A 72,089-nucleotide genomic window follows, 5' to 3' on the forward strand; every position below is an offset into this window, starting at 1 on the left:
TCTACTCTCACCTGCAGATCACCTGTAGCAACCAGCAAGACTCCTTCTGCTACTGTTTTTTGTTTGAAGTGGGAACCTTCTTTATTATTTGCAAGGCTTTTATTTTTTTTTTTTAAATGAATAGCATCTGTACTTAAATAGGTGGGTGTAAGCCTTAAGTCTCTCCTTTGACAGCTCTCTTAAAAAGAGCATTTGCTCATTGATGGGTTCCCTTCAGCATCTGGTTGCAAGGGAAGCTTCTTGTTTGCACCTTCTCACCCTAGTGGAGTCTACAACAAAGTTTTTGCACTGTCTTCCTAAAGAGATTGTGTGGAGGAGTCAGAGAAGCAAATGCACATTGAGATTATTGTTATTCCTAGGTTTATCTGAGTTTGAGACTTCTCTGAGCTTCTTTTAGACTTCTGGCTTCTTTCAGACTTCTGGCTTCTCTGAGACTGAATTTGCCACATCCCTAGCACTCTTCAGGTATGAGGCAACATTGGGGCAGACACTCCAGGTGGTCTGGGTTCTGGTTTACTTAACAACGTTTGTTTAAAGCTCTAGCAGCTAAAGTTGTTGGCTGCTACGTAGGACACTTATGAGGGAAAACTGTGATGGTGTATCTTTCAAGGAGGTGCTGGAGTCACTATCCCTGCAGATATTTAAAGGAAACATAGATGAGGTACTGAGGGACATGATTTAGTGATGGGCTTGGTAGTGTGAGGTTAATGGTTGGACTCCATGATCTCGAAAGTCTTTTTCAAACAAAATAATTCTGTGATCCTATGGAAAGCAGTCCTTTGAATTTACTGTCAGAGGAAATGATCCTTTTTTGTGTGATCTTTTTGTGTTTTGTTTTTTTTTAGCCAGATGAATGGATATAGACATTAAATAAATAGACATATTACAGGAGCTACCTATTTCAAATGGTATATACTTTGACAAATTTGACAAGCAAATAAAAAGGTTATTTCTTTTTTCCTGTAATGAAAACATGCTTGTGGGATAGTTCAAGAACTGTAGAGCAATGAAGGAACTACCTAAAGGAGAGAGAGATGATATTGCTCCTGCAGAGTGGGGAGGCAGAGCCTTGGCACAGCCAATAGGACTTCACAAGAAAGAGGTGAAGTTAGCACCTGCAGAAACTGGAGTGCCACACTGGAAGAAGTGGATTCTCTGAGGAGTAATAGAAGTGTAATGACAAAGCCAATATAAGTTAGGAGCTTCATGGCTGAACCTGACATCATGACTGAGGCATCTGCACACATTGATCCGTGTTTACAAACAGGATTTTTTTCTGGAGCGAAGACACATATTAAGACTGCTTAACAGCCAGACTTCAATTGAAGTTGTTACTTATTTGAGGGAAAGTATTTTATAAAAAAGATGCTGAATTGCTATTCCTAGAAACTAGCGTCCACAGAGTAGCTAAAGCACGGCTGGAAGCTGCACTCTACAGCATCTCCCTGTCCTCTGTCCTGTACCTCCCACGCTCCTTGCCTGATGAGTGCTCTGGATACTGTCTCTGCTCCAGTACAAATGGGTTGTGGGTTTGTTTGGTTGTGGGGTTTTTTTTGTTGTTGTTTTTGTTTTGTTTGGGGTTTTTTTTCATTTTTACATTTGCTGTTAAGATAATAGACTAGAAAAGCCATATGTACCAAAATGGTGGGTTTTTTCAGATGTTAGAATAAACAATCTGATTTTGACATGATCTGGAAATCTCTACAAGAAATAAACCTACTACCTCATTTCTTCATCTCTTTTTTCACAATATAGTTTTAGCTTTGTCCAAGGAGCTGTTATGTGAAAACAAATCTCTAATATCTGTGTCTGGAAGCAGCCTCTTTCCAGTTTCATTCTTGTATACATATTTATATCCTGAATTTAAAATAAAGGATCAAACCCAAAAGTTTCAGAAAATAATCTCAGGGATGTACAGAATGTACTTGTTGCTTTGATAGGGGGAAAGTAACATAATAAACTTAGCTTATTTAGTCTGCTCTAGTGTTGAGGCTATGTCAAAATCTCATGGCAAAACAATGACAGAAGTCCTGAAAACTAGTTTATGAGGTTCAGCGAAAAGGAAAGACATTAAAATGGGAAAAAATACAGTATGAAGCATCTGAAGAAGGAAGAAGTATTGGAACCTAAACTGCCAAGAGATGTAACCAGAAAAGTATGTTACAACTTTAAAGTGCAAACAAAATATAGTTACTATTATACTTTTACCAGATGAAAGAACATCAGCCAAAAGAGAGTTCAACGTTTCACGAGCAGCTCAGGCTCAAGTATCTCCATTTCAGGAGTCTGGGTACTCTCCGTAATGCTGCAGCTGAGCCAGAGAACTCATACACCCAGTAAAACACCTATACGTCCAGAATACAATTAATGCTATGTGTAAATGACTGTTTGCACTATCAGGCATACTGAGGCAGACTTCTTACAAGTCAGATGATGGAAAGGTCTGGGTAAAATACTACTTTCTGTTTCTGAGCCATGGCACAGAGTTACTGTGCAGCTCTTCTAAATGGTGCAGTGGGAGTAGAATTTGGCCTGATGTTTTCAACGGTTAGTTAAACAAAATATGACCTTTTTCAGGCTAGGGGAACAAAAGAGGTCAGCTCATTCTCCTGAGCTACAAAAGGTCTTTCAAGGGTACCAAAGAAATAAAAATAAAAACCATGATCACGCTTCCTAGATGCATACATAGAAATTACACTTGTATGTTAAGGTACCATCCAATGGGAAAACTCCAATCCTAGTAATTCCCTCACTATGGGGAAGGTGTACAGATTCAAACAATCTCTTCTGTCCAAGGTTTCAGACCTGGGATTTGACCCAAAGTTTCCTATCTTTCAGCATCTTACAGTAAATATCAGTTCATAAGGAATTTTGCAGAATAACAGAGTCTGCTGAACCTGGTTGCACTTTAATACCTGTTTGGGCTAAGGAAGTCTAATGCAGCTTCCCCATTCCTCTGCAGGTAGGAGTTTATGCAGGTTATTCTCCTGCTTGAAAGGACATTCTACTACAAGTTATCCATTGTGTACAAACAGACCTGTTATCCAAACTGCACTGATTTCATTCTCGGCAGCAGGTTGGAGTTGTTACTCTAGTTTCTTCAAGGACAGAAAACTCACCTACAATGTCTTAACTAAGCTACAAAAAGATTTACAAATCTACCTACAAAATGTCTTTGCATCATGTGTGCAGTTCTTCCCTTTGCTGCTTCTCCACATAGGCATCAGGATACTGTAGCATCATGGTGATGGGATAACGTACAGATTTTCACTCTACTACATCAGGCCCAATGCTTAGGGTGAGACTGCTAGTAGCCAAAAATGAACTCAGGAAAGGAAATGGACCCTGAAGAGTGGTAATTCTTTTCCAAGATCTCTCTTGCTTTGAAAGTAGATTTCTTTTCAGGCTGCATATTATTCCCATCTCATGCACTACCACAGAGGTTGGAATCGTTACCTGTTCTTTACCTTCCTTGAGGACCTCATGATCTAAGAATGTAACATACTCCACTATAAGTGCTTTTGACATAGTTTAAATAACTTCTCAGAACAAGAGAATCTATTTTTTTCATGCCTTATAGATCATGCCTCATTCTATCAGAGAGAAAAATATCTACTTGGAAGCAGAAAACAGGTTATTTTAAAAATGTTCAAAAGGAAATAAAACTGTAATATCTGAATGAGGTGGGTGCTAGAAGTTTCTCTTTGCTTATACACAAGAGGATAAGATGTTAGCATGCCCAAATATTAATTAATGTTAAAGTGTTCAGAGGAAATCTCAATTGCTCATATTTTGATGATTTGAAATGCAAGCCAACCTTTCCTGTTCTCTTCAGATCAACATTTGTCACAGTAATTAATGAGGAAGTAATTATAATGCAATTTGTCAGAATAATCTGACAGGCTAAGAATTATGTTCTCAGTCCTAAAGGAATACATAGTTCTAGTTTTCCAATAGATTGGGTACGTGTGGGTGGCATAGCAGAGGGTATTTTTCTTTAAGCAGGATAAAAACTTTGGCATTTTCTGTTCTGAAGCTACTCTATAGTGACTTTGAGATCTGAGGTTCAGTTGCAGTAAAGTAGTCACTCCCCGTTCAAGAAAGATGGTGAGCAAACAACTTAGTCATTCAGTCATATTTACCAAGAGGAAAATAAGTATCTTGAAAATAAATACAAACTGTGAGATGAGGTATCAAAGGATGGAAGAACAAAGAAGAATAAAGACAGTAAATTAAAATCTCTGCTGATGTTCAGAAGGGTATGGTTGTTCCCTCCAACACCAGCAGCTAGGAGAGACCCACACCTCACTGGCTTTTTTGCTTGTTTTTTTGGATAGAAGTTGAACATAGCTTTAACCAACTAATAGCATCTGTATCTCCAACAGATACAGCAGAGGATTCAGCCCACAGTATTCCTTGATACTTGTATTCAGCACTTCCAACAGATATTTTTCAAGGTGATCTTCTGAAGAAAGGTTTGATATTGTACATTTGCCATTTAAAAATATCTTAAAAACTTAGAATAAGCTGTTCCATTTGTATGTTTATGCTTGGTTTTAGTGGACTCCATGCTTTTGGACTTGCATCCTTGAAAACCCTCAACAATTGCAATGCTACATCCTTCTCACATAAAATGAAAACAGGCTTTCTGTGTGTTTCTATTTAAATGATGTGATTATAGGGGAAAAAAAAGCAGCAAGGATTCTGCTATGTTAGATTCTTGGGAATCGATGGGAAGGGTAGAAACAAGTGACCACACATCCTTCCACTGTGAATCAGTTCTACAGGAAAAACCCCAATGTCATGTCTAAAATCAGTCAAGGGTTTATTTCGCCTGTAGATTTTGTGGAACACAAGTAGGTCTTTAAGCTGAGCAGATCCTAGATTCTTTTTGGATTAGGAGATTCTGCCTTCAGTAATGTGTTGTCAAGGAGTCCTTGAAAGACTGGGAGTATTCAACTGCACCCGTCCACAATTTTAACAGACTTGAAACCGAGAGGACTCTATTCTTCATTTTGTTATGGGATAAGGAAATTCTGAAAAAGAAGCATCTGCTTTTCTCTTTACATGAGATCCATCCCTTCTGTACCTTATTTATGACTTATAAGGAGTCTCTTCAAGAAATACTATTTTCTGTATAGAGGTATCTTTTGAATTCACTTCATTAACTTCATATAAACGTAATTTAGGAAGCTGGATCAAAAGGAAAACAGGAAAAAATGCTTGACGGGAGGAAAAAAGGCTAATAAAAATAAAGTGAATGGAGCTATTGAACATATCTTTTTACTCCTAAGAGGTCACTCAAGTCTGCATCATAAAGTCAGCAACACAATTCTGACTTACTGTAATGATTTGGAGTCGAGACTTTCCTCCGCTTTTTGCACAGAAATGCTTGGCTAGTTTACCTGTGGTTTTACAGAGATTGTGCAAAATAAGTAGTAAGAAACAATGAAATGTCAGAGAAAATAATGCAGTCCCCTTGCTCTAATGGTAAGTTCTACTGAGCTATTTATAGCTACTCACCCATTCCTGACTTTGCCTTCCCACATTTCTGCAATACCATAGCTAAAATCTCATTTTTAGGTTTTGCTTTGTTTTGTTTTATTGAAACTCAGTGGATGGTGGTGATTGATGCCATTAGCAGGACTGTTGACATTATCAGCAGCACTTTAGCCAGGCTTGTGGAGAGCCATGGGACCTTCAAGCAGGACAGAAGATCCAAACCAGAGACGAGAGGCTCTGTGTCAGGTGAGGTGACAGATGTGAGAGGAGGGCTCAGGGCAGAAAAAGCAAAGCACTGCCTGATGTGAGTATCTTTGGAGGTTTGCTACACTCCTGTAGCTTTGGTAAACTCCCTCTGCAGATACATTATAGTCTATTATTTCTATTTTCTTCTGCCTGGCTTCTGTACCCTCCTATCCTCCCTTGCTTGCTCTCTTCCCCTGCTATCACCACTCATTCTTGTTTCCCACCTTACTACTTCTTTTAATTACTCAGGGAAAGAAAAAGATAAACTATTCCTGACAGCTTTATTTTCCTGTTGAGTCCACACCTGCTGCTTCTTCTCTGATGCCCTTGTGGGTAAAACAGTTTCCTTCAGAAATCCAACAACCTACTAATTAACAAAGGAGAAGACAGGGAGAAACAAGTCAAAGACTGGGAGGAATGAGATGAATGACAATGGAGAACATGTTAGAGGGATGCAGAGGGAAGAATAAATGACAAAGAAGGAAGTGGAAAAGAAATGCACATAAAAAGGAGAGGGACAAATTATAAAGGAGAGGAAAATGAATAAAACAGGTGGCAAAAGAGAAAGTGAACTGAAGAGCTACGGAAAAAGAAATATGACAATGAATGAAAGTCCCCTTTAGATTACAGTACACAGTCCTTACCAAATAACTCTGAAGACAGCAAGTACCTAGTCCAGGAGGGGTGTGTGCAGCACAACTTTTCCCCTCTGATCTGACAGACGTGGTAAGCAAATCCACAGGGGAGGGCAGTTCTGCCTGGAACAGTAGCACAGCTCTTCCAGCTGGACTTCAGGCCAACTGTCTTTGATTTAGGTGTAGACTAAGGAGCTTAAAAATACAACCACAGTGATCCTGGCATCACTGTTAGCAGAGGAAGGACAATACACTGTAATCAGTTGAGGTGTCTTACCATTTTGGGTCAGAGCACACCACAAAAGTCACAAGCAAATGCTGTGATGTGAAGGCACAGACTCATGAGTGGGTGGCTGGTGGGGAGTCTGACACATGGCAGTGAGGTGATAGCAGTGGAGGAGTGACTACTCACAGGATATTCCTTGAAATAGAGGAGAGGCCCACGGTAAGACCTTCTTCAGTATGTGGTAGGATGTCAGGTGCTGAAAATGTGGTTTACTGACTGCCTGTACAGATGGTCCAGTACTGCTGAGGAGAGTAGTGAGGGTGTTGGCATCAATGAGACAGAGACACACGGCAGTCTCAAGATTGGGGCAGTTAATTTCTGCATGGAAACCAAGATTCTAACAGTGCTCGTGTGGGATGCTGAAAATGTTCTTAAACTGGGTTTTTCATAGGTGGCTGCTGGCTGTGTGTATTTTGGTTTTAATATCTGTCCCACAAGCCTGATAAGCTGCAGTATCTTGCCCTCACTGCTGCAGCCAGTTGCAGGGCTTTGAGCACACCAGGTGCTTCAGAACACATGATGAAATGTCATGGGTGTCTTAACCTAGAAATTTAGTACTTCCACTTAATACCTGCCACAGCTCTACATCTATTAAAGGCTACCACATATGGAACAGATGGAAAAAGCAGATCATGGAACAGACATTGGTTAGGCAAGTAATGTACACTTGATGCAGAGAACTAACTGAGGGTCCTGGAGCTTTCTTTCTCCTCATCTTATCTCAAATCCACCAAGTGAGCTAACCAAGCTTGTAACACCATGCAGCGCAGAGATCTCAGACCTCAAACAGGATAGCTGGCCCTTGCAGCACTGCTACAGGGAAGGCCTTGGGTGTGATGTAGGTAAGTTCATCCCTTCAACATCATGTCTAAGATTTCCAACTTGGTGCTGCACAACATTAACTCTGTTTGGCTGCTACTTGTGAAAGTCACCCAAAAACAAACAGGTCATCAAATTCATCTGTAGAGTGAGTTAGCACAAGGAGGCATAGCTTCACTGAAACCAGCGGGTTTCCTCTTGCTTTTGGCAGTATTAAATTTGGTCCACGTTCTCAATTTTGGGACAGTTAGATGTGAGAAATGAATCATCAGTCCTGTGAAATCCAATTGCTATGTGTAAGATACATGCAAGAATGGTAACTAGGTAAAAGAACCCCACATGTAAGCATACTAGTATGAAAGCGAACTGTTGCTCAGGAGAATTCTATGTTATTCTGTAGAATTTTGTTATTTGGGAAATGAAATATTGTAAGATCATGACAGAAATGCTGCAACATTTTTTCCAGAGGGGGAGCAAAAGATGTTGCTTTTTTCCTTTACAGCAAAGAGAGTGTCATGGGCCACCTCACAACCACACTGCTTCTATCCTGGTTTTACGCAGAGCAGTAAGAACCAGTACATCTTTGAATATTCTTTGTTTCTGAGAAATACACCACAAGGACCTTTGAGAGTAAAAGGAGATTAAGCAGCAATGCAGTCTTTCAGAAAATAAACTCATCAGTATAGATACTGTAACAAGACAGGAAAAAAGGACTGTAGGTTTCAGAGGAAGAATTATTAATGTGAGAAAGGGGCTATTATAATTAAGACATATGGAGTAAAATACTAGGAAAGAAAAGGGAATTGTAGAATTCACATCACACTCATGAAAAGGAGATTCAGACCTAGTTTCTTGATGATGTGGGGCTGAACCCTGTAGCTGATATTATCTGTACATTAAATACCATTGCAAGTATGTGAACCACTAGTTCACTCTGTCTTTTTAAAACATCACCCTGCTACTATTAAATCCCACATCAGCTGGTGCCTTCCCCTGGTGTCACAACAGCCAATGGTCTACCTGTTACTAAGGCTGTTATGCTCACATTGCCATTTTCTATCTTTGCCATGTTTGATTATGACATATCAAAACTGCAGAAAGAGAACAAAAAGCCAGTTTTATTTATAGGGTTTTCTGGTTAGCTTTTGTATATATAGTTCTGCTCTGCCCTGGTGAGGCATCATCTGCAGTACTGTGTCCAGTTCTGGGCTCCTCAGCTTGACAAGGAACTTCTGGAGAGAGTCGAGATGAAGCACAATCAGAGGATTGGAACATCTCTCTAATGAAGAAAGGCGTGAGACCCAGAGAAAATTAAGGGGGATCTCATAAACACCTGTAAGTACCCAATGGATGCATGTCAGGAGGATGAGGTGACACCTTTTTCTGTAGTGTAGGGACCAAATTTAATACTGCCAAAAGCAAGAGGAAACCCGCTGGTTTCAGTGAAGCTATGCCTCCTTGTGCTAACTCACTCTACAGGTGAATTTGATGACCTGTTTGTTGTTGGGACTAGGGATAATGGACATAAGCTGGAACACAAAAAGTCCCACTTCAACACAAGGAGAAATGTCTTTCCGGTGACAGTGAGGGAGCCCTGGCACAGGCTGCCCAGAGAGGTTGTGGAGTCTCCTTCTCTGGAGGTTTCAGAACACACCTGGACACTTTCCTGTGTGAACCGATCCAGGCGGACCTGCTTTAGCAAGCAAGTTGGACTAGAAGATCCCTAGAGGTCCCTTCCACCCCTTATGATTTCATGATTCTATGAAAAAGGGACATTCCTCTGCAACTTCATTGTTGAAACTTTACTCTGTTCTGCTCTACACGGATTGTGAATAACAGTCTTGATGTGGTACTTTCCATGGAGAGCCAGCTGCAAGGCTACCGTACGGGTGGCAGATCCATGCACTGATAGCACCAAGGGACAAGTGAACACTTGGCACCAGCCTTCATGTGAACAGCCTTGGTTAGGGGCCACTTCTCCCACATTCCCCCGAACTAAACCAAGAGGGCTCACTGAGCAACCTCTCAGCTAACAGCAGGCCCCCAAACCCCTTGTGGATTTCATAGATGCTCAAAAGGGAGCTGGAACGAGGGGAAGCAGCCCGCCCGTCCCCAACGGAACGGCAGGGGAAGCCCCGCCGAACGTGCCGAGCCACGCGGCGGCCACGCGCGCCCCTCCGCCGCCGCGGGCTGCGGGCGGGCCCCGCCCCGGCCGGCCACGCGTGGCGGGTGGGCGGTGCGGGGCGGGACCCGCGGCCGGATGTTGTTGTTGTTGTTCCTGCCCCGCCCCTCGCCCCCTCCCCCCGCGGAGGGTGACGGGCGCTTCCTCGCCCGCAGCTGCCGCCGCTTCAGCCGCTGTTGCTGCCGCCACCGCCTCGCCGCGGCTCCGCTGCCGCCTGCCTCGGCACCGCGGCGGCCCTGGTAGCCCTCTCCCCCCGGCTTCCGCGGCCGGCCTCCTCGCGTCGCCCCGGCTCCTCTCTCTCAGCGGACGCCCGAGCCCGGCCATGGCGGACTTTGACGAGATCTACGAGGAGGAGGAGGACGAGGAGCGAGCGTTGGAGGAGCAGCTCCTCAAGTACTCTCCTGACCCGGTGGTGGTGCGCGGCTCCGGCCATGTCACCGTGTAAGGGCCGCGCCGAGGCCTGCGCGGCCGGGGCGGGCGGTGGAGGCCCGGGCGACGGGACGGGGGCGGCTGCGTGCCGGGCCTGGGGGCGGCGGTGGCCCGGAGCGCCAAGCCGGCGCTTACAACTTGGGACGAGTCGGGGAAGTAGTGGGCGGGGGGAGCTCCGTGCCGGCACTGCCTCCCTTCCCCCTGCTTCCCGCCGCGTCCGCGGGGCTGCGAGAGGGCTCCTCTCGGCCCTGCCGGGCAGCCGGCTGACGCCCGGGACTCGCGAGCGGGTACGCACCTCAGCGAGGCGCTGAGGAAAGAAGGCTGACTTGGGCTGTGACTGGCAGAGGAATGTGAAGTATTTGTCCAAAGTGATGAGCTGTCAGGAAGTAAGGTGCCTGTGTTCCTCCGTATAACAGGTATGTGCTAGCACATGACCGACTGGACCATTGTTTAAGGTTGTTTATGTTCCTGTTGCCCACTCATATAACATGTAGCTGCTAATATAGCTCAGAGAACTTTTAAGAAAGAAAAGATACCCATGAATCAGATAAGTGCATGTAAAATCATGTTGTGACTGATATGTGTTGTTTCACTGTGTTTAACATGGGAGTGATTGAGTTTTGTTTTGTGAGTGCTTGATATCTCTGACTAGCAGCAAGTGACAGAGTTAGCGTAGTACTTCTCAATAATGTAACAGATGAGGGTGTTCCTTCAGTCAGTTCTGTTAGTCTTGCTCTGCTGAAGTATAGTCGTCATGATGTAGTTTCAGATGCTGAAATATTGACCTGGATTTAAAACATCAATGCAAACTTAGTATTCACTGTTCAGCAAGACTAGACTTGCAGTAGAAGCATAAAAGTCGAAGGTGTTGTGGTCTATGGCTCTTGACACCTGTGAACTCATTTTCAGCTACTGACCTCTCTAGAAATGCTGAGTTAAATTTAGAGTAGTTTTGTGGCACTTTGATACCTTACTGCTGACAGCTGGGTAACTTTTTTTGCTGTCTGATTAACAACAGGAAGTAAGACATGATAAACTAAGAGAGGTGTGGAGAGTTGAAGGATATAGATGGGCAGGAGAACAAGGAGGCCCCATGAAGGAACAGAAGCTTATGTCCAGTGTGTTCAGTGTATGACTGTTTATGGTGAACAAAAATGGTTCCTATCCAATGACTTATTTGAAAATAAGCTAGCAGCCTCAGCCTATTTCTGATATACAGAGAAACAAACAATGGAGATTTTTTTGTAGTAGCAGTTGCAAAAGTGTGAAGAACTGAGATGGAAGATCAGGGCCCATTAGTGGAATGGTGAGGAAAGTTGTGTAGTATGCCTGTGACTAGTAAGGGTGTTGTGGTTGAAGAAGGGTTATTGGCTCATTAATTGTTTGTTAATGGTTGTTAGTCCATTATTACTTTTAAGATCTTCCTTAAAATATTTGTTTAGGTTTTGGATGAGTGATGAAATATGAATGTATAACTTCCAAAATCAGGCAGTTGATGTTCATCTACTTTCTTTATTGTGCCAGGTGTGAACAGTTGACTTGCATCAGCCATTTTTACCTTTGTACAGCCTGTAACTTTTTCTTATCCTTGATAGAGAAGGTTATTATTAAAGTGAGATCACTGTCAGAATATTCACTTGGCAGATTTAAGGAATAGGTCGAGTCCTATGTATATAATGACTTAGTCTTGCCTGGTTTGAAAGCATGTATGGTTTTTGAAGATCTGACAAAAATAAGCAGCGATTAAGCAAATACTGGATTGATCTGTCCTTAGCTCTGCAGTTTAAAGAGTTGCTGACTGCTTGTGCTGTGTGTGTATTTAAACAGAAGCTCTCTTTTGATAGTCTATTGTCATACCCTCTCTGATCTTACATAGGAGTCATAATGTTGAGTTTGAAATATGTCATTTCCATGACTACAGATTAATGTCAGAATTACTGTTACTTCATTTCACCCAACAGACAATGGAAGTGTGTGAGAGTCCTTTTTAAGCTGTGTAGTTAAAAGCAATTAAAGGAAAGCAGGTAAATATTATCCACATAAAACGTATGAAAGGTCTGCCTTTACAGTGTGTGGGGCTTTTAGATAGCACTAAAGGTTCTAAAACTCAACCTTTTTTTAAGTATACAGTTATAGTATTTTCACACTAGCAGAGTTTAGATAGCTTGGTAAACAGGAGTACTATTTCGTCTGGTTTCTTATAACTTGAAGTGATCTAATGACAAGAAACTTCAAAGCTGAGAAAGCATAGAACTTTACTTGGAACTGAATTGAAAGTCCAAGATATTTCATACTTGTTTCTAAAATTGTATTAGAGTGGAAAGGGAGGTACATGATGAGTTAGAAACTGCAAAGAGAATATTTGTGATAGGCATCTGATTGTATTTTTCAGTGACACTCTGCTTGAGAAGTATGTGCTTTATGTATACCAGACTGTATAGCTAGTAGCTAGTAATATTAAATTTATTAGTTTTCTCCAGGAAAACCATTGTGATGTGTTAGTGAATGCCATGTTGTTTATCATGTTAGTGCATTACGTCTTGATGCAAGGTAACAGTTTTGAGGGGAAAAAAATAATCACAAAATATATTTTTATCCAAGTCAATTTCTTTAATATTAAACTGGAGTTGCGTATATATTTTTGAGCCTTACTCTGTATCAAGGACGTATGAGTGAAAACAGGGTTATGTGAGAATTATGGATGGAGAATGTTAAGATTTGTGGAATATATATTTATTTTGTGAGGCTTGTGAACATGTGGAATTAAAGAATATGATTCAAAGCAATGAAAAAATGGTTTAGTGTTCCCATAAAAGAGGAAGAGGGATAGTGTATGTCAGTTTTATATGCTGGAAAGATCTGAGCTGCAAGCTGAAATCAGGTTGCAGTTTGTCCTATACTGTGAACTTATGTTCTTTGAAGTTTCCACCTGTCACCACTTCTTTCTCTACTGTATACAAGGACAGGAACTTGGCTGAACCTGTCAAGCAGATTAATGTTCAAGAAACACCTTTTCAGGTTCTAGGAAGGTTAAAGAAAGTATTCATGTGTGAGGTGAGCATGGATTTGTTGAAGATGTGATGTAGAGTGGGAAAGACAGAGCAAGCAAAGACATGTGTGTATCACTGAAGATGGAGTATAGTACAAAAGAAAACTAGTGCTATGTAAGGACAGCTGTATGAGGAAATGTATCTCCAAAACACTGATTTCTAGTGTTTGATTTTAAGACGCTTTTTGCAGCTTTTGTCAGAGCTGTTATGTCTTTACAGTGAACATGTAATAGTGTTCTGTGTAATATTTTAATTTCCAAATTGCAGCTTGCAGTCAAGAGCAATAATACTGAGATCACATAACTGCTTACTAAAGCTTTTAGTGTATAGAATCGCCCTTTTTACTACTTGTATGTGGTGACAAAACTGGAATATTGAGACTCAGAATGGTGTTGGTAGCTGGTTAACTTTGATATTTCAGTTTTGCTGTCCCACCATGTATTAAACATTGTCACAAGCCTCAAGTACAGAGTCTCGGTCTCATTTGCTTATAACTTCAGTCAAATGCAACTGTATTGGTCAGAAGTTTCTGTACCTTGCTTTGCCTCAGTGTGTTTGTAAATTCAGATGCCTCTAGAGCTTTTCCAGTAGGATTGTCTTTGTCAGGCTCAGCTTTTGTGGTCTCCATGAATATTTGCTTGTGTTTGATGAAACTGTCAACATTTGAGTGTTTTGGGTTTTTTTTAGGTCTTGTGTTCACGAAAAAAAAACCCCAAACAACTTGTTTCTGTCCTGCTGATGTCCCAGCCAATCTTCAGCATGAGACTGAATAGGGCATTCCCTGCAATTACACCCTTTTGTGATTCAACTGAGGGCAAAGAGGCTTCCTTGTGCCTTTGACTTACCTGTCATGCCTCAGAGTAAAAGGCTTTCTTAGTATTCTGGATAGAAGGACAGCTGAAGTTCTGTCTCATCTGTTGGTCAGGGGCTCAGCTTCTTTTTTGTTCTTTAAACAAGAGCTACTTTGGATTGAATTATTGTTGTAGTTGGCCATTCACTTATTGCTCAAATTTATATTGAATTCCATTATTCATATTAAATTTCTTCTGGATACTGAAGCAGCAATATGTGAATATCATTCTTTGAAGAGACATCTCGTTAGATATCTGTCTGATTTGATGTATTAATTGCACAGTAGAGTGGTGTAAGCTTTTATTTTTGAGACTTCTGATGGCAACTGCATGTCCTGAGCTTGGAGTCCTTCTCCAGACTTGGTTATGGGTCCAAGTGATTTTTTTCAAGCTTTCATTTCCACTTCAACCTACTAGCTATTTTAAGTAGCGTAATTGATAGGTGTGACACTTTTCCTGACATTTACATAACTTTTGCCTCAACACTTGGTTTCACTCAAGAATTTTGGGAAACAGTGGATGGTCTTCCTGTCATGGAACATTCAACAGGATTTTCAATGATAGGGGTGTGTTTCTAGTAAGTATGGGATTTCTTTGCTCTGCGTTGAAGTGGTAAACTTGCCATTTATTATTCTGGTTAACAGTTTTCATTTGTTACTTCATCAGTTTTGAGGGATTTGTAGGATTTACAGATGTACTATTCTAGCTACAAATACTGAGATATGCTAGGTAACTTCTGTGTAAAGTTGGCCTCTGGGGAGACCTTATTGTGGCCCTTCAATATATAAAGGGTGCTTATAAGAAAGATGGAGAGGAAGACCTTTTACTGTGGCCTGTAGTGACAAGACAAGGGACAATGGTTGGAAAACAAAGAGAATAGATTTAGGTTGGATGTAAGGAAGACTCTTTTCCCCCCACCCCCCCCTCCTTTCTGGATGAGAGTGGTGAGATACTGGAACAGGTTGCGCAGAGAAGTAGTGGATGCCCCATCATTGCAGGTATTCAAGATCCAGTTGGACAGGGCTTTGAGCAACCTGATCTAGTGACAGCAGTATTGGACTAGATGATCTTTGACAATCCCTTGTAACCTAAAATATTCTAGGTCGCTATGGCTCTACTGTTTGCAGTCAATGATAGGGAGATGACTTTTTTACTCAAGACCGTATGTAAAAATCACCTGTCATATCAAATGTATAAACTACCTAGCTCAGCATGCTGTTCCAAACTGTGGCAACAGGCATTGCTACTAATAGGTTACATACAAGTCTAGCTGTTCTTGGTGTCCATTCTCACTGTATTCTCACATCTGAAGTTGTGTGAGGTGATGTATACACTTACACATTGTTTGTCCTGTAGCATCTGTTTGTCAGGAACTTGTGTAATCTCTCTTCAAGTATGTTGACACAGTCTTTGTCACTAATCCTAAGAGGAAACAAACACAGAAGTTTGCTACTTGCGCCTTAAAGTAGCACTTTCTTATGCCTGTTTTAAATCTATTGCTGACTAGTTTCAGTGGGTGCTCTCTGTTGTGGGATCTGGTGATTAATCATTCACCCTATCAACTGTCTTCTTGAATCGTTGCACTTTGATCATATGGTCTTCTTAGCCTTTTCCAAGTTTGTGTCAGCCTTGTTAGTCTCCTAAGGCAGCTGCTTTATTCCCTTAGTTATATTGGTCTTCCTTCTCCCTGATTTTTCTCCCACAAGTCCTCCATAAAATGTGAATGCCAGAGCTTCACCCAGTGCTGAGTACGTGGGTAGGTGAGAGTTTCATGGAGAGTCAAATGATGCACTCTGTTCTTAATCATCTTCCTAGCGGTGCCCAGAATTTTATTGTTATTTCTGGTGATCGGTGCTTGAATTGAGATGATGTTTAAGAGATTGATGAGTGGCTATAAAAGATCTGTCTTATGAGCTGTAGCTTCCAAACTTGAGCATCACATAAGCATAGTTTTATCTTTCTTGAGATTTACCACCTTTTATTTATCTACACAGAAGCTCATCTGTCACCTTTTGTCCCCTGGGTTTTCTGAGGCCCTTCCACAGTAGCTCACCATTGGTACAGCATTTAACTAACCATTTGATTACTTGGACAAAGGTCTCCACTGGCATTCCCTTCGGTAAGAAGAAAAACACATTTGAAACTAAAAAGTACTGGTCTGCTCAATATACTGTCAAGGCAAATGTTATCTTTAAAGTCTTCAACTTTCCAGGCTTGGGTAAGCTTCTTTGCATACAACTGAGCAATATGTGGTAGGTCTTGCTGCCCATATTCAAGCCTTGAGCACTTTACGTTTGGATTTGTGTTGCCTGCAGTATCTAATACTAAAACTGCTTTGATTTATATTCAAAAGGTTATTAATTACAACTTAAATTTTACACTCACTGCTGTTTACCAGATTAGTAGCCAGTCATACAGTTTTAATAATGACTTTGTTAGACTATATATTCTCCATTAAAAGTTATTGCCCAGACTAGATGCCAGAAATATTCAAAGTTTCTTTAAAGTTCATCTATTCATGAACCTGTAAGTTTTGGTTTTTTTTCTGGACAAGGTGAAACTTTTCTAATCTTTAAATCTTTGGAAATCCAGATAATCAGTAACTTCAGCTCATCTCAAACTGCTTCATAGCTTTACATTCATAATTGGTATGTTTCTTTCAAATTAGTTATAGAAGTCAGTTTTGTTTAGATAGTATTTTGTATTCTGAAATTTATTAGTTTTTGTTTTTGGTTTTTTTTTTTGTCCCTGAATAAACAAGCTGATATTGATTCCATTTCTTTGGTTAGAGTGGTTATTGTCCCTAAATAAATAAGCTGGTATTGATTCCATTTCTTTGATTAGAATGGTTATTTAGCATGGCCGGAGTGGAAAAGCACTGGATGAGCTTTTCTTCAAGAGATACTGATAGAGGAGGGGCCATAATTCAAACTGTGGCCTTAACTTACTTCCTCTCTCTTATCAAGTACTTCACTTTTCACAGTTGCCACTATTGCTTATAAAGATTTTGCTGAGACTCGCCGAACAGTGTTAACACAACTTTAAGAAGAGACTGTAGGCAAGATGGACTTCAAACTGTGTAGAACGGTGTACTTTTGTCTGTCAGGATAACTTTAGGAATTACTTTTAATAACAACTTTTTTTTCCCCCCTGAAATTAGTGCTGTTGTGGTAGAAAACCATGACAATTTTGAGATGTTTGTAACTTGTGGCATGGATTTGGGTCATTTCTAATTTTGGTACTATCTTAATTTTGTTTTTGCAGGTTTGGGCTGAGCAACAAATTTGAAGCAGAATTTCCTTCATCTTTAACTGGAAAGGTGAGTATCAGTGAATAGGAATTTGGGATTAAGAGTTTGGGATTGAGAGTTAAGGTTTTATTAGAAAAACAGGAGTTCCAGGTGTAGACCATTGTAGGAGAAATAGATCACACTGCTGTGGTACTAGTTTGTTGTTGTGTGCTTTTTTTTCCCTTGCAGGTTGCACCTGAAGAATTTAAAGCTAGCATCAGTAGAGTTAACAGCTGTCTTAAGAAGAACCTTCCAGTTAATGTACGATGGCTACTATGTGGATGCCTTTGCTGCTGCTGCACTTTAGGTTGTAGTATGTGGCCAGTTATCTGCCTCAGTAAAAGAGTAAGTTGAACTATTAATACAATTTTTGATAGAGTTGTACTGGGTTGGTTCTCATTCTTTTTTCCTCCCCCATCTTTAAAAACTGTGTACTAGATCTTGAATCAGTTTGATTTTGTACATTTTGATATCAGTCATCTGTCATACTAGTTAAAGTTGCAACAGACACACAGTCAGGACTTTGAGTTTATGACTCAGTGAGTGGAAGTATGGCTGAGTGTCTACTAGAAACATGTCCTGTATAGCACTTATTATTGAAGTAGCTTTCAACATACTTTTTTAATAGCTGCATCTTCTCTGTGATACACTGTTTGGGATTATCAGAATTAGGCAATGATTGAGTGGCAGCTTGTTTTGAGAAGCTTCTAATTGCACTATGATCCAAATAGCCATACATTTTTGTTTAAAAAGGCAATTTAAAAAAAGATTATTTATTTATTTATTTTTTCCCTTTTGGATTTTCCTTCCAAGCTGAGATGAGTAAGCTTAGACTTTTTTTACATTAAGAAATAGAAAGCAGAATTTTGTCTGTATACACTGGGCACTTAATGGTTGTTCATAAGAGAAGCTTATTGCATGTGCTTGTTTTTCCTTTCTCTCAATGCAATTATTAGGCTACCCACTAGTTTTCATGTGTGTAAAAATTGATTTTGACTAGTGATATTTCCCTGCCTTGCAAGATATGTCTGTGCCTTCACATTCTCTCTCTCTATTCATGATTCTCTATTCTATTCTGTTCATCTTTCCATTTCATGGCAAAGCTTGTGTATATTCTCTCTTGTGTAATACCTCTTAATTCTACAGGTTGTGCACAGTTCAGTACAATTCACAAATCAGTGAACATCGTGATTTTCTTTATCCAAGTCCTCATTTTACAAGGTCTTTAAATCAATGCATTTAAAAAAAAGTATGGAATGAACACTGGTTGTAACAAAACCTCTGTGTGTTTTTGTGTCATCTAACTTTTTGTGTTAAGATCTTAATGCTTAGTGTCTTTGAGAGATTACCTAAGACTAATTGTGATAGTATACAACATAAGGTAGAAAAGACTCCTGGTAACAATGGAGGAAAACAAAAAATGTTGGCCTGTAAATTATATCAAACCTTGTATTTTCTGTCTTTAAGCTGTCACAAACTAGTAAGTCTCCTGTGGCATGATTGTGTATATCCTTACCCTGAAAATCTATTACAGCAAGTTAGAATTTATAGATTGCTTTAACAGAGAAGTTGATGACTGGACTAGCTTGCAGAGAAGACTGCCATTCTAGGCCTAGCTCTGTTTCTTACAGGAACAAAGGAAGCTTGCATTGCTACTGTCCATGTGTAACTTCTAAAGGAGAAAGCTTCTGGTGCTCTTTAGTTTGACCTACTTTTCTCATGTTGTTTTAGCAGGAAATGACAGCAGGATGTAACATGGTAGGGGCTAATGGCACACACTCTCATCTTCTAGACTGAGGCCTCGTAATCTGTTACCAGAAGTCACAAATAATTAATTTTATATGCAATGTTAAAGCCAGAAAAAAGGCAAGGGCATGTAGCATCTAGAAATCAGCATTTGAAGCTGGGGAAGATGGTCTCGTGTGGAAACGTGAGGTGAAGCAGAACTTAGAGAATTGCTTCTGTCGAAGTTTGCATAGGAGTTAAAAGCAAACTCCCTTCCAAAAGGATAAATCTAATACCTCTCTCTTCCCCCCCACCCCTGCCAAAGCAATGAATAATCTGATCAGAGGGGGCTGGAAAGAGGTTAGTGGAGGTTAGTAGTGTATTTGTTGCTGACTATGTAGAAGCAGGAGAGTCTTAGAATGAACAGCAGGAGTGAGGACAGAAACTTGGGGTTAAAGTTCTAGAAGACATCCTAGAGATGTGGCCCAGACTGTCTGTAAATGTTGCATTTTTCCTGTTATGGCTGGTACCAGGAGGCACTGAAAGACTTTTACACCTTTTTCTGTGCTTAAGTTGTGGTGAATTGGGCTCAAGCTTGGCTATCCAGTATTAATGACATGGAAGGTATGAGTCTGCTGCCTAAACACAGTATCTTGTGATGCTGCAGATGGCACAGTGGTGATCAACACTCATGACACTGAAAACCTGTGTTTAGGCAATTTGATTATTCCTCCAGAATGACAATCTTATAAGTCAGTCTGGAGACTTTAAATTTTGTGGCAACATCATCTGTCCAAGTCACGTACAAGAGATTCTTGAGATTCTGTGATTCTGTAACAGGTGTGAGTGGATTCCACTTTATTTCTTGTTAGGCCCAGATGAGGAAAGTACAAAATAGTTTAAATCCTTTAATTCCCTCTTACCTGGAGTTACAGGTTTTGTACCCTGCAAGATCGTGGTACTGGGTTGCCTTCACAGACATGTAAGATTTTTGTTTTATTTGGGACTTCCCATCAGTTCATTTCAAAGTGCTATAAAAAGTGAAGGAAACTAATTGTGTGTATTATCGTACAAGTGGGAGAAGTGAGAGACAATGCATTACGTCAGTAACCTGGAGCTGATCAGCAAATTGACAGCAGTTGTAAATAAAACCTGGTTCATCTAAGTTCCAACCTGTAATTTGCCTAGTGGATTCCAGGAGCGTTGTAGAAAAGAAGCAACTTTGTATTCTTCCACTAAAAAAAAAATGAATCCATAGACTACTTTGGTTTGCTACTAGTGCCACAATTTTGTACACCTAATGTGTTCAGTATAAAATAATCATTTACATTTGAACTCTTGCACTGCTTGTATCTGACTTTATTGTGTATTGGAAGAAGGTTATGTTGATCAAATGGTCTTCCATGGACTTCTTCAGATCTCTTACACTCCAGCCATAGATACAGTCACAACAGCCAAGATTCACTTGTTGAGGAAATGGGTCCAGGATGACATGTGCCCATTTCTTCATTTCAGAATTTAGATACAATGGATTCTTTCCCACTGACACTTATATAATGTAAAGCAATTACAACAAATGAAGAGTAAATAACTGCATTTGTTTGGGAAATGTTGCCCAGAGAGCTTTGCTAATTCAGCCCTTGCAACTGGCCTGTGTTACATCCTTTGCTGCAGTGGTCACAAAAGTCTCCCAAGACCATATATTTAGAGAGTTTCACTTCTGAAAGCCAGATGGGAGCATTCCCATGTAGAACTGAAATTTGTGTAGAACATGTTTTAATCACACAACAGAAATATACTATCATTCATCTTTGTGCTTTCCTACTGAAATAGGAGACAACAGCTTTGTTTTGTTGAATTGCATGTACAGGGTTCGAACAAGTGGGAGTGTTTCTCAAGTTGAGGATTTTCTTAAATGAAGCTACAGTTTCAACTATACAGTTATTTACTCTTAATACAAAAGATTAATTTTTCTTGGAATGATTCAGCCTCATTAAACCAGGCATTTCTTTGGTGATGAACTGACCATGCTCTTAAATTACTGCTACACTTTGCAGCTCTTTTTCATACAAACACTTTTTAAAGTTCATGTAGACAAAGTGAAAGCTGCAGCTTCAGAGTTTGTGAAGTTACAATAATTCTCTTGGTCTTTCTCTGTATTTTGTATTTTCACTGCTTTTCATTGTCTTAAAATTTTAACATGGGGATGTTATCACAAATGTAAATATTTTTTGAAATTACAGACAATCCTTGAAAGTTAGTGTATAATGGGAATGTATGTTTATTTTTGTGCAGTTAAAAATAAGTTATGGGTTTGTATCCTCAGATTAGGAATTTATAAAGCCACACATGTTTGTAAGCTTAATTGTTAATTATATCACTTGAATGCATTTCCATGCAATGGAAGCTTTCTCTTTACAGTATTTTTCTTCTCAATGATTTGTTCGGTGCTAGTTTTGGAAGTCTTTATACAGGATTGTTTCCTTTCTTCTTTTGCATTGAGATATTTGAGAAAAAGCCTACTACTCTTCACCAGTAGAATAAATGTTTAATTTGATTCAGTATCTCATTCCTTCCCTCCTTTTGTGTGATCTTGATTCGATTTTAATGAATAAAAGCTGTAAGAAAATTACAGGAAATACAGTCTCTCAGTTGCATATCTAGATTGTCAATGATCTTCAGCAGTCTTAAATGTAGATTGCACCATGGTTTCTTGGACAAGCTCCAGATTGTACAAACGGAAATGCTAAGTCTTTAAGTTATTGTTCTTTAAATAAAAAGAATGACACTGTGAATTATAATTCAAAAAGCACTACAGGCTGAGGTGCCCATTTGAAGCCACTTTCAAATGCACTTATTTTCAGTGTTAAGTAAATGCTGTAGTTCCCAATGTGTAAATAGGATAAATCATTTCAACAGACATGGTAACAATAAGTGCTGCAATAGAATTGCAGTACTGCTAAATTTCTTAAAAGCTGGCATTGTACATGTAAATTGCATGTTTCAGAAGATTCATGGGCAATCTCTTAAAATGAATAGAATGAGATATTTAATAGCAATCTGTACTAATACTTTCAAGAGCTTCTTGTTTGTTTGTGAATTCACACAAAGCTGATGAATGCTGCTTAAGCTGCATCATTAGATGTCACTTTAGCAGTTTATATCTCAGTGATTTATAAACATTGGCTAATTACAACTTCCAAATATAGGTTAAATTAAGTATGTGGTGGAGGAGCTGGAATGATTTTTCTTAAAAATGCTTGCTCATCAGTGGATGACACTGATGTTAAAATGTGTTAACTGAGTTTGTTGAAGCTGTGAGTACATTGCATTTCTTTTCAAAACTGAAGGAAATATCTATTTTTCTCCTCTCCCTATCTGCCAGGGACCTGGCACTGGAGATACTCTAATGCCATAATGCTTTTTCAAGCAGTTCCTCAAGACACTCAAATAAGATGGAAGGTGCCTTGTTTTTTGAGGTCTTTTTTTGTGACAGTTTATGCTGCAATTCAATTTGGAAGACTCTTTAAAATTGTAGTGTATTTATTATGTTTATCCTAACCAGAACACGTGATCTCTATATTGGCTCTAGTCAACATATAAAAAACTTCTAAAAAGTAGAACTTGAATGTATCAAATATGTACTCTTGGTCATTGCTTTTAAAAATATTCATATCTCTTTAAAATAATATCTGGGTTTTTTTAATTACTAGCTGTGAAATGAAAATGTTTTTAAACATCAGACAATTCAGACCTGGCATATTTTTATTTAAAAAATTTCCTTCAGAGCACCCTGCAAAGGTTTGGCAGCTTTCGTGTGCTTTCCTAAAGGGTAGGGTAGTGAGTTGGTGCATAACGAGGTGTGGGAGCAGATTGTTCTGCACTGTCTTCTAATTTGCAAACTTGCTTGCAAGAGGAAAGGGGAAAGAAGATTGGAGTGAAGAATACTTACAAGTATATCTCTAAACAGTAGTTTGTTTCTTTACAGTTCAAATGCAAATAGCTTAGTATTTCAGAAATATGCAGTCTAAAGTTAAATTTTTAATTTCATGTATTCATAATAGGTTTTATCTTAATGCTAAATGCAGCATCTATCTTGGGTTTCTATAGTGAATATTCTAAATGCCATTTAAAAATTAATACATTTGTAATTAGAGTGATATCCCAGAACATTATGTTGTTAATCACAGTAATATATGTAGGATGAATATTCCCGTGTTAAAGCACCTTTTACATTGTGATGGCTAAGGTGTATAGAGGGAGCCATAGATCATGCACTAATTTGGTTTTAATACTGCTTTTCCGTAGTGCTTTTCATGTCTGATTTGACATGCTTCTGAAAAAACAAATGTGAGGTGTTTGAAATTTTCACAGAGCTATTTCAATAGACAGTGTGAAAAATGGTCTAGCGTGTCAGATCTGGAAATCAAATCCGGAAGGGTCATTTTTAGGTTTCTCTCTTTAACAACTTGTAGATTATGCTAAGCAGGGAGCATATGCAAACAAAAGAATTAGAGTGCAGTGTTATCTAAAAGAAATGTGATAAAGTGAAAGCGGGTGGGAAGCAATTCACTGAACAGTAACTTGTTAAATTGTGTTACTGTAAAACAAATATAAAACTAGAATGAGCTGCTGGCAGGTGCTGGGGTGATGACACTTCTGTGTCTTATTTTTTCTCAAAGTAGTCTTGCTCTGGGATGTATTCACTTTTTTACTTTATTAAGGAAACCAGGGTAAAATATTTTCTGCATAAATGGAACATTTTCAGTAACTCAGTAACTATGTATAAATAAAGTAACTAGTTAATGATAATAAAAAATTAGTTCAAGAAATGTAACTGCTTACAAAACAGTTGGGAGGATAAGGGGAGAGTTCTTCTACAAGAGAGATGAGTGAAGGAGTTTGTCTTCTACTGTACCAAACATCCACGTAAAGTGGCTAGGTACTTTTCATTTTGTTCCCTATAAACATTTTTTTTTGCTGAATTTGAAGAAATGATGATGAAAAATATTTTTTGAAGTAGCCATTTATTTCTTTCTAAACTTGTTAACCAACTACAGGATCAACCTGCTTGGGATTCTGCAATTTTGTGTTTTAATCCTAGACAAGCAAGCCACTTTCAGAGGCATCATTCTCTTCAGCATGCACAATAGTGAAGTGTTGGATTTTGTGCTGCCTTTCAGTCTTTCTGGCCATGTAGCTTCTCTTCCATTCTTGGCCTCTGCCCATAGACACTCCTAACAGCACGAGTCAAAGGCTTCCTACATACTCATAAATTAAACCTGGAGTGTTCCTAGGAATTGGCACTTTATAGTTCGTACTCTTAGAGAGGTCCCTGGCAGGCTCAGTGTCTGTACTGTGTAACAATTCCTAGGCATTGTCAGAATGCTCCAGGCACTGTGAGTAGTTCGGAGGTTATGAAAACTATACTGATACAACTGTAAGTTGTTGCCTGCCAGCTGGCGTCAAGTGAATGGGAATGTTTCTGGGCACAGTTTCATTTCCTAATAGAGATGTAACCTGAGATTCTTCAATTTCTCTACCTGCACTAGCCTTGAACTATGTTCCATAGCATACTACTGAATATTTTGGAAATAAACAGAGACCCAAATTAACATATCTGTAAACTTAAAAGAGAAGATGGAGTTGGAATTTTCATCTGTATTCAGTTTAAATTTCCCACATTGAAGGACACATGATGAGTTATTTGGTGGAGATTCAATCCTATTTTCGTCCCTGTTACGGTCAATTCCACCTTAAGTGTTCATTTTCTGTGCCCCTTTCTGTGACAATGTCCTTCAGCAGGAGGTGGATGCTTTAGTTTGTCATGGCCAGATTTGAATAATTTGTTCGCAGGGAATGGAACTTCATGGCTTTTGTTTCCTTGTAATCAGAGATGGAATTTAATCCTAGAATAAAAGTGTTCTGAGTCTTTTGTTTACAAATTCAAGTAACTACATTGGTTAAAATTCTGATACTTCATGCATCAGTTCAACACCTGTCTGCCTGATGTTTTTCTGCATCTCAATAAGGTGTTAATTTACCAAGGTCAGGACCATTACTTCTACAAGGCTTCTCCATAGTATGAAGCTTCCATGTCACCTTGTTACAGAAAGTAGCTAGCTAGATTTACTTGGTTGCTTAGCTCTTACAGGACAGCTAAACTATCAAGTTAATGTCTTGAGTCTTTTGGATTGTTTACATTTGAGAGGAAATTTATATAAGCCTTTTGTAATTAATTTTTAGGAACTTCCCTTGATGATTTCTCTTTGCCATGTGTTTCTGCTGCAGGCAAAAATTATGTTGGAAAATAGTCATCCAGTATTTATCAGTTAACACTTTGGTGATAGCACTGTGAGATGTTCTCCATTGTAATCCCGAATATGGGATGTATGTTTCTGTACATCTCCATACTCCAATGCTTTCTTAAACAGTCTAGAAGTTTGAGAATCAAGGTAATGAGAGTTTCTGAGGAATTGTCTTTGCCTTATTAAAAACTTTTTAGATCCAAGGGTGTCAGATAATGCTACCCCTCTCTTTATATCAGTAGACGATGTGGTGGAAGAGACCTTTTAAGAAAGTAGTTGATGTAATTTGATTTATTAAGCTTTAAATTCGTCTCTATGATGTACCTACCCAGAGTTGAGACCCATACAAATTAGGTCAGTTTATGGATCATGTGATGATACGGGAAAATATCCTTAGGACTGTCTTTTAGAACAGGAAGTTTTTTTGAGGTCAATTTGATGTTGCCAGTTCCTTTCTTCCAAAATTTTGCTGTTTGTATTTCTCATTGCCTGATCAGGAGCTTGGATCTGTGTTTTTGGTCTGGGTTCACTTTCTGCCCAGAATCACATGTAAGGTAAGACAAGATGCAGAGGTAGTAATCCCATTGGACGAGGCAGTTATTTCAACATTGTACAAAAGGCACCAGAATGTTACATTTGTTTCCATATATTCTTCAGTCTGTGTAGTGTGAGTTTCAGACACTTCCTTGAACAGATGCTGCAGTGGCTTATGGGATGAGCACCCTTACAGTAGTCTCTAGTAGTATCCTAGCTACTAATAGGAAAGATGATGCAAGATACACCTGTGTGGTTGAACAGACACCTTTTCAAACTCCTGTACCAGCTGAAGCAGGTATTCCAGGATGTCAAGATCTGAAATCAACTCAGATTTCACCTTTGTCATCTTTGTTCCTCACAAATAAAGAATTCCTCAGTAAAGTGGGAATCTTATCAATTTACAGTTTCTAAAGAGTTTATGGGGACTTTCTCAGCACAGATAAAGATAATATGCAATTTGGTTATAAGTGTTCTGAATACAGCTTTGACATTTTTGTAGCACTAATGTGGGCCTAAAAATTTGACTTGGGGGATGTTCTGACATGTGAAAAGTGAGCATACAGTTATGTGACTTGGTTCTCTTTTAATTTAGTTATTTGTACTAACTAAATTAGTTAGGTATAAATTTTGTCTTTGGAGAATAAACAGAAGTTTCTGCTTTCATCTTTTCTCTCTTTGAGTGAGCAAAGATTGTATAGTTCAGACTTCTGATAGGATCCTTTGCCTTCCGTGGGGTGCAGTGCAAATGCTGGCCATATAAGAATCCACAAAAACATGCTTGAGTTGATCTCCTTAATTTGAAATTTGAGCATAAAGTGGTTTTTTTTCAGGGCAATATTCAAAATTACCAAGTTTTATATGAAGGAATTTGAAAATCGCCACACACTATTTATTGGACTAACGTTGCACTACATTTATATATGTTTTGGAGTTTTCAGATAAGTCAAAGATCTAATACATGTAACGGGAGATTCTTCTGTTGTTCCAAGAGAACTATGAATAAAATTGACAGGGGAGGATCATGTTGTTACTGTCCATGTTGTTTCCCCACTTAAATAAAGACAAAGGAAAGTACTCAAATTAGCACTGTTCTGGAAGTCATGTAAGCTCCTGTTGTTTAATATTGTACCAGTGTTCACTGATTTATGACAGGAGTTGAGGGGGCTTTAGGCCATTCACTAGTCTAGCTTGGAGTAGCGGGCATGTTCTTGGTCATGCACTGCATGAGCAGCCCTGTGTCTCCCAGTTCAGATCCTAACTGCATCTAGAATTGTGAGATAGATTCTCTAGACACTATAAAGACACAACAGAAAGGTCCTGCGGTTGATAATGAGGCAACGCTCTGTGGTCCATACTGCCTTGTTTCTGCAAGCAAAGTTCATACTTACTCTTCCTATTTTTTTTGTCTTCCGTGTTTAAGGGCAAATCTTTTTACTTAATTGGGAGCAATAAGCATTGGTGGAAGTGTATTCAGAGTTGGGCTTTTTTGGTTGTCTGTTTCAAAAGACAGTCAGACATGAACATCTTTAAAGAATCAATTCTTTTACAGGAGTGTTTTATTAAACATTGCATCTAGGTGGTTGACTGAAGAGGTCTGTTTCACAAAAATTCTGTGGATAGCATTAAAGACTATCTGCGTTTTTCACAGGATATGTTATAAGCATACTACATCATTGCTGTGCTAAAAAGTGTACTTGATTAGCAGTTTTAGCTTTGCTCAAATATTGGACCGAGTTCCTTAAGAAATTTTTTTAAAAAGCTGGATAGTATTAAATCTTCCTAATAAACAAGTCTCTCTTCCACTTAATTTGTGCTTTTGTTGGGGCTAACAAATAATTTGCTGTATGGGTTTTTCTGTACACCATTGATGGAATATATAAGCTTGTCATCCTAGTGTGCTGGAAATACTACACTCAAAATCAAGTGTTCCTTTCTTTTTTTGTATATCCTCACCTGCTCCCCACTGTAAATCTTTGAGATGTCAAGACCAGTGATTAATTAAGCTGCACGTGCAAGTGCTTTTTTTCACCTGTCAAGTAGGAAGAAAACTTACTATAGTGAATTGTGTGATGTTGTTTTAATTAATTTCTTTTTATTCCAAGCTCTGAGGTTTGCAGAAATATTGTAGTCTAATTTTCGTTAACATTTCTGTGTTGATAATATGACTTGATATGGGAGCTATGACTATTCCCAATTACACGATACCACAAATACAGACTGTATTTCAGGCTCTGGGAACTTAAATAATCGTGGTCTTGAGCCTACATATGCTTTTATCTCATGTTAGTCAAATGACTTTAAACTGGCTTCTTATTTAAATAAACCAATTAATAGTACATAACCACCTATCAATTTCCTATTTATGTGTATGTATTGTAATATATATGTAATTTTATTGGGATTTGAAAAGCTTGGCTGTTTTTCACACCCTTTGAGGCAAACAATGAAATTAAATTGTATAGTGATCTTAATCTATTATTAAAAGGCCCTGGAAAGGAAGATTACAAGGTAGATTCAGGTTTTGAATCAGTTTTGCCATTGGTTTAGCAGCGGGTGGGCAGGCAGATGCCTGCTCAGAGTAGAACCTATTGCCATTTTTCACCATTGATAGAGTAGCCTTTCAGAGTCAATGAGCTCTGTCAATGTGAGCTTGTCAAGGCTACAACTTCATAGACCTGAGAGGCGGTTTGAGAGGTCAGCCCTTTTCAGGTTTGCTGTGATGCAAATGAACTTTAATGCTTAAACAACTATTGGAATTTTTATGTCTGCTCCTTGTTCTTTTTTCTTCACAAAGTCATTGACGAGACATTCAGTGCTTTTTAAATTGGAAGTTGCATTGTGCTAAAGACCTAGTACAGATTTACGGAGGGCTGAAAGCAGTTAGATCATGTTCTTTTCATGGTGCGATTAGAATCAAATCGATTTCCCTACAGCCTTCAGCATTCAGATGGCAATTTTAACAAAGCTTGGGGGCTAGACAAGGGACAAAACGACTGAACTGAATGTTAATTACACTCTGCAGCCTTATTTTCTTTTGATTTGGAGCTGACTGGCAACTAAATTAACAAAAGTGTGACCATAACTGCTGCCCTATTTTCATTTAAAAGGAGAGCAGACTCTAAAAGGCTATCTTTACAAAGAAACAAGTGAGGTCTACTGATTATTGTTAAAGGGCACTGTCTTAAAAAACATAATAATAACAATAACCCCCAAAATACTCGATTCTCAATCGATGTGATAAATTAGTCACTGGCACATCTACCTTCTGATAATTCCTTGACTTGTGCTTTTGAAAATAAAACGCAATAAAAATTCAGTGCAATGATTGCTCATAGATAGCAATGATCTAATTTTTAATCATGTGACCATGGTACATGCTTACATGTATTTCCCAGAACTGCTTTGGAATTAAACTAGAGATGTTTGAAATCCAAGATGTTAATATTTGATGAGAAATGAATAATTTGTAGTCTGATTTTTATTTGTTTTTCTAAATTTTACTCAGATGTTCTTGTTTCTCGTGGCACCATTTAGTTTGATGTGTTGAGGTTCATTTACAGTACTTGTATTTTGTAGTAGGAACAGCAAGATGCTTTCTCATCCCTTCCCCTCACCCCTCTCTGCCTTGTAAGGAAGCTGCAGCTGCACTAAGTTGTATTTGATCCTTGTCATTGCTCCGTCCTTTTGCACCTGCATCTCTGTTGGTCTCATCTTAACACCTGGCACCATGAATTATCCTCTTTTTATTCATAGTCAGTAGCAAATCCCATTTAGAGCTAAGCAGTATATATTCTGGCAGTCAAATGACCATAAATGTCAGAATGTATTTCTCAAATGTAAATATAACTGAATAATTATATTCAAAATGCTATGAAACTTTACAGCACAGGATGTCCTTTAATACTAGCATGTGTAATCTTAAAAAGCTGTGCAGAAAAGCTTTCAGGATTCTCTTATCTGAAGTGTCAGGTGTAGACATAATAGTAAAACTTTGCTTTAGAATCCTAAATATTGGGTTCCCTCTTTATATGCATCACAAATTTATTAGTACTCCTTTATGCAATTTACTATAACTTCATTTGGTTTTAAGCTGCTAAAACCTGGATATGAAAGTAGCAGGAAAATTATCTTTTGTTTAAAGTACTGCATATTTGTACTTGACCTACAGCATTACAAAACAGTTTGCAGCATTTGTCAGTTTAGATGACGACCTTCTTAGAAGCAGTGCATTTAGACTGCTGATACTGGGGGAACAGTGTTCCTGTTTCTATACTTAGATCACTTCAAAATTTCTGTGGTTTTGAAGTTATAACTGCTTTAAGAGCCAGAAAACATATCTCTCTTTTTTGTTGTTGTTCCTGAATGCTTGAAGGTAGTTATTTGGATATTGTAAAAAGTTGTTTCTGTTCTAGTTACTGTTTAATACTGGAGAAGTTTTGATAGTACTACAGACCACCCTGTACTCAGTCACTGTCCTATACCTCTCTCCTTTTCACACAAAAGCAGCTGCAAAACAAAGTTTTTCTAAAACCAGTCAAGAGTAAAATTCTTTCTCATTTGTCTTCCAGACACGAAGATCGATTGAGAAGTTATTAGAATGGGAAAACAATAGGTTATACCACAAGGTGAGTGCCGCAGGGAGCAGCTTCGTACTGTTGGAGTTTGAATTGCACAGTATGGAAACAGATGCTTTTGTTGAACGAAAAATATGAAAGGTGGACAAATGGGCTAGTCTGTGTGCTGCAATAAAATACAGCTCATTTTTCTTCTTTTTCTTTCCTCCTTGTCTAGCTGTGCTTGCATTGGAGACTAAGCAAAAGGAAATGTGAAACGAATAACATGATGGAATATGTAAGTTAAAGGGCTGTTTTGTGAGTTTCTCTATTAAATGATCATTTATTTTGCTTCTGATCTTATTCTTTTCACGATTATTAATCAGTAAAGGTGTCAGGAGCTTAATCGCCTGAGTGCAAGGATTTTCTACGGTTCACAGATGCATGGTTTCATGTGCAGGACTGATTTATAAAGTTATGAATGACTTGAAAACAAGGCTTCACTGTGTTCTGAAAAATAATAAATTAATTGCCAAGATAAAATAGCTTGAACATGTGCTGATGGAGTGTGAAATTTTAGGTGCTATATAAAGAATAACCACAACTTTGGTTACGCAGCAAGTCAGATATGGCTGTTTTATATAATGCTAATCAAGTCTAAAAGTATGGAAGAAGACCTTTCAACTAAGCTGTTGGAGCTTAAGAAACCTTTAGCCTTTTCAGTTTTTAACTGCCCCTTACCTCAACTGTCTTAAAAGTATCTTTATCTCCAATTGGGGTCACTGAAATATTTTTAAGTCAGTGTCTGGAGTTTTAACTTGCTCACGATGAGAAGTTATAAGTGGTTTAAAATCAATGTCCAGTGTGAGATTTCAGTTTTAGCTTGCGACATTCTCGCTCTTTTTTGGTGCTGTTTTTATTTCCATTTTCAAACTGTCCTGAAGGTACACGGAACAGGATGAAAGTCAGATGCTAAAATGTAAGAAACATCAGAATTTGCATAATGGCTTTTAATGCTCTAGGAAATAAGTGATAGGAAGAGTCAACTTTTTGAAAATAAAATTTAGCCTTTGAGAAGTATCTGCTGTGTTACTTCTAACTTATCTGTGATATTTCATTACATGATACTGTGTTCTTTGAAACAACAAAGCTATTATATGTATACAAATTTTCAAAATTATTAAATAACTGGAAATCATATTAAAGTGGTCTTTTTTTTCAGTCTTCCCCTTCTTCCTGTTTCCACATTAGATCTTATTTCTATCCTGAAACACAAGACCTTTAGAATGCTTTTTTTTTTCTTTTTTTTCAGAGTGGCTCTATTCAGTTCGCTGAATAAGTGGACTTTTTGGAATGGAAATAATTTTAGAATAGAGTAGACTTTTTGTAAAATGAAATAAAGCAAACTTTCTAAAGTAGATTTGAGCTTTACCTGAAGGAAGGGAGTTTCTGTTTCACTGAAAATTTCGTTTTTTTTACAGGAAACCGTTTTCACATCCAATGTTTTGCAAATACATTTGAAAAAAACACATACAATGCTAGGTTGTAAATACAGTGGCCCAGCAACATTCACAGATGAACGTGAACTTTATTAAATACGATTTTAAATTGGTTGACCTTTCTACATTAAAAATATGTAAGCACCAGCATATAATTTTAAAGGATAAAGAGAACAGATTTTATTTGTAAAACATCTAATCTATTATATTTGGGTATATTTAATGAGAAAAATTTTACAAAACTTCTCTGTATCATTTTGTCGTTTTCTATGAACTGATTTGCTACTCTCTTAAAAACTACCCTTAACGTTGTGTTAATGATATAGTAAACACTTATCCTCATCTTTTTCAAAACAAGTGATTTAAATTAATTTCTTGTATTCTAAACTTGGTGCTCTGCCAACTTGAGCTTCTAAATCCACTGTTGCAGGTGCTAAATTATATAAAGACAGTCTTGCACCTTTGGCATAAACACAGTGTTCCAGCTTAATTTCTTGCTGTCTTTTTGAAACCTTGTCTGAACATCAGAAGCCCTCATATCTCTGAAGCATCCAGTAGTTGACTCATGTCAGTGGGCAATGGATTTTGAGTGGTTTGCATCACTTCTGAAAATAAGTCAGTATCTCCAAAAATAAACCTCTACACTGGATTTTTATATTAATTATTTTGAGAGTGTTTATCTTAGAAATAAAGTCAGACTTTATTTCGTATTTGCTTCTTTTCTGATGTTCAATGTGATATTGGGGACAGAAGTGTTTACTCTCTAAAGAGACAAGTTGTGTTCTCCTTTACAGTAAAAAAACACAAAGAAATTGCCTTTTTAAGAAGTTAAAAAATAACTTCCCGTTACAAGTAAATAAAATCTATAGTTGTCTTACCAGATCAATTTATTTTTTATGGGTACAATTGTGATTGTGACTCTGTAGGCTTTCTATTTAAAGTAGAAAAACTACTTGGAATGTATTCTGAAGTGCTCTCTGCCATATATACATAGCTCAGAAATGCATACTTTAAATTTGAATTGGAAGCATAAGAATAATTGTACAAAAACTTTAGTCACATTTCTTGTTAACTATTTGCAGATTTGTTAGATATGGGAACACTGCAGAGGTTGATACACCATTCTGTACATGTTTTGAGCTACTAAAATTGTTTCACATAATATAGGGCTCTAAATCCTGGCAGGAATTGCATGTGTTATTGAAAATTAACTTTGCTTACATTGTGCTTTCTAGGGTTTTTTTAAGTGAATATGTTTAACTTTCATAATTTTTTCCTGGTTAAGTAAATGAATTATGTTGAATATCTAGTAGCTTATTTCATTTTGTTTAGGTGTGTTAGGTATTGGTAAGCAAACTTTTCCAATTTAGTTTGATTTTTGAAGAGTTTGTTTCCTACCCTGAAACGGTTATATCAAATATTAGTTTTCTAATGGTCTTCTGCCTAAGAAAAGCATTGTGAACTTTGATCATCATCACAAATTGATGTATTTAAAAAAAACAAACAAACTTGAAACACATATAAATTATCATTGTGACAGATAATAGGATTGTTGCCATCTTCCATTTAATATATGTTTGTTTTCTTTTTATACAGGTCATCCTTATAGAATTTTTACCAAAGACACCGATTTTTCGACCAGATTAGCATTTGACTTATTTCTAGAGACTTATTAAAGTATGTTGTCTTTCCAATGGTGCCTTGCTTGGTGCTCTCCTGGTGGTGACATAGCATTGGTTCTACAGAATCTTGTGGTGTTTTCATGCTTTTTTATTTGAGGTTTTTGTGGCTTGTTTTGTTTTGTTTTTGTGTGCTTTTTTTTTTTTAAGAGCATGTTCTAAGTGCATTTGGTCAAACTCTGCAAAGTAATTTCACACAAATGTTAACTACTACTTAAGTTATTGTTACTTTTGCTACTTCTGTTTGTTAATGTATCTTGATTTTTTTTCAAAAAGTCTTTTTACATGTGTGCGCGCGTGTGTGTACATACATATATATGACTATAAATACACAGCTGAAAATGGTATACAAGTGAGCAGGTATTTTCTTTAACCCAAAATGACACAACTGATTGATTTGTATTTTGTGTAAATCCTTGCAATCATTCGTTTACATTCTGAAGTACCTCCTAAGGTCTTCCTCAAGTTTTGCCAGTGGCTAGTTAAGTGTAAGTTGTTGGGGTTTTTTGTTGTTGTTGGAAGAGGCTAGCTGCTATCCCAAAAAGGAGGAGGTAGAGTTCTTTTGAAAGTATGCTTTTTGGAACCCAAACATCATTGCATTAGTAGAAGACTCTGTGCTTTTCATGAAGAAGTCCTGTCAGCTGGTTCTGAAAAAGTTCCAATTTAAAGGTTGAAAAAAATAAAAGGCACCAAAATAGAATTATTTTATTCAGACTAGAAGAATTGCTGAGAGAATTGCATGCATCTGGTTAGTAGAACTCAAGACCACAAAAATATATTAATATTGCAGTTTATAATGTATCTGTTTGAATTCAGGTGAATGCCATGTATCAGCTTTATGACTACTGTTTACCAGATCCTGTACAGGGGAGTACAGAAGGATTTGTTTTAGTAAACCTAATGTCCAAGAGGACGTTTTGGGACTTCTTTGTTGTCTTGTCGTTTCAAAGCCATGTAAGCAGGAAAAAAAAGTTACTGAAGAAATCTTGAACAGTACAGTTCCAGATGCAAATGTGGATGCCTTGTATTAAAAATAGTTAATAGGTTACGCTGGGCAGCAGTATAAGTTTAAAAGTATAGGTAATTATTTATTGCACCCTTGCTTCTGCTCATTTTGGTTTACAGAGCTTATTTTCTGCACAAGTATAAGACTTTTTTTAACTGGATATATGATGTATACTTGGGTCAGGCCAGTTGTATTTTGTTTCTTCTATTTGTATCTTAGTTGTACATATCTTCACTCATAGGCTTTAAAAAAATTCCAACCCAACCACATTTTAAAATTTACTTTACACATCTAAAATTACTATACATGAACATTAATGTAAGTTAAGAATATGTTCCTTGTACAGTTGTGGTAGCAAGCAATAATGTGAATATATGAAAAAACAGATATACTCCGCTTAATATTTGTATGAATGAAAAGTTGATACCACTATGACAATAATCTCTTTTTAATCTTTTAAATACAAGTTTTATTTCAAGGTAATATATTACAGATACCTTGATGCTGTGAACTATTTTTCTATGTCTTAAAAATATTTATTCTCTGTAAAATATTCTCTAGTATTATATTCCTAAATTGTTGATAGTGGGAATGGTCTAAAAAGTTTTACATTTTCTTAAATCTCAGCCTTCTGTGTCTGTTCCCAGAACTCATCCTTTGCTTAGCTTTTGTCTGTGGATTCGTACTGTTTACTTTGAAAATAGCTCAGCTATGCTTTTCATACAAGCCTACAAGTGTATTTCTTTGACTTGACAGAATAAGATTTTTGGTTAACAAATACCAGTTTTGTGCTGCCTCAGCCTTCTGGGTCCAACAACGGTTTCTCTTTGAAGTAGCTGGTTATAATATTTTTAAAAATCAGTTTCAGCTGCTGCTTTACTACAAATCCGGGTCTGCAGCACTCCACCTCTCACTCAGAAGTATTTGTTATAATCTTGGTACAGTTCCAGCCTGTGAGGGAGACCAGAAGCCTAACATTGATGGCAGCTGCGGCTGTGGAGGTTAGAGGTGCAGGGGAGAGATTGGAACTGAACAGAAATTATAACTGATTATGAATACTGACCAGTAATACATGTTCATTTCTTCAGGTGTCAGTTTTCAGTAAAATGAGTACTGAGTCACAGAAGGCCTAGATTTTATCATCAAAATTCTCATTGACTGTATAGATCAGTTTGTGTCATGGATGCAGTTTTCCACTGGTGATTCCTTAGTGTGGAGGGTTAAGTTGGACGTGGCTTGTGATATGTTCGTAGCAGCACTGCCTTCAGTGTGAGCTATTCACCCTAGTTTACTACCCAGACTTTCCGTACTGTGTTCTGTGTCCTTGCTCACAGCACACAAACCTACCTACAGTAAAGCTAATTTGAGCATGACATGTGCTGAAATCAGAAGCAGTGAATAGAACGTGTCTTACATGTTTACAAAGAGTATCTCGTTAGTAAAGCTACCTCTTATGTGGTAGTGGTGGTTAAGAACTTGTCCACTTTTAGGTGCATCTACTTGGTTAGCAGGAATTCCAGTATTTTTAACTATGACTTTCTGAGAGTACTTCTATAGGGGTCCAAAGTAGAGCTCTGGGTAAGTAAACTATTTACCTCTTAAAGCATTTCTGGTATTTTATTTAAACAAAGTCTCCAACTTGAAATACAACCAGGAAACTTGAGAAACTGCGTGTGTATAGATGAGTTTTGCTCAAAAGTGTAACTCTTCTATTGAGGTAGTACACTCACTTGGTAAGAATGTAATAAAACAGTTTCATACAATCCCTTTTGATTTGTTTCATTACAGTGATAGAAATTGAACATGACAGGAACTTTAATCAACTATTTAATGCCTGCAGCAGTAACCAGGATTTTCCTTTGATGTTGTTTCTAAAATACTAAATCTTCTTTGTGTGCTAGTGAGAAGACATAGGTAACTTTTTTTTTTTTTTGGTCCATTTGGGAAAAAATGAAGTTACAGGAGTCTGAGCAGTCCAGAAACAATTGTAAGATTTTCAGGATGTAGCCTACTCTTTGCTAAAATAAGTATTACATTGTACTAACTTGTTTGGTTTCTTGAAACTCGGCAGTTCCTACAAATCTTACCTATTTCCTATTTCTTTGAATAGTAGAAGTTACTCAGATGTGAAACGTAATCTTTCAGTCATTTTCTTAAATGATACTATTTTATAAATCTCTACACCATGGTGTTTAAGGGTAGTACTTTATCTCTGAAATAAATGCTTACTTATAAGTAATTTTTTTTTGTTAGCCCTGAGGATTGTAGGGACAAGCTTTAAAGTGCAATCTGTAACTTCTCAGAAGCCAGAAGGCAAAGAAAAAGAACTAGTCTTTATTCCCTTCCCTCCACTCCTCACCCCAAAGTCTTAATTTTAAATCAGCCCCCTTGTTTTGGGAGCCCTAGCTTATGGTTTTTGAGCAGCTGGCAATAATGCACATTGTTCAGCAAAAAAAACCCATTTGAATTCAGAACAATCTAAAGAGATCACTTTAATTGACGAGGCAAAAGACTTTTTCAGCAAAGAAAATCCCTGGTTCTTTTAAGTTCTCCCAGCACTGCTGTTGAGTAATTAAAAGAAGGACCGTGATGACCCTACATTAGGTCAAAATCCAAATGATTTTGTGTAAAGGAAATGCTCAATTAGAGAGGTCTCGGAGCCCCAAATGTCTTAGATCCATAGTAGCTACTTATTAAGGGTAAGTGGCACTGGCTAGTTTTGTATCCGTGTCTAAAATCATTTATGTTCCTCTTCAGGAACCTTGCTTGGAAAAAGAAAGCATTTTAGAAATAAGATCTGTATTCATCACTGCTAATTTGCTGTAATTTCCTTGTTGCTTCTCCCTAAAGCCACATTTCATTTCATTCACCAACACCTAAGTCTGTGATCGTTACAATGCCTTTAAGAGCCATATTGTAGGTAGAAATATTAAATTCTCAGGGACTAATAGGAAATATGAAAATCGAATTAATGAGCTGTACGCCTGTCTGCATGAAGGCATACTTTGCAAATGGCACCCTAGAAAACTTTTGATTGTAATATGCATGACCATTATGAATGTTATCAATATACACCTATGAGAACTCCCTTTACGCACTATTGTTAGGCTGCTGAATGGCCAAGTACGTTGAGTAAGGATAAATGAAGGGTTTTTTACTGGTTTGGCTAAAGTTGTTATTTCTAATGGTGCTACTCTCTTAATTCCCATGTTTCGAGTTCTTGCTGTAGGCTGGTTAAATCGGGTGATACTGGTGCAATGAGAAAACAATATAATTCTTAAGGAAGTGGAAAAAATTCGAGGGCAACTTTTCAAGCAAAAAATTTCACTGCTGAAAATATCATGCATTTATTCTTCATTAGTTACAAGTATCCATTTGGGCTGTGTTGTTATGTGTTTTGCAGTTCATAATTTTTTAGCATCTTTTTGCAGACTATTTTAGTCAGCATGGGCTGAATTAGAGACTATTTTTGAAAGTTTAAAATGTGAATCCTTGCATGAAACTTTGTATGCTAACACGTGTGTGTGTGTGTGTCTACACCACATGGGTAATACATGTTTTATAAACAGTATTTTATTGTTTTCATGGAAGATGCCTTTAAAAAATGATTCTGCTTCGTTTATCTCATTAATATTTCATTAAGATTTATTTTTATGAATAAAGATTCATAAATACTTGACTCCTTCGAATACAACAGACCATTAGGAAAGATTTAGTGAGGCAAAAGATGAAACGTGGGAATTAAAAAAAGCAACAGCTGAAAGGCTGAATTTGGCAATTAAGTTTGAAATTCTCTCAGTATATTGGAAAATAGTTTTGAATTGAATAATGGAAATGAAGGAGAAGCTAGCAATCTGTTTCAGTATTTATGTAGGCTATCTTAATTTCGATTACATTTTTTTTTCTTCCAACAATTGTGATGTTAATTCATTTTGGTTATGCCCTAATTGATTGACAGTTCTGCTTGCTCTTGGGCAGATTTTGAGGTAAGATTCCTTCTAAACTCAGCGTCTTTTAGTTTAAAATATCCAGACCAAAATGGAACGGCTGATGAGAGCCGTGCAGCGACTACAGAACAATCTTTTCCTGAGCTGGAGCCTGTAATGCACGGCTAATTGTTTCCAAAGAAAATTCTTGACTTGTCCAGACAGCTCCTGTCATGTGACAGTATATCTAAGGCCCAGGAGTAGGATCTAGTTAGGATAATTTAAGTTCAGGTAAGTAAGAGAGTCTTTTGTAATTAGTTTTATCTTTTATGGAGAAGTGAAGCGTTGACAACTGCTCACTTTTTGAGAGCATATAGTAGATTTTATCATGTTTATTGAAATATGCTTTTCCCCTGCCCCTCCTCTTTTGTAACTTAATTAAAAGTTACTTTGCCTTGTGTTGAAAACTAGACTTGGTAGTTAGTTGAAGATTTTTTTTTTGGTTGCAGTGTTTTAGGTTTGTGTATAAATTTTTCTTTTTTTAAATCACATTTAGGAATGTTTCAAGAAGTCAGATACTTTGATGCAGTGTAACTGACATTTTTAGTTGGCTCTGTGTTTAAACTGATTTCATTGAACCAATATGAGTATCTCACTGATCTGCTTTAAATGTGTATCTCTGATCCTTCTGTGCTTACAACAAGCTTTCTAACCTGTTAGGATACACAGTGTACCTATTTATTAATATTGTCAGTGAGCAGCTTAGTTCAACAAGATAACTAGGAATCCAAAGTAGTTCCCAGGTTGAAAAATGTAGCTTGGATTCTTGTTTCCGTAAAACAGTGAGTATAACAATTGGAATACAAAACTAATTCCAAATACAAATTACAATCAGTAAACTACAAAAACAGTGCCTGGGTGTTGTGTGCTAAATTAGTCCTGTGTAATTCATGTTGCTTTTAAAAGAATTTGCAGAGAATTGCATCGGATTGTGTGTGCTTAGGAAAAACCTGTTAAACGCACAGGGCGGTGATGGTAAATAAGTCACTGAAAGGATGTTATCTTTCAAGAAGGCAAACTTAGAAGCCAGCATTTTGGACTATGTTAAAATTCTATTTCAGGCAGAAAATGCATAAGCAATAACTTACCCCAGAACTGTACATTAAAGAAGCTGCTATTTATACAGAGACCTGGTGGTAATTTTGCCTGTCAAGCATCTCCTCTCGTAAAGAGTTTAGAACGATAGGGTAGCTGCAATTTCCACTATTGTAACATTCCGCTTCAAATATTTTAAGTCCGGGTGAGAGAATGAAAGCTTAGAGGCCAGTACTGTGTTCACAGGGTGCATGGCTTTGGGAGGAGGGGATAGGAAGAAAACAACTTTTTTTTTTTTTAAAGGCTGCATAATTGTATATATGCATATTTAAGAGTATTTAACCATGTCTACTAAATTACTGAAGTTAATCTATTGTTGAATTATAGAATATTATTTAATACATCGACACTGTTTTCTCCTGACCTGACCCAGAATTGGAATGGACTCCAATATAATTTTTTAAAGCATTTCTTAAGTTGTATGTATTATAAACTAATAAAATAATTGTTAACCTATCTACCAAGTCATTGTTTTTAATCTATCCAGTATGTTTGAGGGGAATGGGGGTTGGTAGGGAGAGGAAGAAAACGAAAATCTCAAACTTCTGCTTTAACAATACAACAGTCTCTCCTAATTTATAGTTGATACTTCTAGTGTAAAGTAGAGGCGGGAGGGGGAAAAAGAGAAAATATTTTTGGAACTTAGATGACTCTAGGACTGGAGTTACCAAATATAGAGGCATTGCCTGCCTTAAGTGTTTCAGACCAGGTTTTCATTAAGTCTGTGTCTGGAGTTCTTTTGAGCTTTTCAAGCCCTAATGGTAGCGGGATTTATTACATACATTACGGTTCTGGTCAAGTAGTAATGTTGAAGCTGTTGTACACGTTTTTTTTCCCCGCCATACATTAGTGCTCAAACAAGACACACTTTTCATTTAGTTAAGGCAAAAACTATTCAATCAGAAGAGAATCTTCCCCATTTGTGTATTTTGAAGACAGTCAGATATGAAATGCTGGTTAACGTGAAGTTTGTGGACAAAACGAAATCCTGTGCTCTCTGGAGCTCCGAGAATAGTCTTGATTCTCGTCAGTTGGCTGCTTTTTTTTTCTTTTGCGTGAAACATTTTACAGCTGTTTGGTTATTCTCATATGGAACTCTTAACAGCCTCTTTGTGATGTGCATGTGTATAATGTACATAACATATATGTGAGTGTGTGTGTGTGTGTTCCATGTGCATATGCATAAAGAGCGTGCGTGGGGAGGGGTGCCGCTGCCCAGCACTGGAAGCATTCGGGTGTTGTAATTTGGGCTTGCAAAGCGGTATGATACAATGTTGCTGAGCAGAAAAGCGCACGATAGATTTAATGTAGTCAATTGTGTACTTTTGAAAAAAAGAGTAACTGTTCAGTGTGAGTTAATTTTGGATTTTTTCAGCATCTCTCTTTTAGGCTTTGTGCTGCATTCTTCTAGACAAATGCGTATTCCATGTGGGCCACTGTTCTGCTAAATGCTCTCAGTTCTCCTTTTGCAATCAAGATTATGTTGCTAAGGAGATTTTGCTTTTATTGGTGCCATTGATTTGTGTTAATACGTTTTGAATACCTCTCGGTATTCTTCCGTAGACAAGGCCAAAAGAAAAACTTCCCTGAGTTTCCCGATTTACATTACAAATGGAGCGGTGGTGTAATGAAGCCGATATAAAGTGGGCAGCTGAAAGGGAACTAAAGAAGGGCACTCAAGTGAGAAATGAAGAAATGTGCCGAGCGCGGTCTGCGGGCCGCCTTCGGCCCAGCTGCGGGAGCAGGCGCGGGCCTGGGCCGGCGCAGGGGCAGTGCAGAGGAGTGCGGGCCTCCATCCGCCCAGGCTGCCCGGACCACCCACTCACTGCGGCCTGGCTCCGTGGATTACCCCGCTGCTCCCGGCCGGCCGGACAACCAACTGACCAGCCACTGGCTACCGCAGGGCCTCTGCCGCCAGACCCTCGCTGCTGCTGCCCTTGCAGACAGACCTACTTTTCTTCTCGGGCACAACAGGCTGAAGGGAAGAGGACGGAAGGCTCTGAGGTTACTGCCTACTTTCCTTGCTGCCTCTAGGCAAGGGCCCCTTACACAGTACCCAGCTTCCTAGGGTTCTCAGATGGAGCATGGAAATACAGCATGATCTGCTTCATGACCGCTTTGCCCAGGCTGTGCTGAGTGCCTGTGCTTGGCCACTCCCAACTTTCTGTCCCCCTCAGTGAGGGGAGCAGTGGGTCTGTCTACCCTTTAAAAACAACCAGCCAAGCAACCAACACCCTGCACCCTAAAAAACAAACAAAACTACCTGAAGCCTTTTAACCTTATGTTCATAGACTGCTCCACTGAAGACAAGCACCAGGAGGACTTCAGGCCTCCTGCTGTCACAAATGTAGACCAAGGACCTCCTTTGGCTGCTCTTGCTCTTCCGCATTACATAGGTAATTTGCTGAAAGACTCAAAGACCTGTTATTTGCTTATATGAAAAGATTATTCAGAGAACATTAACAACAAAAAGACCATTCTCAACTTCCATGATTTGCCATCACAGAAATCTTCTGCCTTGGGTAATCTGAACTGCAGCTTGACATCAGGGGGGCAGGGAGAAGGCCTGGGTCTACGTCCATAAACAAGGTAAAGGAGCCTTTGCTGATTGCTTTGCTGTACTTGCAGAGCACCTTGGTAATTGCACTGCAGTTTGTGATGAAGACTTCTATTACTTAGCCCCATGACCTCACAGGGAAGTGGTGTGAGCCCTGTGCCACATACTGGTGAACGAGCTGGCATGGTAACTGGCTTCTGACACTGTTTAGATTTTGGTTTTCCCGTGACATGAGGAGGTGACCCAAGTCACAGTATTGCTCAGCTTCTAATCCAAAGATTCAAATGTGTTTTGAAGCAGAAAGGGTTGCTCTACCTTTTGCATCGGGACAGTGTGCTTTAGATTGTATATTGCTTACTGCAAAAATGTCCCGTTGGGTTTATGTAGGCTCAGCGTGCTACTTCACATTGCTCCACATTGTTCAAGCTAGAGGTCTTCATTCTTAGGCTATTGATCATGTTGTATGTAGGGTAAACTTTCCTCCTTACGTCCTCATGCTCTGCAGTATTAAGGTCTTGCCAGCAGGTTGGGAACTCATGCTTGCTGAATAGATGGGTAGAGTAGAAAAGCTCAGCCTCTTTACTCATTCTCTACATGACCTTTTGAGGACTCCAGGTATTAAGTGACTTATTTGTATTGCCAGTGGGGATCTGGATCTTGGGTAGTTATGTAATAAAATGAGAGATGTATAAGAATGTCTGTTCTATGCAAATTATTCAAAGAGGATTTTAGCAGTGGGTCTTACTCCAGATTTTATGCTATCTTGTACTTTCTTCACCGTTCTAAGCAAAATCCTTCATCACGTTTCAGGAGCATGTGCCCAAACACATTAAAGTACTTTTTCATACCTTTCCCAACACACTGTATAGAAAGGTCCTGTTTTTATATGAGATAATGAGTTTTGAGGTTAATGAGGATAAGGCCCAGAATTCCTACTGTATTGTGTGCCGTTGAGTATACAGTAGAAATAAATCAGGAGAGGCAGACAGTGTTTTAAAATCCTCTTTCATTTAGGCATTTTGTTTAGTATTCAGAACACAGCCACATTACATGATTAGCTGATTTTAATGAGTGTCCTCTAATCAGTTAAATGAAAGCATGTGGAAAACCTAAAAAGATTATATTTGTGGAGATGATCTGTTTACATTGTTATACCTCAGCTGACACTTGGCATGTATGATGCTTCCAAGAGAAAAATGTGGAAGTCCAAAGAAACCTTGAAGACAATTAGATCCCATCCATTCTTTCTCCCCACAATGCCAGCTCTGATGACTTAGTATTTTAATTAATGTCAACCCTTACCATCAGTGCTCATGGGAACAATCATTAAACCAACACAAAAACATTTTAAATGGCTGGCAGCCTACCAGATACTGAGCTAAGCATTCCCATGATAGGGTGGACGGTTTCATAGCCAGTTCTGTGCTGTATTAAATACGTTCTCCAACAGTACTGGCTCGAAAGGCCGTTATTTTCATACTAAACAATGCAGTATGGTTTCTGAGTTCTTCTGTTTTAATATGTTTTTATATTTACTTCCCAACACCAGTATCAGTGTTATTTATATGGATGTGGTTGAATTCTACTCTGTTGTTACTAAAACTCATTTTTTTTCCCTGTCCCCTCCTTTTTTGGTTTCCTTGTTGCTAAACCAAAACCATATTATTTTTTCCCCCTCAAATAATTGACACAATCAGACAGCCTAAAGCAACAATTGGTTTCCTATGTGGCCCTAAAACTGCTCTCTCAGTGAATTTCCAAGTTTGACAACGTGGTTTTGATTTTGTATTTGTCACTTTTGCGTGGTAGGAACTGGGTTGTGTCTCTACCCCGTAGGTACTCTGCTGTGCTCATCTCTGCAATGTTTGCTTGCTGAGTGTACTAAGTAGCCGATCGTTCTAATTCCTCGAAGGCCTTTTTCCCTCCTCCCATCTTCTGTGTTTGCTGTGTTTGCTCAAATTGTTTAAACATGGAGCTCAATGACAGGCTATTAGTGCTGACTGGAGCCACACATAATGTGGCCACATGTTGTGTAAGCTTCACAACTTGTCTGCTAATTCGCCTCAGGCCTGACCTGAAATACCCTTGCTATTCTAGGTCTTAGCCCTTCCCCAGCAGAGACAGACACTCACGTATGACACTTTGGTGAAATCTTTGATTTTGGGCCAAATCCTGCTCTGCTTTCCACTGGAAGTAGTGCCATGGCAGTTGGTGAATCTGCCTGAAGAGAAGAAGACAGAGGCAGCTGTGTTGTAAGGATGAGGATGAGAACTCTTCCCTCTTCTGGTGCAACCGGTAGAGAGTGAAAGCCTTTGGTTGAGGCATATGTGGCTGGCAGTGCAAGAGGCAGTGCTCTCCTCTGTCCTCAGCTGTGTCAATCCTGCTGGTGACTCCCTAGGGAAAAGGCAATTCCCACAAAAAGTCTGCAAGCTACAATGAATGAACATGACAAGGAAAACCTAGACTGGCAAGCAAAGTGTGTTCTCTATTTCATTCTTATCATTGGGATTTCCAGTGCCACTGTGATGGGTACAGAGAGGAAGGAGGTGCAGGTCAAGCGGGCAAATGAGGAGCAGCCCATTTAGGAAGAAGATAGTGAGGAGCTCAGAGGATTCACTCCTTAGAAGAAGTGCTTGTTGGACAGGTGCTTAAAGGATCTGAGCAGTGGAAAAATCAAAAGACCAATGCAGATGTGTAGCACCAGTATCCAAAATAGAACTTAATTGAAGAAATGGATTTTGTATGATGAGGTAGATTGGTTAGGAAGAAAGATGGATGGTAGATGAGGCTATTGGATTGATGGGTTGATATGTCTGATCAGTGAATGAAAATAGATGAAACTTTAAAACAGCCATGGAAGCCTTGGCAATAGTGTATAAACAGTGTTAAAAAGACCATAAATTCAAGAGCAGACTGGAAAAGGGGAGCAAGAGAGTTTTAGGAATGTGGAATTTAGGACAACATGAGAAAGTAAAGTTTAATGAAAATTAGCAAGCTATGAGCAAGAGAAATAGCAAGGAAAGAAAAAGAGGAAATTACGAAGATCAAGAGGGAAAGGATTTAGAGGTGAAAAGAGGAGAGTTACATGAATTAAAACCAGCGGGGTGGAAAAAAGGTGGTTTCAGAGAAAAGTGAGGAAAAAAGAGCAATGTAGCCACAATGTACAGTCTGTGTTACAGTCTCTTTAGGAATAACTTTAAACCTTCTAAAATGTGGACAGCTTTGGAAATACCAAACCTCATGATCACCAGCTCTCTGTCAGTGTATCCATCTTCATATTATAGGATGAAAAACTGGGAAAATCTTTGTCCTTCTCATTTAATGAATGCACTTTCACACTCGTGTGGTTTTTAAGTTACAGGAAGAACTGTTGCCCTGTTTTACTTTTCTTTCTGTGTTCTGTCACCCTGACACACTTCCAATATTCAGTCCCCCATCTGTCTCAGAAATGAAGATCCCCAACATGCTCTTCCACTGTGTTTTCAAATCCTTGTTCACAACCTCAATTCCCTGACACGGGGAGATATGAGTGGCAGGAGAGGATGCGTTTTACCCTTAATAAGCTGCTGTAGGCATCTTCCCCCATTAAATTGTGATTTTTTTTTTTTTCCCCCCTGAAAATGAAGGATTGTTTGCAAAATCACTGTAATCATCTAAGTTATGGGCTTGTTCTTTTTTTTCCCTTCAGTTCACTTTATGACCCATATTACAAATGTAGACTGTAAAACTTTCAGTTGTCCAGAAAGTCTCTGGCAAAGTCATTATCCGTTTCAGAAAGGTGAAATTTGCTGCAGACGGAGTTTCTCTAGCTGAGGCATATAATTAGACCAACAGAATTTTCATGCAAATTCATCTCCTGGGATTAATGAACAAATATACAGAATTTCACAAGCCATGCCAGACTAGGTAGGGTCTGGCTAAGGACAGATGTTCAAAGGATCTATAAAAAGTTGAAGCCAGGAAGCTAAAAACAATTTAAAGTTGATATATTAGAGTCTGTGACAAAGATCTTGTCTTTTCTTGAAATGCCTGTATGAAGTGTGCGGCACTTTAATTTACATAGCAAATAGGTACCCTTATTTGTACAGTAAACATTAAAAGTTCAAATTAGGTTAGTAAGCTGTGTCCTGTACAAATACATGTGCTAGAGATGGACCTTGATTCAAAGAACATCCAAGTAGTTAAACAAGAGAGGCAAACAGAAAAGCTGAATACAAGCAAAATATCTTGTTAGTTCCCTTAGCAATAATGGTGTTGCTTCATTTCCCCCTCCTCATTTCAACCCTGCCAAAGCTAGCCCTGCCTGTCACTGCTAATGCATACCAAGCGTGCTCTGTCACCCCCACAGCAAGGATTTAGTCTGGGGGAGGTGTGTGTTAATCAACAGGGTTCTTCTGTGGGGTTTTTTTGGTGTTTTTTTTTCCTTTCCCTTCTGAGAAACGATTGTCTTTCTCAGGTCTGGTATGAATAAAAAGAAAGAGTAAACCCAGCATAGCGGACACAAAAACCTCAAGACAATTTGGTTTTCTTTCCAAAATACAAGGCATCTCACCCCTGAAAAGTTTTGCCTCTGCCTAGCAGCATATAGATAGCTGCCTTGCTTTTCCCCATTCAGGTTAGTTGAATGTTAAAACTGATTTTCAATGATTCTTTTTTCTTTTACCCTAGTCAGCAGAGAACTGACTCAGCATCCCAACAACAATGCATTTAGAGCAGGCATTAGTTTTGAAAATGTTGTTTCAACTCTGTGAGAGACCATGGCAACAAAGATAGGATGAAGACCTTTGAAGAAACCTTTGAATACTGTTTAGAAGGAGGAGAATGGATAGGAAAACAGAGGGAAAGAGAGTAGGATTCATTTGCTTCTTAGCGATGCTACCATTTTAAGAGGCAGTACTAATTCCTATAATAGATTTCGCTCCTGGGCAAAGAATGCTACCGAAAAGCCCCAAATGAGTGCCACTTCCCATTGAGATAATGTCTAGGGTTGTACTGAGGGTTTTTTCCCTCGTGTTTGTTTTGACAAGTAGATTCTTTTGCTTTATCTCTCTTAAACAAGAGAAGTTTTAAAGCTTAAAGATTTGAGCCCTCTGAGAAATCAAAACTTCAGTCTTTGAGATTGCACTAAGTGTATTTACTCGAGATTTATGACAAATCCCACAGAAGTAAGGAGAATGCTTAATACAATTCAAATAGGCTGGAACTTACCATTTAAATAAGGACTAATCTACTGCCTGCCTGTGCTTCCCTAGGAAGAGACACCACCACTCCCAGTGTAAAACAAAGGAGGACTTTAGGGAAATAGAAAGTCTGAAAATCCTCATAGTCTATTCATGGGTTGTCTCCTTTTAACTGACATTTCAAAAGTTATGCCCGCTCATGACAAATGCACTTTTCAGGTTTAGCAAGTTTCATTCTTTTTATGATTTAGTCAGTGCTAAGAAAATCCTATAATACTTTATCTTGCTCTAGCTATAAACATGGCAGAACTTGGATCAAAGGAGACTGTTTTAACAGCTGTCTTTCAAGGCAACATGTGCAGCTCTCTTGGCAGCTTCAACTAGTAAGGTTTGAAGAAAACACAAGTCTGTGTAGGGTCTTTGCATGTTTGAGGTGTCAAAAATATAAAATATTTTGCCTTTGGTGCTTTCTGGGATCTCAGAGCCATGGTCAGGCAATGAAAAAGCTCTGCTGCAGGAACCCTTAATTTAGTTAAAAGACATCTGAATGATTGCTTTTGTGGGTTTTGATTTGTTGCTTTGGTTTTTTTTTAGTATTCATAATCTGCCTTATCAAGCTATTTGTCAGCAGAAAAAGAATTTTCTTTTCTTGGATGAATATGAGCTGGGATTAGTTACAGGAGAAAAGGAGGGACTGTTGCTCTTTTTGCCAAAACAGAGAAGGAGGACTCCCCTCCCATTACCTTTTCACAGCCAGGGAAATGAACACTTCCATTATGCTGGACAATGAGGAGCAGAACTAGCAGGTGGTGACTGCTACTAATCAGGAAGTTAAGTAATAGCTGTACTTGAGAACTTTCTAAAGGATTACTGTTTATGGGAAGATTTGTCCCCTATCTGGGTGCCATTGGAAAGAAAATAGAGTGAGAAAGATGAAAAGATGCCTATTAGTTACAGATTTTCCATCCGCTCCACACACACGTACACACACTGCCTGCTGCCCTTCATTTACTGCCCCAACCTGTTCAAATGACTCCAGCAGACAACTGGTAAACCCATAAGAATAGATCCTTGACTTAATCCCATCCCTGCTCCTACTTTCCTGCTTAGAAAAGAGGCCAGTCTTTCCCTCAGCAAGCTGGCTGGTGCCCCTGCAAGCTGTGGCTTTGCTGACCAAAAAAGACATTCATTCTTCTGAGGTAAGCTTACAAATAAGTCCTCTACTTGTAACAGCACATCTTAGTAGGGAAGGTAAAGGAAACTATTATTGCCATTTTTACTCTGGGAAGTATTCATCTGACAGATGCCAATGAAGAGACCTAGAGTAGCCACTGAAGTGGAAGCATATATCCCAAAGCCTTCTCCATAAGGTATTATAATGCTGATTCTCCAACATGAGAAGAATTGCAGAATCCCAGAATGGGTTGGGTTGGAAGGTGCCTTCAAAGACCCTCTAGCCCTATTCTTCTGCTGTGGGTAGGGACGTCTTTCACTAGATTGGATTGCTCAAAGTCCTGTCCGGGCTGACCTTGAATACTTCCAATAACGGGACATCCACAGCTTTACTGGGCAACTGGTTCCAGTGTCTCACCACCTTCATCAGAGAGAATTTCTTCCTGAAATCTGAATCTACCCTATTTCAGACTGGTCTCATGTATCACCAATCTTGTTGGCTTCATTGCTGAAGACGGGAGTTTTTTAAATCCTTAGGTAGATCACACTTAGAGTGACTTTGTCACAAACCTTTAGGTTTTCTGTTTCTCAGACTTTTCTCTGATCTTGAGTCAACAATGACATGTCACGCAGATGTACGGATGCAAAAGCATATCGAGTTTGATACACAAATCCAAGCCCCATCACTGCAGGAGTCATGAGCCTCATCAGTCTCCGAACATGTCACAGGCAGCCCTCAGGACCCCGATGGGGAATTAGGATCTGAGATACTTTGCTGAGCCGGGGATGCAACAGCTGTCAGGTTCACTGCTTTTTGTGTGGGGAGAAGAGTAAGTGATAGACATGAAGTGATACAACCATGCCCCACGTCTTGCCAAGGAGAGGCTAGCTTGCATGTATTTTGAATGCCGTCTTGAACCTGTTCTCCAGTCAAAGCTACCTCAGCAGTGTTCGGTAGGTATTTTTGTTTGAGGGTATTTTTTTAGACTGCACTATGTGGTGATAACATTTTTTAATTTTTAGATCAATACAGGGCCTGTCGTTCCTTCATGCTATGAACTGCAGTTTTTCAGGACTCTCCTCTGGACTAATGTGGTTAATACAAATTAGGTTTGACCCTTGGACCTTGCTGTACTGCCAGTATGCTTTTACTGGAAGTGTAAAAGAATATCCTGAAGATCACCGAGTACAGAGCCTTCTGAATTTGCCACAACTTCAGAATAAAACCTTCTTTTAAATACCGTTTGCTCCAGCCATTTCTGTACCACTGTTTGCTTTCTTATCTGTTGACATGGTAGCTTAGCTTCCTCAGAACATTTTTGTCTGAAAGATCATTATTTTCTTTTCCAAGCGTCCCATGAACAGACCAATTGTACTTCATCAATTTTAAATTTTGACCGTCTGCCAATTGCTTTCAAATCTAAAGCCAATCAAAATTTAAGGAGATTCAGAAGACAGTGAAAGAGGAGCATATCCACTTCAAAAAGGTTACCCAACTGTTTGTTGTTTCATTTTGTCTCGGGCTTTATAATGATGGCTTTCAGCATCTTGGTTCTGTTTATGTGTCCTTGTTTAAAAGTCAGGGCTGTGCCTGCCCTTCCCCTAGACGACAGGGACACAAGCGGGCTGCTGTGCTGGTCGTCATTCTCATTCGAGCCTCTGCTGACTTCAGAGTCTGGTCTGATGAATAATTGCCAAGAAAGATGCCTTCTGCATTTAGGTAGAGAGACTTCACTTTCACAGCTGCTGATTATAATAAATAAGGTGGCTTGGAAACACCACATAATGTCTGCAGGTTTTCATGGGCTTATCTAATTTTGCTTGTTTTACCAGGCCGCAGATAAGCCTGATGGTTACAGATATTTTATGAGTAAGACTAACTTAGCTGCATGCCAAGGAACAACTAATAAATGCTGTTAGTACCTAGAATAAGTGAGGCTCAGTGCTACTTAACTTCTCAGGACTGAAAGAATTTGTGCTGTAACACCTCTGACATCAATATGATCCCAGAAGGATACATTTGCTGAAGTTTTGTTCTAAAAATTATAAACTTCAACAGGAATCATAAGAAGTGAAGTAAAAACCTACTGCTGTATCTCAGGTTTTCAGGCTGTGCTGCTTTACTTACCACAGCATCTATATCTTCTGAGGCCATTGCCTGTGTGAGCAGATCTGACGGCCTCCATGGTCATTGGGAAACCTTCCTTGTTCAATTAGAGGTGGGGGCAGATGGCTTCCTGCTTTACAGTGACACCCTGATTTCTCTGCTCTCCCATACTGGCATCCTACCAAGAATTTGAAAAATGAGCGCTTTGCCACAATGACTTGTGGTTGGTTTTTGTTATCCAAACCAAGACAAAAATGTTTCATACGGACAGCTTTGCTTTTTCAAAGCTGCTAGTCTTTGTACTTGTGATTGCTTTGTTATATACCAAGCATTTTAGTGCTATTCACTTGTGACTGAAAACCTTAGAAAAATACTGGGTTTTGAGGCTTTATAGTTACTTTCCTCCTACTATCAGCAATAGGAACAGCTTGGAAGGTATTTTGTCAGTAGAGGGAAAAACAAACAGTAAAATAGAGTTGCTGCATATGTAAATGTAAGATAGGCTTTTACCATATTCTTCATGTTGAACAAAAGAGCTTGGCAACAGAAAAAACAGGCTTACATTACTGGCAGTTTACTAATGAACAGTAAGGATAATGAATGCTGCCGTTACTACGGTAGTCAAAAGTGACCACACAAACTTACGGAGTTCCCTTTTGGGGTCACAGGAAATAAAAAGTAGCTGAGGCAAGTGGATTCACTCTCTATTCCTTGTGCTTGGGTAGTGGCAAGGCAAAAGGACTTCTAGGACACAGACTAGCTCTGGTAAGTCAGGTTTTGTATGCAGAAGGTGGGCATGCCTACTGAAAGAGTGGAATCAAATTGGAAGATTACTTTTCAGAAATCAGCTTAAGCTCTTAAGATTGCATCTGTGTCCTTTAGGGGAGGAAAGAAGAGGCATGTCCCACTACATTTCTCCTGCCAAACTTGAAATGAGAAGTGTTGCTCAGGTGCAAGAGTTTAAAGAAAGATTTCCAGTGACTCTCTGCCTCAGAGAAGAGGAGATGAACTCGAGCTGCAAGGAAGAGCCTATGACTCAGAGAGGGCTGAATTGTAACCATACTTCTCTCTCTGGTCATCCCAGAGTGTTGCCTTCAATGTCCCTCCAGTCAGTATGCTCTCAGTTGCAAGTCCCATTCGGGTGCTCCTAACTCCCCCTTTATATTGCACTATGTTATTTTCTGAAGGAACTATGGTGTCTAACTCAGGGATTTAACTCTGGAAATCATAAGCTGAAGGTTATGAGTGACAATAAGGAGCATAACTCTTGTGATTCAGGCTATAAGCTAAGGTAGATCTGCTGTGACTGTACGTGGTCCATTTCCCTAAGAAATCAGTCTAACTCTCCATAATTTTTCTTAGTATTGACAAAGTTTGAAACAGAAATAGTGAAAAAGTACAAAATACCTAGCAAAGTGAAGGGCATATGATTGTAGTTACGGTTGGGCTTTTTTTGTTTAAGAAATAAAATACAAATGATTGCAAAGTATTTCTATATTTAAACTGATAGTTCATGGGATGCCATTTCAAAGTGCTAAGGTGAAAAGATGAATGAAGTTGTAAAGTGTTTAAGGGTAATTTATACAGGTCTATAAAACACACAGAAGGAAGCAACTTTTTTTTTTTTTTCCATAGAATTAATGGATCTCTATTGGGATTAAAGAAGGCTTGTGTTCTCTTCATGAAGCTTTGAATAACATAAACAGATTTTGTATAGACAAGGCAGACTTGCTGGAGGAACAGAGAGGTTGGGTTTTGTTTTCTCTGGAAGAGTCAGTTTTAGCCTGCCTCTGATAGAAAACAACCAGATTGTTCAGGCTCTCATTCACTTATTTCACTGCTGAGGTTCTGTGCTCTTGCCCTCTTGGGAGAGCTCTTGAGTTCCCTTCTCTATTGCTGTCTCTCAGGCTGTTGATAGCATCGTTAAGCACAATGACACAGTTTAGGAAAAATATCAGTGAAGTACCAATTGCAGCAAAAATCAGATATGAATCTGTAACGTTCTAAGCAGTGCAGGGTTCTTGTCTCACTGCATTGCAAAGCTAACCAATAAGATACAGCTTTTAAGTTTTAAATGCAACACTATTTTTAATCAATATTCACTATATCCTTGTTAAGTGGTGTTTTACAATACTGTCTTGGAAAGTATCTACCCTCTAAAGTAACTTTAGTAACATGTTATTAGTAACTATATGAGAAGTCCTAGCCAGCTTTTACTTTTGTGTGAAGTACAAAATATGCTTTTAGAGGTGGATTAGGTAGTTATGCGTATGCCATATCTGATGGTGATGTACAATGAGCCAAGCTCTCATTAGTATCCACACATTAAGAAAAACAAAAAAGTGAATCCTACACTCCCGACCTTAGTTGAAGTTAAAAGTTCGTAGCCTATATGGACCACCAGTATCATCTAAAAGAAGAAGAAAGAAACAAATGTTTAAGCCATTGAGCATCCCACCCACGCTTCTGCTCATTAGTTCCACTCAGTCTGTACTAACACTGCAGTTGTGCACCAGCAGTGTGCTACAGCCATCTGGCTAACCCCAGAAAGACATGTGGGCAGCTTATCTTCAAAGGTGAATGCTGGTGTTTAGCAACAGCACTAACAGCTGTATCAAGCCCAAGAATGGAAAATAGATCTCCTAAGTTCATCATCTTCTATAAAGGATCGAATGACCTGGGTGTGGCAATGCCATTTTAAATGAAGACAGTGGGTCAGATTTGCATGTAGTTCCTTGTCTCTTTGTAAAATGTGCTGTACAGCTGATTATAAGTTTAAGAGTGTCAGTTATGTTGTAGACCTATAGGATATATTAGCAGATGGATATTTTTTCCTTGCCTAGTGGAAATGAGGCATACTATATAGAGGTAAAAATGAGAAAGTTACCCATAGCACTTCATATGATCTTTAGCTTTCTCTTTCTACTAAGCACTACATATTCACTGTGAGCTGTTTGAAACACTTTTTGGAAATGTCTGTTTTAGCTCTTACAAGTGTACATCTACAGCATTTTATAAAATAGTTTTGGGCAAAGAAGTAGAATATTTTTATTCTAAATCAAGTCCACATATCCCGTCCAGCAATGAGAAGTGTTGCATTTCTTCCTGGTCTACTCAGTGCCTTCGCTTCCTGCTTACCTGTTGTGAAACTAATGCATTGCAGAAAGGACAGAGTTACTTGAGCATCTGAATTCCTGCAGGGAACTTGAAGGTGAAGTACTTTTTAATCGTTTTGACTCTACAAATGATACAAAACCAAGTACATGGAGGAAAGACTTACATATCAGGAAGCATGCTGCTTCATTCATTGCCATAAGAATGAATTATGAATCATGCCCACAAAGTGAGATTTGATTCTTTCTGCCTCTTTGTCATGATATAATTTTTCCTCATTCACTTTATGTGAAACAGGAAATTACTTGTCTTCTGCGTTAAGAGAGCACCTTCATGTCATCTGCTTTGTTAAATGATTCCATAAGATTAAATCTCTTTATGAAAGTGTAGCCACATTAGAGATATTGAATGCATCCTTATCAAAGCAAAGAATAAGGATTGAGCAAAATAGACATATTTTAAAGTAAAAATGCTTCTTACTTTTTAAAAAGTGGATTCCCCCGTTTTCTGCATCTGTATGACTGTGGTATCATATAATCGTGAATGGACTGTAGCTCTGTGAACTCACAATGGTTTTAGAGTTACCTGGTCAGCCACCTTAGGGAAGTGTACGTGCACATATATGAAAGTTGTTTTTACTAATGATATTTCCAGTGACTAACTTGCAATAGATCATTACACAGGCAGGGTCAGTTCCTGTAAGTAATCAAGGGACAGAAAAAGATGAACAGTCATACTGCTTTGCTAAACAATTCTTTTTGTCTCAACCCATTCCCTTTCTTCTAGGCTCCATTCTTAGCCATACACATGGCAACTGCAGATATATGACCGTATGGTAGGAAGATAAAGGGCAGGTAGAAAAAATTCCTCTGATCTTTTCTTATTCCACTCATCTGCAGGGTGCCCTGGAAGAAGTAGATGGAAGAAACAAAATACACAGATCCACCTCCAGGCTGGTTTTTCACAGGTATGACTGCTACTGGGCTCTTGCTGGTGTTTCCCAAAGAAACCACACCTAGCTCACACATCCAAATTCAGTATCTTCTGCTATGATAACACATTTTTTTAATCCTAGGATTCGCTCCCATGGCTGTAACCACAGGGCCTTTTGGACAGATTGTTCAGCTGTCCCACTGACAGCTTTTTAACTCTATGCTTTCCTCCATCATCACTTGTTTCCCCTCAACCTCACTTCCCCATAGAAGACCCTAAGACCCTCCCTCTCCTTGTTTGCTGTTTAAAGATAAATCAGGAACTGAACCCAGCTGCTTCTCATTTCTGAGGGAATTGCTGGCATTTCTACAGCTGCTTCATGGATGGGTTGAGGTTTTAAATGGCTGATGGTAGGGATGTTTTCTCTTTATCCCTTGTGCTCAGTTTCTGATCTTGTACACTGGTGCCTACTGGGAAAGCAACAAATGTCTTGTTGGTGTTGTGAAAGTAGCTTGGTCCTAAGCGCTAAAGCAGGAAAGGATTTGTCACATCTACAGGAGAAAAGGTACAGGTTAAGGGCTGGGTTTCATCATGAAGTGTACATGCTAACTAGTTATTAGACGCAAATGACATGGTCATTCGGGAGGTTAACTTGCAGGCATTTTTATTACTTCAACTTGCTTTAGCTAACCATGTAGAAACAGAAGAGGCAGATTCATTTTATCTGAATAACACAGGAGAAATTGCTCCTTGGTTATCACTGTATGTTAGGTGGTTTAAATTGTATAAAATATGAAAGAGCTACATCAAAAGTGAAAAGCCAAACAGTCAAAGATTGACTTAAAATTGCCTTATTTGGCTTCTGTGTGCATACTTGCTGTGGTACCGCCTTGTGATTTATGATTGCATACTGTTTTCTACTTCATCTTTGCTCAAAACAAAATTACTTTAAGTTTTTCAATGTGAAATCTTGTTTCATAGTAGGACTTAGGAGTCAAGGGAAAATCAGATGTTCCCAGCAATATTCAGTAGCTTTTGCTATATGGCTGTCTTTATTCTTGCTTACAACAGTTACTTTAGCGTGGGGTTGTGATGCATTTCTAGAAAGTGCCTGTCGTGCACTAGAGGGAAGCCAGGATCCCACAGATTAAAAATCAAGACTATCAATAGAAATTGAATGCAACAGGCACATTAAAGCTTTTAAATGATCCTGTATTAGAAATCATTTGTGCTTTACTGGGTTAGAATTTGTGGAAATCTGTTGTATGTCTCTATATTCTTGCTCAGCGGAAATATTGGCCAGGACATGGGATATCCAGAGCTACACATACATCTGCAGCTGCAGCTGTAGTCTTTGTCTGTTTATCTTTATTAAACTAAAAGTAGGTTAACCTTCATCTGTGGACAAACTCCTGACTCTCCCCAAGTCTTTCATTCTTGAAGCCTAGTTCCTAGTGGTACATAGTGTAAGAGCCACAGGCAGAGCTTTTGGGAAGGTCACAGAATGAAAGTGCTACTACATCTGGATGCAAACTGAATCAACAAATCTAGAAGTGTGTCTCTGGTTGGCATCTGCCTGCTTTGGGGTTGGGCAGTGGGAGAATCACGAAGAACAATGTTTCTGGGGCTCAGTGGTCTGACACAGGAGAATTAGCTGTACACCCTTGATATTTGACTTCTGGTTTTCTTCTGACACTGCTATTTATTTATCTATCTATTTATTTATTTATTAAAAAGTTAGGGCACATCTGACTGTAGGAGTTAACCATTCCTAAGGGAATGGCATTTGAGTGAATAAAGCAGAGCTAAGCATGCCCTGAGAAATGGCTCAGGTTTCACAGAACACCAAAATAAACACCTGCCATGGGTGGTTTTCTGGAAGACCCATACGCCATGTTCAGTCACAAATACATAGGATCAGAGGAAGTCAGAAAGATGTATTAAAGACCTGGTTGCCTTTTTTAGTGTGTTAACTGAAAGGTGTTTGATATGCTCAGTTTTTGTAGTATTGACAGGGTGGAGATGGCCATGGGTTTAAATACCACAACAGGTTCAGCTGTCTACTAATTCTACTAGTTTGCAAAATTAACCCTAATCGCAAAGTGCAACAAGCTTACTGAGAAATTCTGGTAATAGAAGAATGGGTTTTGTTTTTTGTTGTTGTTTTTTTTTTTTTCTTTTAAAATACCCAAGTCTCTTGTCTTGTGGTCTTTTCTTTCCTCTTAATAAACCTGTGTATTGATGTGTCTACTTTGGAAAAGAGAAGGGTAAAATGTGTGTTCATACAGGAAGCCACAATGTGGTATACGTACAAGTATTGAAACTTAAATATTGAATGATAAGAAGTAATTCTATTGACTTTGATTACTGCTGGTTTTCTTAATGGACTTAATTAGCCATAGAAAGGAATATTTTCTGCAGATCCTCTAATTCTCAGTGACTCATGACTCTAATTTTGTCTGCTCTTCACAACAGAACACAAAATTGGTATTGGACTCCCGACATTTGTTGCCCCACCTCTTGGTATTTTTTTTGTACCAGAAGCTTTTTCCAGCTTTTCCCAGCACCTGTGTAAGCTGAAATGTTTCTGGAAATTATAGCAACTGCCTGTTTTTGTATGTTGGTCCAGAAATGGTTTGACTGACAGGTGCCTTACTCAATTAGACGGAAAAAAAAGGAGTATGTATGGCCTGATTTTATGATGGTACCTTTTTAACTCTCACATCCCTCAATATGTTTTATTTTCACCTAGTAATTGTGAACATAGCCTGGTAGCATCTTTAGTCACTTTCTGTGAACTTGTTACTTTATGATACTTTAAAAGACAAAGCAAAAAGGAATTCTTCAGTAGGTAAATGGGTGTTTTCTATAAAGTAAATAAATGAAAAAAATAGTTTCAGTACTGGATCATTTAAATGTTAACTTGATCATTTATATATTTAAGTTGGTGCAAACCACTGAATATTTCACTGCAGTATATCTAAGTATTTAATAACTTGGCACTCAAGTTTCTCTTCTAGTTGATTGTTTTTAAAAACTCCAGCTAGTTTAAGGTCCTGAAAGTTACTTTGCAAACTATGTTTTAATGGTCTTGTTTTATACTCTTTGAAACTTTACCCAATTAGTGTCAATACTGTGAAAAGTAGAGATTATGTATTAGTCTTACCTATAAGCAGCAGGTAAAGTAAATCCATAGTGATATCTAGTGCAACTTGTCACCTGCTGTCCATGCATCTATGTGAAACACATTGCTTAAAGTAAAATGCTTCTTTTCTCCAGACATATGCCTCTATCTGTGTTCACTGGGGAGAAAACGAAATTAATCTCCAGTATCAAAATATGAGTAGCTGTGCTCTCAAGCACAGTGTACATCTGATCAGCAAGAAGTTCTTAGGTAAATGCCTACTTGGCAGTATGGCTGAAAAAGGCCTTTTGAAAATACTCAAACTGTACATATGTACTCAAATTCTCCTATTTTTGAAATAAATTGCTTCCATGTGTGTCAAGAATCATTTCTAGGTGGACCTCCTGAAGTTCTTCCAATATAATTCACTTCCAACTTATATAATGCATTAAAAATATCTCATCTGCTAATATAAGTCCAAATCGACCCAGAATTGCACATTCAGGACCACTTTATAAGGAAAACTTGGTTGAGCAAAGAGAAACAGATGTTTCCTGCCTAGTAGCATGAAGCGAATTAGTATGTTGGAAAGCCAGTTAGTGGAAGGACATGTAGAATTGCAGTTGCTATGATATTCTCTCCAAACAGCTTCAGGAATAAAGGTTTTGATTTTTAGCAGTTTTAGAAGGGGGCCAGCATCCACTGTGGATACAACTGCAAAAGCAGAATGAGAGAGGGGAGATGAGGGTTACTAGGTCAGGAATCAGCAATAAATTACTCCAAGTACATGGAGGGTTTAATCTTGGTTACTCTTGGTCATTGGGGATGCCCACCTCACCAGATGGTGACACAGGCTCACTAGGGGCACCATACCTTCATGTACAGTGGCTTAGGTAACTGTGGTCTTGGAGTGCTGTGTTGTGGTGGCTTGTTAGCTGGCAGTACTTAAGTCAGCTTACTTCAGGCTATCTTGTGTGTCTCTCCCTCACCAAAGGTGTACTGAGAGTCCTTGAAAATACAGACTAAGGAGCTTTATGGCTACAGAAATAATATAGGAAGCTATACTATAGGGAACTATGTTATAGGGAAGCTATATTATGGGGGGGGGAACTAATGCAAACAACCACTTGTTTCTCTAAAACATAAGACAACCATGACCTTGCTTCTGGCTACATGTTTTCTTCTGCATAATGCCCACCTCACCTTTATAGGATACTTGTTTTCCCAAAACTGCTTCTGCTGCTCCTGACTGCTGTTGATATCCCACATGTAAAGGGTTCTCAAACAACATCACTGCAGCTTTCTGACTACATCTTACAAGCTGGAGTATGTGTCTGGAAACAGAGGTTCAAACTCCCTATATAACACTGGTTGAAATCTGCATATCCCAGCTGCACTGGTGCCTATTTATAAGCCACTCCCAGTATGTTAGTTCTTCAGCATCTCAGAAAGCACAAAAGAATATTCAGAGTTCAGGCAACATAGGAGAAGTTCATGAGGCAATAAGACATGGAGCTATGCATTTGCCCTGGAATGGTAAAAGGCTCGTGTTTCGCACCTACTTTTAAGACTGATTCTGTGTTTTATTGAATGAACAATTTCAGAAAGATGATCCTTTATTTACCATTGAATTTACTGTGTAAATTAAAGAATCCTGTGCAGCTTTAGAGTTTTGGTTTGGGGGCAGGGCTTTGTTGTTTTTTTGAATGTTTTTTTTTTCAGAGAGAGCTTTTACTCCAGATTATTTCTGTAACAGAACAGTGCAGAGGAGTGATGGGTTCAGAAAAGGTAAATCTTGGCTTCTTCAGTGCTGTATGCAAACAGGGTGACTGGTGCAGTCTGAGCTCTTTCCTGAAGGCATCATGCAGCTGGTTGCTGGAAATGGAAAAATGAATAGATAATGGACAGATCAGCACTCAGTAATCACTGCTTGAGCTGATTTCTAATGAGTTTGAGATTTCTGTCAATCTTCTCTTCCCACATGGCTTCTTGAAAGAGACTTAACAAAGTGAAACCAAGGAAGAAAAAAAAGTTACTGAAAGCCTACATGTGTGAGGGCTTTTATTGTATGATTGATGGTATGGCTTGTGATTATACTTCGAAAATGGTGACAAGAAAAAGTGATACAGTGGTTTTGCTGTACAGTCTCTATCCAGAATAAGAATAATCTCACTTTTTGGTATTGTTTTATTGGGGGGGGGGAAAAAAATCACTTATATAAAGCATTCAGGCAACTACTACTTGTACTAATTTGTGGTCATTTCTGATTTTAAGAACTGTGTACTTAGGCATATGGGGAAAACTGTACATTGCAACTGTTGTTACACTGAAACTAAGTCTTAGGAATAAAAATAAGAGGGGTTTTGTTTGTTTTATCTGTGAACACCGGATTGCATTTGCTTTAGTCATGCTACACTGCATAAGGAAGAAGAGGCTACAGTTGGGAAATTGCTTAGTGGGTTTGAGAGACTGTGAAACAGTTATTTTTAGAGTCTAGTTTTCTTTTTTTTCAATGTTTTTGTCTGGGCAAGAAATCTGGAAACAAATTGAACACTAGGGTTTCATGAAGAGAGGAGGCTGCCTGTAACGTCCTCAAGGGATTGATGAAGTTTTGTGAATTGCTACCACTCATTTTACTTGTTTGGATTTCCAGGGAAGGCCAATAGATGTGAATGCATTTTTAATGGGCTGCAACACTCCACTGCTATTACCCTCTGTGTTATGTATGACCTTGAGGTCTCCCACCCCTATAGTAGGGAGATAGTTGCCTGATCCATGCAACTCCAGAACTGTGTTCTCTAGCAGATTTCTCTCTTCAACTGTCATATAAAATAGGTGGGAGGAGATGGGGCATCTTTCAGGTTACGGAGTAAGAAGGGAGTGAGTGAGCAGGATAGGAAAATATAAACCTTAATTTCTAACACTGACTTTTCAGTACTGCAGGGAGCAGAAGGATCCGGTAGACAGCAGTTCTTAATTTGTGACAACAATAGTAAGCTTGGAATGATACAAACATAATAAAACTTTCTACAAATAACTAATACTTAAAGAAAAAGGGCATTGTTAACTTTCATTCCCAAACCCCAAGCTATTACTGGATTGCACAGGCACTTCTTGTTCTGAAAGCAATATTGTCTACTGTTATGGTAGACCCATCACAGTCTGTTTTGTGCTTCTGATTTTGAGTCAGTGACTGAAGACATTGGTGGCATTTGTGGAGGAAAGCTTGAAAGCTGCAAAAAGTTTGGTTGAAGCGCTCTGTACTTTCTCCTGTGGATTTATTCACAGAGTTCCTGTGATGCATAATCTCAATATTGACTATATATCTACTACCTTGGTGGGTTGGTGGTAGCTCTGTTTTGAAAGCCATCCTTTCTTCAGCCACAATCGGGGTTAACTGCTGCTCTCCCACCTATTCTCTGCCCCTGTTTCCTGGGGTGTGAGAGCTCCTCTTTAGTAACTTCAGAGATTATTTCAGTGTTTTGATTCCTGAAACTTCTTAAAGCATTTGGCGCTTCTGCATATAAGCCTGCTGAGAAAGTATTCCTAAAATACAGACAGAAGTCATTTACTGAATTCTTAAATATTCCAGTGACACTTTCACTAACTTGTTTGCCTTTGCAAGGTAAGTATGTGTACATAGCTAGAAGGAAAAAGTTCTCCGTTGAACTCTCCTGGACTGTCTAACCTCCAATACACACTGAGGCTTGTACATTAACCCTCAGCGGGCTGTGCAGCAACTTTGTTAGAAGTTTATTGCTACTAATTGTGAGATGTGTAACATCCATTGTTGTGGCAGAAAAGAGACCTTAGGCTGTCAGTATTGCTCCTGGTGTTTTTCTGAATGTAGAGATACAAGCCTGATTCCAAATAAAACAGGTGGCAGTGAGTATGAGGAATCATGGGAAGGGGGTGAAGGAGTTTCCTGGAGCATGGCTCAGCCCTGTCCTCCTCCCTGTGCAGGCTGGGGCACAAGGAGGTGGCAGCAGGCATCACCCCAGCCCAGCACACACTGATCCAGGACCAGAGAAACCCTGCCAGCAGCTCATGAGAGCATGCCTGTGAAGGACAAATGCAGTGGTGGAAGGAGGAAGGGGCTGTCTACCAGAAACTTTGCTTTTAGAAAGGTATCAGTGAAGGAAAGAAGTGCTTTATATTACACAGGGCATGTGAAATCATGAAGTCTTTTGTACCATCTCCATTATACCTCTCTAGAGCTCTGGTCACTTAATGTGGCATCGATCCTGCATTATTTGGAAACACTTTAAAACATGCAGTGGAGAGCATTACATTTATGACAGTTATATAAGTCCTTCAACAGATTACTGCAATTAAAAGAAAACTACTTCCACTTAATCTTATCACAAAACTGCAAAATTATTCCAATACTTATCATAATTACAGTGACATTAAGTAATTTCTGTTTGTTTTTGTTTCTTTGTAAATGAGGTTGAAGTATCATATCCTATGAAGATGGCACATCTAGCTGCGTGACTCCCAGGTGCACGAATTCTGTTTGTCTGCTAATCCCTCGCTGGCTTCAGGCTCTTTGGCAGCCAAGCATTTCCTGGGGTGCACTGTAATAACAGGCAGCTGTCCTGTCAGCTCCGCTGAAAAAGTAGATAATATGGCAGACAACATTCACTTTCTCCTAGACCTGTTTCTTACAGTTCTCCAAACTGATTCAAATATCTGCTCTTAGGTGCTGATATTGCTTGTGTAGAGGCAGGATGGATTTTTAGGGAACAAACTCTGGAATTATCTCCCGTGGAGAAGGCAATGTGCAGCAGTTTTCAATTGAAACACTTGTAAGGAGTCAATGTGTTTTTGCATGGAAGGATGTCTGTTTCAGAAGGCTCTGTGCAACGATGAACAGGCCCTTCTGGATTTTGGCTTTTCATCTCTGCCTCAGTCAGCTTGTCACCCTGGGGGCTGACAACGAAGAGCATTTCTAATGAGGTGCTGAGTTTTCTAGGTATCATTTGGTTTAGTGTCTTTCGGAGTTTTTGGTATCTCCTCTGAGAAGCTGAACACCTTCAGCAACTCAGGATATAACACAGTTTTTGTTTTTGTTTGCAATGGAAGTTAATGCTAATTGCTACAGTGACATAGGGCAGTCTGTGCTGGGACATACTTCACCTGCCTGGCTTTAACTCCTCTTCTTGAACCACCTGTGCAAATAGGAGGTGCCCATGTCTAATTAGAGCCATTTAATGCTTTGATATCTCTAGATGTTAGGTGTTATGAGGAGATACTGTTTCAAAGGGCTGAGTACTCTGAAGTTAGCCATCCTGGGTTTGACATTGCATGGAATCAGTCCTTTGATTTATGGATCTTAAGTAGCTAATCCTGATTATTAGATTTCTTCCCAAGTAAATCCTTTCATTAAAAAAGCAGTCTCTGTAGCTCCATTTTCATCCAGAGACACATACAAAAGTCTTTTAAGCAAAGAAATTGTGATTTATTTGCAAAACATGTGTGTCCCCATCTCAGTCCATCTAGCTTTTATATACATCTCTAAATTTAACTATATTCTTTAGCAGTGAAGTGACATGGTGTTGCATTATGCCCTGGGTGGTACCTGGTCACCTCTGCAATGTAAGTCCAGCTCAACTCCAGAGCTGCAGGCCGACTACTGACTTACTAGGACTGCACATGTCTAAACTACTGCTTGAAGTACCCTTGGATCGTTGAGATGGAAACCATCTGATGAACCATAGCTCACTGTTTATCCTTTCTCAGCTCTTTTGATGTTTCCACTTTTGTCAATGTAATGCTTTTCTCTGTGTGATGTGTAGGATGGTGTTCAGTACTGTTATAAGCTATAGTTGTGCGATATCTGAAGCCTGTGAGGCAATGATGTGAGCCTGTAGCTGTTCGGTAGGAAAGCAGTCTTCCTCTGAAAAAGAAGGCTTATCTTCATATAGAATTGACCTGTCTTCCCCTAACATGGACTTGATTTTGTCCTGGAAAGTTAAGAAAAAAAATTAGCAATGTGGGATTTCTTCATCCAACTGCTTAGGACTACTGCTCTTTTTTTTTAAACTTGGTTCCTTCCAACAAGTTAACTAGTACTCAAGGATTAAAAAACAGGCACCTTGTAAACATACCTGTGGGCAGGATACAATTTATAAGACGGAGAGGGTGGGATTGCAGCCAGATCTAACAGACTGGTGGAGAAAGGAAGCACATCTGACTTGCCAGCTACTAAAGTCCTTGAAGTTGATTTAATCCTGATGTCAGGCACTCCTTCCAACGTGGGCAAACAGCCCATAATGTAAACTCTGGGGATGAAACTGAAGTTGGTGGTCACTTGCATGTCTTGCGGCATGAAAGCAAACTTGTGGTTAAAGCATCTGTCAGGGGATTAGGAAGGTCTAAAGTTGAAAGCAATGATCTTCTAGGAAAAAATAACAAGCATGCTCTTAGAAGAAAACATATATAGCTGCTCTGCTAAATGCTGGCAGTGCGTATAATCACCTTATAATGAATGAGTCCGACCTTTGAGTGTGTAATGTGACTCTCCTGGCTTCCACGCAGCAATACCAATTTACACCACCTGAAGGCACAGTCCATTGCTTTCTGCTAATTGTGGGCCTGGAGTGGGCTGAGGTGCAGGTTTCATCCTTCTAACAGCACTGTAGCAAGCTACGTTCTCTAACAGTATCCTTGTCTGATCAGAGACTGTAAGGCAACATAATTCATGTTTGGATAAGAAAGATGCCTGATAGTAGCTTGCTGGTTCCCAAAGAGCACAGTGGTAGCAGTGAAGTCTCATTGCCCCTGAAGCCTGGGGCATATCACCATCCCATGTCACATGGACAGGCTTTCAACTCTGCTTGTAACTCTGTGCATGGCTCAAATGTGAAGCTGAAACTGAGGGTTTTTTTTTTTCCATTTTGTTTGGTCAAGCTCTTGTCGGAGCTAGAAAAACGGGAAATTAATACATTTGAAGCTGCTTGGACTTTGGTCTCAGTATGAAACAAGGCCAAGCTACCTCAGACTTGCATGCTTATCTTGGGTGAGTGTAAAATCTGCTTAATAACACAGGCTGAAAACTCTGTGCTTTGATATTGCTCCTGTGTTAAATTGAGCTCTCTGGTCCTCCAAATCTTGCAGTTTAAAGCTTGTGGAGACCTCACAGTGAAATATGTGCTGCTGCTGTTACTGGCTCAAATATTTTGAGAGGACAAGTGGGAAGCATCTCAATGACTTCTTGGGCTTTTCCCCTCAGCAAGGGAGCTGAAAGCAGTGGTGACTGTGGGTCTGATACCAAGAAATATAGACTGAGGATTTCCTTGCTTTTTAATTTCCTGTGGCTATTCATGCATAGGTGTTGCTCAAAATCATCGTTAGGTTTTATTACGCTCTCCAGCTACCCACTAAGGCTGCATTTGCTTGTCAATTTGTTGATACTGTGTTCTGTGTGGTTTGCACAACTTCCAGCGGAAAAATTAGATCCAAAGAAACTCTAATTGACTAAAGTGCAAGAATCTTGTTTCAAATAACCCAGACAAGCTTTGTTAGAAGTAATTATCTTTCTTTTAGCTGTCATGTTTTCTAGTCTATCCCTTTATAACATGATATGTGTAGTCCTGTGTTTCCTCAGTGAGTTTTCCCAAGATGGAATTAAAATATTTTGGTATCAGCAGAGTCTCACAGCTGTAAGAGAAGACTGAGATAAAAATAAATGGCTGCACCTACTATGAAGATTGTTGCAGAATACAGCTTTCTGTTGTGTATCAAAATATTGCATGAGTGTTGTGAGCAGCTACAATACTTTTAACATAAAATTTTCCCTTCCAAACCATACCTATTGAAATTGAAGTTCAGGCAGAACAGGACATATCTCAGTGCCCTAAAGACCAGTGTGGCCCACCCTCCAGCAATCAAAGGGTTAAGCTTCAGTCCAAAGACAGCACCTTGGATGGCAGGCCCATCTGCCATTGCACTGGGTGCTGTTGTAAAGGGAAAGGTACTTATTGAAGGGAATCACTGTTCTTGGGAGTGCCCACAAGCCTCTGGGGGATGTTTTATCTGGCAGCACCCTGTTTAGTTTGTGGGTGCTGAGATCATTACATCAACAACCCTGTAATGCTGGCAGGCAGTGCTTGCTGGTGGTCTCTCTGGAACTGGCTTGTCTGCGTGTTTCCAGCTGTTGACTGCATTAGAGACAATTGAGAATTTATGGATGCTTTCCAAATATTACTTATCCGTGAAAGATACTGTTCTGGTTGCCAAAAAGATGTACTGGGATCATGAATAAATACAGATATGGTCTGTGCAAATGGAATGGGAGTCTTCCACAAAACAGACTTTTTTATTAACATGTTGTCTACATGCTATAATGTTGGGAAACACCCATATTATAACATAAACTGGGATATTAATGGACTGTATTGCACGAGTGCTGGTAGATAATATGTAGAGTCTGTTGGCTGGCCATTGCTGTTTGGTATTATTAGTTCTCATTAGTTTTTACGGTCCACTCTGTGGACTACACAGGTATTTTGGACATTCTTTAGACAGCAGAACTGCTCAAAGGCCCTCCTGGCCTAAAATGTTACTTCTATCAACATTTCCCCTCATGCACAAAGCGTTTTGCCTTCTTACAATAAACAAAAGAACACTTGTATTTTTCTGTTTTCTGAGCTTTCATGAAGCCTGGAGGCTTCAACACATGCTGGAAAGGATCCTGTGTTTTGAGTCAAGCCCGCATTAAAAAAAATGAAAAAATAAAAAATTGGTCCTTGCAGGTTCTGAGCAGGATGCAGAGCTTCTCCTGTCTTGTCTAACAGTTTCAGGGGTTCCTTATCCCAGGCCTCGTTTTCTGCTTGTTTGGGAGAAACAGAATCCTGTTCTGAGTAGCCTTTGGAGGCTTTTTGACATTCTAGTTGTGGTGTGAGCACTCTACAGTTTTCTATGATGGTGGCCCTGGTTGTTTCAAGTACTCTATCTAAATTGCCCCTTGGCAGTTGATGGAAGCCAGAAATAGCACTTTACTGAGTGAAGTTGCCGAAGAGATGTTTCACAGAAGTAACTGCCTGATTTCAGTTTTCCTGCTATTTCTCTCCAGTTTGCTGGTTTCAGCATCAAAAGCAACATGAAGCTACTGAGCCAAATTTATCTGTCCATGTGACTCCAAATACATATGGCAATCTGGTCCTGAGACCTCCAGGACAGCAGTTTCAAAATGGCAGTAACAAAAAGAGTATGTCATGAGAGAATGATGGGCCCTCCAGCTGACTTCTAGTCCTTCCACTCTGCACCTTTTAATATGGATAAGGGAATGCATAACAAGGAAGACTGTGCAGGGTGGGATGCTTCCCTGGATCACTCAGTAGTTAACTCTCCAAATGTGGAACTACATGCGTTATGACAGTTTAAAGTGGTTGGAGGTCTTTTCCTCCATCACAGAATAGAGAAAGAACTACCTTGATGTGTAACACCACCTCTGAGACTGGCAGATGGTCAAAATGGTTCAAGTAGATTTTGTGCAAACCCAAAGTACTCTAAAGCAAGTGAACTGCACTATTTCACCCAAGCTTCCCTACACAGGAAAAGCTTATCATCTCTTGCTGCAACTTCTGAAAGCTGACTGTGTTCAAACGCATGTACTGCAACCACTTTGGACCCTTCCTGGGCTCTGGCTGATGCTGGAGCTCTGTGTGGAGACCTGATAAGATATGTCAGTCTCTTGTCCTCCTGCTTTACATCTGAAAGCATGAAGATTGCTTGGAGGCTACAAACAGCATTCGATTTTCCCAGATGCTTCACAGGAAGAGTAGAAGTGAGTAGAGGTGCATTGCATCTTCTCAGCACTGCTGCTGAGGGCCTCCAAGAATTCATAAACAGGTGAAATCATCTGAGAAAGATCTAGATGTAGCATTGAGGTAGGAGTCTTGTGGACTTCCACCTGGGTGGAAAAAAACATCCAGTAAGTTTTTACTGGCTGGGGCTAAAGTTTGATATAAGTGTTCTGCACAGCTGTAATATTGCCGTGCCCCACAGTTATTTGAGATTGACCAACAAGTCAATCGAGGAATATAAAAATCACATGTGTGACTAGAGCTCACATCACTCCACCAACAGAGTAGAGGCTGAGTTCTGTATCTGAATGTAGCAACTGTCATGCCTCTGCTTTCATCACTGAGCTGGCTGAATTGCCACCTTTATTAACTGTATGCTATATACAGCATATGTGTATATATATGTCACTGAGGAGAAAGTGGAAAAAATGAACTGCATTTCCATCTCAATTAATTTCACTGGTAGGGCTGATACAATCTCCTGAATTCAGGATCTGAGAAACAGTGCAGATTGTATCAACATCTAGGGTAACGGGTAATTTTGCCGCAATAATGAAATCTGACTATTGGAATAGAGTCTCAAAACAGTACTGAACTACTTATTAAATAATATCTATCCCCTAATGATGAATTCATTTTCAGTTAATAACAAGTTTTTGTGAAGTATAATGATAAATACAATGCCATGCATAGTAAACTGGCCTCTGTTTTCTTTGACAGCCTGCCAGTTCCTCAGCTGCAGCACTACTATACTATTCATCTCCATAAAGGGCTCTTTCGAAAGCATTATTAAACAGCAGGAAAGAATGGTGTATGACAGCTTCATCAGTCACTAGGAGCCAAACCTGGCCACTTTCTGCTGGGAAATACTAGCACATTCCAAAACGCCCCTGGGTTCATGCATCCAAAATTCTTATTTTTTCCCCAAATTTTTGGAGTGTGGCCAAATCTCAGTTTGAAAATCCTGGAACTGCAGTTGCACTACCAAGTCTTCTCTGGGTGAGGTTAGGCTCTATTTGCAAGGAGAACATAGGAGACTGGAAGTATTTGCAATAGACTGCTGAATTTGAAATTCACAGACATTGGAAATTGTTCTCTGTAAGTGCAGAATCTTGCTACAACTGCAAATGCCCCAGCGCCATCACTGCAGGCAAGCCTCTACATACCAAGTACAACATGGGAAGATTTTTTTTTCGCTTTTCTGTGCTGTGTTCACAAAAGGTGCATCCAGCACACAGGGTACTCTCATCTGTTAAAGATGCTCACAGTCTCCTTGGGACCAGGAAATGTGAGGTTCTGAGCTAACATGGTGTTTCGGGCTCTGTGTTGTCTGTCTGAGATCCAGTTGTATTTCAAGCAAGGCGCTTCTGAGCCTTGCTCAATGAGCTACAGGATAAAAATGAAGTGCAGAATCAAGCTCTTGCATAAATCTGTTGCATGATCTGTTGCTCTTTTGAAAATACCACAGATGGTTTGTAAAGTGAATTAACTGTCTAAAAAAAGCAAAACAAGCAAAGCCTGTGAAAATCCTGCTGTTAGCATGAATGCTTTAGCTAGCTTTGATTCCAAGAAAACACCACCTAAAAGCTAGTTCTTTAGTACTGAGGCTTCGTTGAACAGTGAAGTCCAGGGAATAGATGGAACTCATATTAAAACCACTGTATTCAAAGTAGTACTTTACAGTCCAGCTGTTCTTAATTTCCTGTATATTTGTAAAAATAAAATTGTTCCTTAATACATAGTTATGCTTTTCTGCCCACATGGAACCTTCTGCGAATATTTTACAGGTAACGCCATTCATAATTAACAGTAAGCCAACAAATGCCTGGTGCTTGAGTGATGATTTCACGTACGCTTGCAGGCGTAGCCAAGGCCCTGGTGTGACTAAGCCAAATGCAGGAGGGGAGATTGTGCAAGAGCCTGCCTCCGTGTGCTATTGGAAATCCTGACTGTTGCTATCTCTATCGGTGTGACCATCCCACTTGGACTGCTTGGTGGGCTTGAGCCCAAGCAACAGGCTCGCCTCAGAGTCCCTGGAGGCTCTAGCTCTTGTTGAGCTCCCCTTGCTGTGTACAGTGGGCCATTGTATTCGCTCAAGTGCATGACCCTTCAGCTTTGGTGTCTCCTGTGGCGGTAACAGCTGAGATCCTTCATTGCAGAGAAGATCACAGGAGGCAGTTCTTGTCCAACCTTTTTTTGTAACATAGAGTGTTTGATGTGAGAGTCAATTCTCATGATTCTTGGGGGCTCTTCCTTGTTCATGCTATCGCAATGACAGCCTTGAAGTTAATGTGCCTTGGCCCATGAGCCTTGTAAGGGGTTTACTGGTAACAATAGCTACAAAGCTGCAACTGAAAAGCTGTGTGCTTAATCTACAGGATTAACACAAACAAGATGTCCTTGAGCAGGATAGGTTTACAGCCGTCTAGCAGGAGTCATTTTCTCTGAGAACAGAAAACAAAACCTTTGCAGCCTTTGCCCAGGGAGACGGGAGCACAGCAGAGCCCCAGGGTGTCTGTCAGCAATGGGCTACTGTCTCTCCCTGCTGCTAATCCAAATGAGCTGCTCTCCATTTTGGTAGCATACATCTCTGTGTGATTCTACAATGAGGAATCGTTTCCAGTTCTCTGCAAGCTGGAGCCATTGCTGTAAGTAGTTTTTAGTGCAGTTTGTTCTGGTGCTCTCAGGTGCTGGAGAGTAGACCTTGGGAATGGACTATGAGATACTTACCCCCACATGCTGAAATCACACGTGTCCTTTCTGGCTTCCCTCAGCATATGGAAGCCAGTCTCTGTTGAAAGTTGGGATTTACTCCTGGTGGAAATAGTATTCTGCTACTGAGCACCAGAATGTTGGAGAAGAGGGTGATACCCACTTGTGAATGGCAGCTGGTTAACTCCATCTCCTAATGTGGTTTCCAGTCCTGCTCCAGCAGTAACACCACATTTCTCCCCACACGTCATACATTTTCCCCCTTATGACTCTGCCAGTTCATTTGTTCACTGGACTTTTATTTGTGAATGTTTTCTTTGCCTTTGTCCATTTGTTGTTGCTGTTTGGTCTCACTGAAAGCTCCCTCTAAACATACTGGGAAATCAAGGAGAAGAAAGATGTTTGATATTTTTGCAGTTTCCAAAGCTACCATTTAGAGTGAGCTCATCTAAAATCTAGTTTAAAAGTATTAGATCCATTTCTTGTCCTGTCTTATACTTTCCAGTTCAGCCGTGCATCCAAGAGGACTAAAAAGTCTCTATAAAAAATTAAAAGATTTCTTTTGAGGTTAAAGGGAATCCCCAACATGCACAAAGTAAGCAAATTCATGCTCTCAAAAACCCCACCAAAGACAGATTTTACCAACATACCATACAAAGCATTAATTATATAATTGCTCCTCACCACTTAGAGGAACAATGCTTATTAGGAAAGGCAGCAATTACTAGGACACTAAGGGTTTACAGCAGCTTCCCTAGTAGCTGGCTTCTGCAAGAATACAAAGGGATGAGTGTGTGTGCATGAAACGTAGTCCTACGCCAGAAGTTCTAGTGGACTTGGCATCTACATGCCACAGCTTTGCAGGTATGATGGCTAAATTAAGTTTCAAAGCACTCCCTTGGGATGGTGCCCATGAAAAAGTCTAGATCCAGAGATTTGAAGCTAAATCCTTCTGAATAATTTTAAAAGCAGATTGGTGGTACTCTGGAGAATAGTGAAATGAAGAAGAGGAAGGAAGGGGGGTGCCGCTACCCAAACGGGACTGAATTGGAGGGATAAGGTGGGCATACCAGTGAAGAAGAGAAAGGCACAGGAGTTCGAGTTAATGGATTACCTGGGTGACACTAGGGAAAAGATTATTTGCTTTTGTAATGCTAGGGAAAAATGTGATCATTTCCAAGTGCTGTGTATAAAGGTGAGTGAAGAAGGCAAGTGTAGAAAGACAGTGGGTTTCCTATAAATGTTTTACATCATTCTGTTTCAGAAATTGTTTGTCAAAGGGATCAGCAGAATCCATACACTCTTGAAAATGCTTACAGCCTTTGATACTGTTATAGCAACATAACTCAAATGTTTTGTACAGTGAAACAGTACCTTAAAAAACAACTTTGGCTTCCCTCATTGTTCATTATGTTTGCCTTTCGCTTACAACTCTCCGTCCAACATGACAATTACTATCTACTTGTACCAGATGAGTCTCAAGCAGCAGTAGTGTAAAACTGTGCTTATGAAAAAAAGGGTGGCCCTGGAGAGTCATCAGAATACCTCAGTGACCTCAATAGACATAGGTGCAACACTCTAACTTGAGTAGAAAGACCATATTATTATATTAATTTTAAGAAATATTAATTTTAAGGAACACTAGTAAAGCAGGATCTTGCTGCATTCCAGATATTTGGCAATAAGACTTGTAAACTGGGATT

General features: G+C 39.1%; 1 protein-coding gene across 1 annotated transcript; it reads left to right on the top strand.

The window, feature by feature from the left end:
• Positions 1 to 9,764: 9,764 nt before the first annotated feature.
• On the top strand, positions 9,765 to 40,122 carry CHIC2 (cysteine rich hydrophobic domain 2). Its single transcript, XM_061992528.1, has 6 exons — positions 9,765 to 10,111; positions 17,265 to 17,319; positions 17,479 to 17,634; positions 30,428 to 30,484; positions 30,651 to 30,710; positions 33,508 to 40,122. Exons 1-6 carry the CDS (start codon positions 9,993 to 9,995, stop codon positions 33,556 to 33,558), a joined length of 498 nt encoding a protein of 165 aa, XP_061848512.1. The 5' UTR covers positions 9,765 to 9,992; the 3' UTR covers positions 33,559 to 40,122.
• The last annotated feature ends 31,967 nt before the right edge of the window (positions 40,123 to 72,089 follow it).

This window comes from Colius striatus, chromosome 3 (assembly GCF_028858725.1).
Source record: "Colius striatus isolate bColStr4 chromosome 3, bColStr4.1.hap1, whole genome shotgun sequence".
Lineage (NCBI taxonomy): Eukaryota > Metazoa > Chordata > Aves > Coliiformes > Coliidae > Colius > Colius striatus.

What these genes read in the sequence shown, in the direction of transcription:
- CHIC2 (XM_061992528.1), top strand. Translation starts at nt 9,993, where the DNA reads ATGGCGGACTTTGACGAGATCTACGAGGAGGAGGAGGACGAGGAGCGA. An exon ending in CTTCATCTTTAACTGGAAAG is followed by an intron (nt 17,320 to 17,478) that starts GTGAGTATCAGT and finishes TTTCCCTTGCAG; the next exon opens with GTTGCACCTGAAGAATTTAA. An exon ending in CGAATAACATGATGGAATAT is followed by an intron (nt 30,711 to 33,507) that starts GTAAGTTAAAGG and finishes CTTTTTATACAG; the next exon opens with GTCATCCTTATAGAATTTTT.